Genomic DNA, 72,089 nt, shown 5'->3' with positions numbered 1-72,089 from the left:
TAAGGTGGTTCTTAGTTATAATGGAACAGAGTTCATGTGTCTCTCTTCTCTCTTTCGTCAACGTGGAATTGTACATCAAACATCTTGTGTCGGGACGCCTCAACAAAACGGTCGCGTTGAACGAATACATAGACATATTCTCAATGTAGCACGAGCCTTGTTGTTTCAAACCAGTCTACCAGTTAAATTTTGGGGAGAAGCTGTCTTAACCGCTGCTTATTTAATAAATCGTACTCCATCTTCTATCCATCATAACTGGTCTCCATATGAAATTTTTTATGGTTGTAAACGGGCTTATCAACAACTGCGAGTCTTTGGGTCAGCTTGTTATGTTCATCGGGTTACACGTGACAAGGAAACGTATGGTGAACGAAGTCGCTTGTGTGTTTTTGTTGGTTACCAGTTTGGTCAAAAAGGATGGATAGTTTACAATATTAAACGTGATCAGTTTCTCGTCTCTCGCGATGTTATATTTTGTAAAGATGTGTTCCCATTTGCAAGCTCTCATGATCCTCCATCACTGGTTCCTCCTCCACCTGTTGTACACGATGATGATTGGTGTGAACGTATGTCCGTCAGGGGGAGTTCTGATGTTGTGGTTGCTCCACCCGTTCCTCCATTTTCACAAGATACACATGTTCTTTCTTCACTTGAGAATACAAATTAGCAAGGTTCTCCATCCATTCCGGATAGTTCAAACATCTCGGATAGTGTTCCTCCACCTACTCCGGTTCTTGAGATTGTTTCTCCTCCTACGGATTGTCCGACAAGACCACCGTCGCGGGCTACTCCATCGGCTATGCTTATCATACATCCGGGTTTTGATGAATTCACTCCTCCTTGTCAAGGGAAACGCCCAGTCAAGCAGTTCGTTCGTCGCAAAGATTATATACTGTATAATGTCACCACAAACATCGCCACCCCTTACGCTCCTTCGTCCTCCGATTCTCAGCCCTCATCTCCGGTCCAAGGTAATTTGTTGTATACTTTGACTCACTTTTTTCTAATTCAAAGTTTTCTGCTGGTCATCCAGTGTTTTTGGCTGCGATAACAAATGCTTCTGAGCCTACGAATTTCAATGATGCGGTTCATATCAAGGTTTGGAATGATGCAAATTGCATAAAGAAGTTGATGCACTCGAAGTTCAACACACTTGGGATATTGTTGATTTGCCACCACGAAAGACCGCTATTGGGAGTCAATGGGTTTATAAAACAAAGTATAATGCTGACTGGTCTCTTGAACGTTACAAAGCTCGTCTTGTTATTTGTGCTAATAAACTGGTTGAGGGGAGAATTTTAGTGAAACTTTTGCTCTGGTTGTTATGATGACTACGGTGTGCACACTTTTGCATCTTGTTGCGGCTAAACAATGGGAGGTTATCAAATGGATGTCAACAATGCATTTCTTCATGGCTATCTTGAAGAGGAGATTTATATGAAGCTTCCTCCGGGTTTTCGTTTTTCTTATCCTAACAAGGTTTGTCGTCTTCGGAAGTCTTTATATGGTCTTAAGCAAGCTCCTTGTTGTTGGTTCAAGAAGCTTTCAGATGCTTTGTTGCGTTTTGGTTTTGTTCAAGCCTATGATGATTATTCTTTATTTTCCTACACTAAAGCAAATATTGAGATACGAGTATGATGGTCTTCTTATCTATGGTAATGACACTCATATGCTACAGAAATTTAAAGTCTATTTAGGGAAGTGTTTCTCTATGAAGGATTTAGGAAAGTTGAAATATTTTCTCGGTATTGAGGTTTCTCATGGGTCGGACGGTATCTTTTTGTCACAATGTATGTATGCGTTGGATATTATTCCTGATAGTGGTCATCTAGGTTGTCGCGCAGATCGATCTAACTCCGCTTGAAGAGAATCATCATCTAGCATCTAATAATGGTCCTCTCTTGACGGATCCTACACCTTATCGGCGTTTAATTGGCCAATTGTTGTATCTTTTACATACTCACCCCAAATTTAGTTACTCGGTCCATGTCTTATCTCAGTTCATGCAAACACCTCGTGAAGCACATTGGCACGCACCTCTACGGGTTGTTACTTACTTAAAAAATTCGCCTGGTCAAGGTATTTTGCTTTAATACAATTCTGATTTGTCTCTTACGATGTATTGTAAAGCGGACTGGTCTTCTTGTCCCCTGACTCGTTGTTCTTTAAATGCGTTTGTTGTTCTTCTTGGTGACTCACCCATTGCTTGGAAGACTAAGAAGAAATATACAATTTCTCATTCTTTCGCTGAAGCCGAGTATCGTGCTATGTCTGTTGCTCTCCATGAGATCAAATGGTTATGAAAGGTGTTAATTGTATTAGGTGTTGAACAGGTAGTGCCTACTCGGATGTTTTGTGACAGTAAAGCTGCAATACACATTGCTGCGAATCCGGTTTTTCATGAGCGAACTAAGCTTATCAAGAATGGTTGTCATGATGTTCGTAATGTTGTTCGTGATAAGCTAATCACTACGGAGCATGTTTAGTCTGGTGAAAAACTAGTGGATATCATGATGAATGCGTTGGGACGTCCACGATTTGTCTACATTATGTTCAAGTTGGGTGTTTACGATGCTCACACTTCAACGTGGGAGGGGGTATATGGAGATTAGGCTTATCATTATATTATTATCGTATTAGATTTTATATTCACTATGTGATAATGTTTTGTTATTAGTTAGAGTCTATCTATATCTTGTGTTCTCTTATATAAATACTAATACGATCCTCCTAGAATCGACACTCTTGAAGTTGAGGGAATGATAGGCTTTGCACCTAAGAGATCGTGAGATCACTTAGACGAAAGAATGTGGAGCGAATGGTCAAAAAAGGTTGCGGAAGAACCTTTGATTTACCGAACTTGGACTTGCCTATTGATATTACACACCAAAGAAAAGAACAAGAGAGAGTGATCTAACTTTAGAAAGAGTTTTTGATAAAAAGATTAGATGAGTTGCAAATGAGAGGTAGAGGGGATTATATAGGAGAGGAGGATGAAGGAGAAGAAGGAAGAGAAGAAGAACATGCAAGAGCATGCACAAGTGTCTTGGAAATATACTCATGCAAGTTCATGCACCAAGTCTTGGAAATAACAAACACATTAAATGCAAAAACAAAGAGAAAAGATAGAAAATGGGCCAAGGCAAAGTGATGGGCCTTGGACCCATGAATTGGGCTTGGTAAAAGGCCTTGAAAGTGTTACGTAGGCCTCATTAAAAACCTTTTCAAGAAAACCCAATTGGACAAAACTAGACAAGGGAAAAGAGTGCATAAGCAACACTTATCCCTATACCGAACCCCTTGAGCCGTGATGATCATTGAGGAGATTTGAACTAAAGCAATGGCGGTTTGATTACCTTCTTTACAAGCATTTCCTCCGCTACAAGCTCATCCTCGGTTACGAGCTTCTCCTTGGCTACAAGCTCATCCTCGGGTACGAGCTTCTCCTTGGCTACGAGCTGCTCCTCTTCTATGGATTTTGCCTTGGCTACGAGCTCCAGGTTTTGTTCGGCGATAGTCATATCAAATACCCAAGTTCGGCAATCAATAAAAGCAAGTCAGGTCAATACCTTCTTCTACAAAACCCTTTACTCCGAGAACGCGCATTTTGGTAAGAATGGTGGAGAAAGGGCATTTTGGTAATAATAATTTTAGTTTTACTTAAACACAAAACGAAGCTAAGACTCTTGAGATTTAAAGATAGAAATCTGGATGACAAAAAGAGACGAATAAAAACTAAGTTATCTCATGAGAGTATGTTAGGAAATAAGTTATATTTGGTGAACAACTAAGCCAAAAACTACGCACCACCTATGGACAGCATCTTCTATGTCGAGGTACTTACATGTCGCAGCCACCGCAAAGCAAGTCCGTCGGTCATCAATATGTCATCTTCAAGTTCTTACTATGGTCGGGAACAAGAGGCATAAACTTAAATGTAAACAAATATCAAGCAAGAGAGACAAAAATTAACATTAAAAATAAATTAATAATTATTTTGAGAATACAAAGCTTTTTATTTAATAGTTTTGAAAATTTTAATACTTCAGTATAAGAAAATAATCAGATTAAATATAATTAAACCACAACATGAATAAATATATGAAAAAAAAATTAATAAATTCTTGATATGAGATGTAATTTCTATACAAAAAGATGTAAATTTCTCATTTTGCTTATTTAATTAAGGGAATAATGTTGAGGGAAAGTATTTAAATCTCCAACTATATTTTAATCATGTTGGTTACCGTTAATACATGATGTTCCACATGCTCTAGCTATTAGTCTGGATTCTTGTATAGGTTCGTAGTCTTAAGGAAAAAAACATACATGTATGAATTTGGCATTGGAATATAATGATTCCGGATAATGATGTCGATTGAGACCATTAGGGATATTAAAAGAGTGAAATATTCGATAAAATCCTACCCATAGATTCAAAAGTAGCCACAATGAAGCGTTTACAGAAAAACAAGAAAATTACAAAACAGAGAAGAAAAAATGAAGCGAGGAACGAAGAAGAGGGCCGGCTGCCTTTCGCTTCACCATATTTGGTGGGGCATTAGAAGCACTTGCTTATTTGTTGTTGTGGCTCACATATCCCAAAATATTCAACCCCAAGTTTTACATATGCACCATTAAATAATTTAAATTATTTAATAAAAATTTTGAGTTAGTTTCTTTTTTTTTTATATAATTATTTTATTTTAAAGATAACGACATTTTTTTTTGTTTTCGCAAATTCAATATATCGAAAAAAATATATTTATAAAATACGAAAGCATGCCATACAAATCTTCCTAAGTAAATACAAAAAAATTAAACAATTGGATAAAAGAGATAAAGGAAAACCATCTTTATTAAGGAGTTTTTAACATAAGTTTTTATTTTTTTTTAAAAAAAATTATTCATAAAAATTATGAGAGTTGCTTAATAGTATTAAAACTTTTTTCAAAGTGTCTTAAACAAGAGATATGTACGAATGGATTGACTGTGATCCTTGATTAAGAAATTTTGATTTTTTTTTCACTTATTAACCAATCCATCAAATTAAATAACATTATTGTATAATTTTAAAAATAAGAACTTCATGTTAAGAAGGAAGTATGGTTGGAGATTCTCTAACTAAAATATATATCAGTAGATTTATAGGCAACATACAAAATTTATAAAGTCCTTTGATTGGTTATCAATCTCGACATATGTCTATTTTTTTTCTTTTGTCAAACCGACATATGTCTAGTTCATCAATATTTTTCATTTAAAGAAAATAACTAAAAAAAAGAACTCATTTAGGAAATACTAGATTTTTTTTGTAAATATTGAATAAATAATTAATTTATAGTATATGAATCACTCAATTGTTTATTTTTTCTTTTTAGAAATGAATTTGGACCATTGGTGGGAAAATCATTTCCTGATGGTTGGTAATTGAATTGCGAGACGTAAATCTAGTCAACTACTTTTAGTAATTATTCAATAAAAATTGTAAACTACAATCACTGTCAACTTTTAGCTGGATGTAAACAAGATACAATATTTTTAAATTTACTAATATGACTTAGAAATTGTTTTGATTTGGTTAAAATAGTGTTTATACTAAATGAGTAACCTACATTTTCGACATATTTGTTAAAATATAGTAAACTAATAAGCTTTAAACTCTTTTGAAATCTAGGCAATTATATCATTTCAAAGTGGATAAGCTTGCATGAGTTTACACACAACACACACACATTTTCTTGTATGTTAACAATGTTTCCTTGACTTGGATTTATGTAAAAGACTCTTGACTTACTAATATCTGATTCTTTAATTTGCACGTAAGATTTAAGGTACGTGTTTTGAGTTTCAGAAAACTCTTGGACATAAGTACGTAACAAATTGGTTTGTCATTTGTGGAAACATGCAGAGCTACAAAAATGAAGAGCAAAGCAGAGACATTTTCACAGCACAGACGGTAATAGGATGCAAGACTATCAAGGTTGTCAAATTATATATTATACGAAAATAATGTAGAAATTTAGAATAAAAAAAGAAATGGAAATGGATTAGAGATAACAACTTTATTTATAATGTCTTTGTAATTAAATTTCATCACGTAGAGAAATGTTAAAGAATCTTATTTTCGGAAACTATAGAAAATATAGTAGAAACTACAAAATAAACTGTATATAAATTAAATCTTATTTATAGAAACTTGGTTTATTAAAATGATTGTGAAATATGTCAAGTCTATCGATTAAATGTCGTAAAAAAAAAAATAGTTGTTATGTAATAAGTGTTACACTTTTTTTTTTTTAGCAATAATAAGTGTTACCCTTATCATATAAAATTTAGTTATTTATAAAAATTATAAAATAAGTGTATGTAAATCTTATCATATAAATTTGGTTTCTCAAAATGATAGTGAAATATATCAAGTCTATCGATTAAATGTCATAAAAAATTTTAGTTGTTACGAGAGATTCCTTTTAGTTTCGGCATTTAGAGTAAGCTATGAATTAAGATGATTATGGTGATGACACTTGTAAGTCAAAGCTGCTTCTATATTTTCAATGGTCAGAAAGACATCTCGTTTAACGCTTCTTTAATATGAATGTTAGTTCCGTCCGAAACCTTTTTATTTGGCTTGGTGGCATTTTCTTGTCTGAAGACAGCAAAATGTCAAATTTTGAGAAATTGACATACTTTTTATGGTATTTACTTGCATCTGATTTTCAAAGTGAATATTGTTGTCCTAGTGTTATTTTTTTTTCGTGTGGCACAAATATTAGCAATTAGTCCGTCTTTTAAAGAATTTCTAAGTAATTTTCTTACATCTTTGCAAAATTTCTCATGATTTTTCATACTATTTTTTGTACACGTTAACTGACTGATTTCCCGGTAGTCAGACACTTCAATCAACCTTAGAAATTTCTGTGAAAACATTTTCCGTTGATATGATCCAAATCAAGCCGGGTAGACCTAGTTTGACATCCCTTATCATGTAAGCAACTCTAGACAAATTTAAACCTAATGTTTGCTTTATGTTTTTTTCGAAGTTTGTATAAGTGTTTAAGAAAGACTAACATGCCATTGATTGCATTTGGTAACGACTATCATCAGTTGATATTATAGCTTTTTAAAGTTAATCTTTATCATCTTTCTTTCTTTAACGTTTCATTAGGTTAACCATGTATGTGCGGTAACACAATTAAAATAAAACTCGATACACATGATCAAGACTTGAAACAATTAATGTATTCCTACTCTCTTGGGAGTCACGGGGTAATGCATGATTCTCATACTCTGTCATCTTTTACGTGGTACTACTCTTCACAAATGAAAAAAGTCTTAAATCTTTTGCACGTGACAAAAAAGATCATGAGATTAAAGTCATTTGTTTTGAACAAGTAGGAAAATTTAAATGTATTGGGAAACATATAATGTAAATGTGTTCCTACTCTTATGAGTTATAGTGTAATACTTACGGACATGTTTCTCATACTATGTCATTTTTTATTTGTTACTCTTGGCAATTAAAACTAGTCTTATATCTTTAATTTGCACGAGGAGAAAAAGTTATAAAGTTGGAAAAATAAAATGTATTGGGAGTCATGTGCTAACTCTACATTTGCTTTTCAAGAACCATGAAGACGTGTGTAAGTATATAACCACTATATCAACGTACACCACTCGTTTGTTTTCTGACCACAGAAAATATGACAATTGTCTCCAACAAGATAAATTGAACAAACTGGAGGATTCCGACAATCCAACCAAAACATATGAAATGTGCAGAAAACACTCTCCCGAGAGTTCGAGCTTGCTTGTAAACAAAAATCACTGAGTTTAGGCTTAAGTCAAAGCAATTTAGCTGCTAATGCAGTAATATGTGATTTGGCTATCCATAACATTAGTAGGAAAGTATTCCAAATTTAAAGTAAACAATATAATAAAAATTTGGAGAAAAATTTATTCGTAAACATGTCGATGTACTCTTACTAATGCTGACAGAATCAACTGATAGGGTTTAAAAAAAAAACAAATAAAGAGCTAGAGTTGTTTCCATGTATCTTAACCAATCATAAATTTTGTAAAATTATTAAAGTAACTTTATTTTCCACTATTTTTTCATTGCTATTTTTTGTACTATATTTTCTCAATACCATTCTTTTAATTTGGAAAATAATAAAATATTATATATAGTGCAGTATTCCAATAGTTTAATAATTAGTAGAAAAGTAAAAAAGGGAGAATCGAAAACTAATAGTAATGAACCTCGTAGAGAATCTTTACTTGGTCTCACAAAACATTTTATATGAGAATATAATCAATATATGCAAGTGTGTGTTTTTATGATTCATTTTCGTGTATTTTTTCAATTCGATCAAATACAATAAGTTATCATCATAGAAAATAAAATTTACAACAAATGAAAAAATACAAAAAAAAAATAAAAAAAATAGTGCCAAAATAATTTTCAAAATATAAGTAAAGAAATGGTGGAAAGTTGGGAAATAAAGTGTGATGAACCTATCTCTAAAAGACTTCACGTTTTTGTGATATGTCTCAAATCACATATAGTGGAAGGTCGGTGCTAGCTCTCTTTCATTCATTTTTGTGGCTATAAAAGGGGAGTCTCCTCTCCATCATTATTTGCTTCTGTGGTTAACAACAAAGACCAAACACTTAGCAAAAATTAAGAATAATCTTTCTCAAGGCAATACTTGGAGATATACAAGAAAAGAAAATGGTTTGGATAATACTCTTCTTCTTCTTACTTGTAAACTATTGGTTGTAAGATTTGTTTACTGAAGATTGATAAGGTGGTTTTCAGGAGAGCAAAGGGAGTTGGATGGTGGCTGATGCAGTAGATTACAGCGGCCAGCCCGCGGACAAATCGAAAACCGGTGGCTGGATCACTGCAACTCTCATTCTTGGTTTGTGTTCTTCTTCTTCTTCTTCGTCTCTACATTACCTATATGCATTTCTAGATATGGTCCAAAGATACATATACATATACAAAAATACTATTACCAATATATGTCCCTAGCAAAAAAAAAAACAAACTTCTTCATCATCTTCTTGTTTATTTGATTGCATAGTTTTTACTCTTTTTAAACTATTATCGTTTATCACTTCGGAACATGCTTTATTACTATATATTTCCATGATTTTATAATCTTAAAATGAAGAAAATACATATGTTCGTGCACATGTTCGCAAAGTATTTCATTAGTGAATACATACGTACAATATGTGTATATACTTAGCTAATCTTATCAAGAGGGTGGTGCGTAGTTTCTTGCGTATACATTTCAATCTCGATAAGTTGTATAATTTAGGAATACATGGTGAGGAACAAAAGAGACTCGATTTCAAAATCAGTCACACTCACACATGAAATGATTGAAATATCAAATAAGTCTGTTTATATATATAAAATATGAAATGTCGTTGTACTGAATCACGCTGATTGATAGAAAGATAAAGAGCAAAAGGGACACGCCACATGGCTCCCCATCTTGTTTCATCCAATCATAATAATAATTTTTCTTTTTTATTCTTTTTTTTTGTTCCAAATATTTTTTTTTTATATTAAATTTCATCATACGTGAAGAAAAAAATAATTGATTAGAGAGAGAAAATAGATTTATATCTGTATTCACGTGTCTACTTAGGGAGCATAAATCAAAACGCCGACCTCTAAAACACTTGTTTTGTTCCTCAATATTCTCTTATAGACAAATACAAGTTGTCTTAATTATAATTAGTTCGGATAATCCAAACTTTGGTTTTTGTTGCTTTCTGAGTTTAAAAACAGACAATATATTACTACTGTTCTTTAATTATTTAGTAGGACAAAAAAGATCACAACATTACAGCCATACCTTATCATGAACTTTATGTTTATCCATATTTCGATATGTTTCCAAAATAAATAAAATCATAGTTGGAGTATGATTTAAAGCTTATTATCTGAGTGTCACCAGCTTGTATTGAGCTACCTTTAGACAATCAAACTCTTTTATCTGGTTTAACTAAAAAAAACATTATAATCCTATAATATTTTGCCACGAGTCATTACCACTTAATAAGAGAAAAAAGGATTAACACAACATTACTTGAATTTGTATGACATGCTCCCAGCTTAACTAAGAACATATATACAAAGTGTTGGAAGCATATGAATAAAAATGTAAATTGATATTGCAGGAATTGAGGTTGTGGAGAGGCTATCAACAATGGGAATAGCAGTGAATTTGGTAACATATTTGATGGAGACAATGCATCTCCCAAGTTCAACCTCAGCCAACATTGTCACTGACTTCATGGGCACTTCCTTCCTCCTTTGCTTGCTCGGTGGCTTTCTCGCTGACTCCTTCCTCGGCCGTTTTAAAACTATAGCTATATTTTCAACCATTCAAGCTCTAGTAAGACATCATATCAAACCATATATAATCACTTATAAACATCAACAAATTGTTAAAAAAGATTGAGACGGTTTATCTTGTATTCTTGTATATAGGGAACTGGTGCGCTATCGATAGCAACGAAGTTGCCAGAGCTGCGTCCACCAACATGCCACCACGGGGAAGCTTGTGTACCCGCAACTTCCTTCCAGATGACAATTCTTTACATTTCACTTTACCTTATAGCTCTTGGAACTGGTGGCCTTAAGTCTAGTATCTCCGGATTTGGATCTGACCAGTTTGATGATAAAGATCCTAAAGAAAAAGCTCAAATGGCTTTCTTCTTCAACAGGTTAGGTTTAGAGTTTGTATTTCATTATATGATGATAACTTTAATACAATGTTCCCTTATTAATAGTTAAATTGGTATTGGCACATGCAGGTTTTTCTTTTTCATTAGCATGGGGACGTTGATGGCTGTGACTGTTTTAGTTTACATGCAAGATGAAGTGGGAAGGTCTTGGGCTTATGGAATCTGCACTGTGTCTATGGCTATAGCTATAGGGATCTTCTTGTTTGGAACTAAAAGCTACCGTTACAAGAAGAGCCAAGGAAGTCCTGTTGTGCAAATCTTTCAGGTTATAGCGGCTGCGTTCAGAAAGAGAAAAATGGAATTGCCTCAAAGTATTGTTTATCTTTATGAAGATAGTCCTGAGGGAGTGAGGATTGAACATACTGATCAATTTCAGTAAGTCTCTCTAGTCAATTTTCACAAAAAGAAAGTAAAACCAAAGTGAAATTTGTTATCTTATAAAATCTTGTATGTGTAGCTTGTTGGACAAGGCAGCCATAGTTCAAGAAGGAGATTTCGAACAAACCCTAGATGGAGTCGCAATTCCAAACCCTTGGAAGCTAAGTTCAGTAACCAAAGTTGAGGAAGTGAAAATGATGGTTAGACTTTTGCCTATTTGGGCAACAACAATCATTTTCTGGACAACATATGCTCAAATGATTACATTCTCGGTTGAGCAAGCTTCAACCATGAGACGTAACATTGGAAATTTCAAGATCCCAGCTGGTTCCCTTACTGTGTTTTTCGTCGCGGCTATTCTCATAACTCTAGCTGTCTACGACCGTGCCATAATGCCTTTCTGGAAGAAATGGAAAGGAAAGCCAGGTAACATATAAAATGCATACAACATTCATAAATTTAGAATTTTACATGTATAAATGTCTCTTAACTATATATTAACATTTCAGGTTTCTCTAGCCTACAAAGAATAGCTATTGGATTAGTCTTATCAACCGCTGGCATGGCAGCAGCAGCTATAGTTGAACAAAAGCGTTTATCGGTTGCGAAATCTAGTACACAGAAAACATTGCCCATAAGTGTATTCTTACTTGTTCCACAATTCTTCTTAGTAGGAGCTGGGGAAGCCTTTATCTACACTGGCCAACTTGATTTCTTCATCACCCAATCTCCTAAGGGAATGAAAACAATGAGCACTGGACTTTTCTTGACCACTTTATCACTAGGCTTCTTTGTCAGCAGTTTCTTGGTCTCAGTCGTCAAGAAGGTCACTTCAACTTCTACCGATGGAGGATGGCTGGCTGATAACATCAACCACGGCCGACTTGACTACTTTTATTGGCTTTTGGTTATTCTTAGTGGAATAAACTTCGTTGCCTATTTCATCTGTGCCTTGTGGTTTAAGCCAACGAAGGGTAAAGACTCGGCAGAGAAGGAAAATGGCAAGGGCTTTACTGCTGAAGACTGCTAAATTTTGTCTCCGGTTCTATTTTCTGGTGTACCATATTCTTGCAACAAAGTCGTTCAAGTTATGTTTTTGTATATTAAGCAATTGGGTTGTGTCTAGATTCCTACCAATCTCAAATATTGTGTCTTCACTGGTTATGTTATTCACTTTTTTTTTCCTCTTTTTGTATCGATCAGAATGAAAAGAATAATTTAGCTAAGCTCACGTATCCTTTAATTTTTGTGGTTATGTATTGTTTACTATCCCATTAATATTTAATGGTTATCAATATTTTGAAAGATCAAGAAAATGAGATCTACCTTAGACCAACTCCACTAGAGCAACTCATAAAAATTGCTTAAAATTAAATTAATTATAAATTCAATTAAACTAATCAAATCAACTGATTAACAATTTTAAACAAAACCACCCTTCCACTAGAGAACCTCTATCATAGATACTTAATCATTTAAACAGTATTAACTAACAACTGTGAATTGTATATCCAATTTAAATAAATTAGTAAATAATTCAAAATTACAAAACAAGTAATTAAATTACTTATATTACATTAAAAAAGAAAGAAAAATATTTAACATAATTCAGAAATTTAAACAGATTTTACAAAAGAAATTTGAACATTCTTTTAGTTACTTTCTTTCTTGATTAATGAGTTGAGTGTCCAAAAGAAAAAGAAAAAAATAACAGACCTGAAATATGATTAACCCAATGAGGACCGGCTTTGTGTTAAATCCAAAACTCCCGAAGAGATAAGTGGAGTTTCTGACAAGAGTGTATCCACCAAATTGCAAGAAGGCAAGGATCTGGAATAAAAACATTGAGCGAGGGTCATCATAAGATATGAGTACTTAAATGAACTGAGTATATATGAATAAAAAAGGTTTTGAAGACTCACTTGAACTGCAATAAACGAGTACGTAGTGTGATTCAGTTTCCAATGTCCAAGCTCGTGTGCAATAACAGCCACAACTTCATCCTCATTCTTGCACTACACAAAAGATTGATTATTTTTATGTTTCAGAACCAAAATAAGAATGTGAGTACTGTAGGATGCAAAAATCGAATCGAGAAAAATTCGAATTTTATAAATAAGAACGATATCATAAACACATTACAACAACATAATTTAAAAGCATAAATTTAAATCTCGGAGGCACGATATGATATCTTTGTCCTTAATCTAATAAATCGGCCGTAAGTGTTTCGGTCTATCACGATTTATGAATCACAGGATACAACCGATTATAAACTATTACTCGAGCACACAAGTAATAGACTCAAACGAACTAGATCTACTTTATACTCTCGAAACTATAAAATTAAGAACTTACTTGAACTAAGCGAGAGAGAAGAGGTTTAGAACTGAAAAGTTTAGATGCTTTTTCGTTTTTGAGTGTGAAAAATAATGAGAGCCTCATCCTCTTTATATAGTAGTACGAGTAGAAGAAGATAGGGCTCCAGGAAAATATCCTTGGCATATTCTGTAGAATATTCTAGGCATATTCTACAAAATATTCTCGGTATATTCCTTGGAGTGCACACCAAGCCTAGTAACAAATTGGGCCTAAACAAAGCCCAAAAACCCCTAAGAATGCCAGAATCCACGAGCCTACAAGCCCACAAGCCCATTAGCCTGCGCCCGGCCTGGTTTAGTTTGGTTCGGGATTTTTCACAAAACATCAACCCAATTGCTCACTTCACACCCTTATTTCTCATTCAATTAAACTCAGTTTTTGACATATGAGTATACCATTTTGTACTACTCGTTACCAGCTTTCCATTGCACTATCAAGCTCACAATTATGTTCAGCCATTTGGCCGGAATTCGGCCTGAAAGTTACCGGAAAGTCATTGCAAAAAATCCTGCAATTTTTCAGAAACTTATTTCTGAAAATTCAGTTCCAACAATCCCCCACATTAATAGAAATAAGTCTAAACATATGACGACGTAACGAACCCTATCGACTGACACGACTAGCTAGACTAGACAGACAAACCTTCGAGAGTATATGCGAAAACTAACTGTATCTGAGTTGATGGCGTTTTTCAGCTTTGAACATACTCATTGTTAATACCTGTCGAGTTTACTCGGCCAGATGGTGAACATGATGTCTTGAACCATCCGGAGTTTGATGTAAACTTAGACAGCATGTCTAACACAACTTCGTTTTCTCGTAGAACGAAGTTCTCTATTGTGTTCATTGTGGCCTTGAACTTGCATGGATAATCATGAGTGAACTTGGAGAGTATAGCCTCACATATTCTCCTAGGAACGACCTCATTTCACACTCACAAGATGATTAGCTAACTGCTTGTATTTAAAGAAGTATCCTGTAAGTACTTCACGTATGGTACAAAGCTAGATTTAAAAATATTAAAAGCATATGCTTATACTCTTTACATATAGGAAGCACTGTACATCATTTTAGGAATTGGGATAAGACAATTGTCTCTAAGTGCTTTTGGTGGATTAAGCTTGATTTAGTTGGTCCTTTGAACCTACGTCATGGGATCTCCAATCTAAGTAGGTGGGGTTACCATCAAACCTCCTCTCAAGTCGTAGGTTTTAAACTCATTCCTCTTGATGATTTTGAAACTTTATCTCGTGTCAAACCTTTTGTAAATGGATCCGCTAGGTTGTCTTCTGACCTGATGTAGTCAATCGTGACTACCCCAGTTGAGATAAGTTGTCTAATGGTTTTATGTCTACGTTGTATGTGATGAGATTTACCATTATATAGGGTACTCTGTGCCCTGCCTATAGTTGATTGGCTATCATAGTGTACACGTATTGCAGGCACAGGTTTCCCCCACATTGGGATATCTTCCAAGAAATTACGAAGCCATTCAGCCTTTGATGCAGCTATTTCCAAAGCTATGAATTCTGATTCCATAGTTGATGAAGCCGCCAGAGTTTGTTTGGAAAATTTCCAGGACACTGCATCACATCCAAGTCTAAAGACGTATCCACTTGTGGATTTTGAGTTTTTGGAGTCTGCGATCCAGTTGGCGTCAGGGTATCCTTCCAAAACTGCAGGTTCTTTACCATAGTGTAAGCCATGATCTTTGGTATAACGTAGATAGTCCAAGAATCTAGTTATATATTTCCAATGTTTATGTCCTAGATTGCTCGTGTAGCGACTAAGTACTTTTACAGAGTGCACTAAATCTGGTCTAGTACAGTTTGTCAAGTACATAAGACTGCCAATTACTCTTGCATACTCCACCTGTTGTACATGTTCACCAGAATTTTTGGTCAAGTGAAGTTGAAGATCCACTGGAGTTTAGTCTTCCCATGTGAGTAATGCTTGAATCGATCAAGTATCTTTTCAACATAATGGATTTGAGACAAGATAATGCCTTCATCAGTTCTTATGATTTTTATCCCCAAAATGACGTCTGCAATACCCAAATCTTTCATGTCAAAAATTCTTTTGACCATGTTTTTCGTTTGATTTACGATGTCTTTGTTGCTTCCAATGATGAGCATATCATCTACATATAAACAGAACAAAATGTACCCTGATGGAGTAATTTTGAAGTATATGCTTTTGTCGCATTCATTAATGCGAAAGCCATTAGACATCATCACACTGTCAAACTTCTCATGCCACTGCTGAGGAGCCTGTTTGAGCCCATATAGTGACGTGACAAGCTTACACACTTTGTGTTCTTCTCCCGGGATAACAAACCCTTCTGGTTGTTTCATGTAGATTTCTTCTTCTAAATCTTTATTGAGAAATGTAGTTTTTACATCCATTTGATGAATTTCAAGATCTCGCAAGGCTGCAATGCTTATAAGCATCCTGATTGAAGTTATTCTCGTTACCGGAGAATAGGTATCAAAGAAATCTAAGCCTTCTTTTTGCCGAAATCCTTGCACTACAAGTCTAGCCTTGTACCTATCAATATCACCATTGCTATTCCATTTTATTGTGAAAATCCATTTACTCCCTAAAGGTTTAGAACCTTGGGGTAGATCTGCCATCTCGTAAGTGTGATGTTGCTTGATAGAGTCCATTTCAGTATTGATTGCTTCCTCCAATAAGGTGCATCAGCGGTGGACATGGCTTCTGAATAAGTCCTTGGTACATTTTCAGCTAAAAATGCCATAAAGAAATCTGCACTAAAAGATTTTCCTTTACAAGCTCTTTTGCTTCGTCTAGGTTCTTCTTCAGGTTCTGGTTTTGTTTCACCAGCAATAGTACTCAAAGTACTATCCTGAGCATTTGAGGTTGCTGCATCTCTCTATTCACGAGATCGTTTTTGAGTTTTCCGACAGGGTAACAATGTGTTCAAAAGATGATGAATTTCTTGATTCCAGAACCGTGTTTACGTGAAAATCTGAAATATCTGATTTATAAACCAGAAATCGATAAGCACTACTCTTGTGCGCATATCTGAAAAGATACAGTCTACGGTCTTAGGTCCAATTGTGACCTTTTTAGGATGTGGTACACCCCTACACTTTGAGGTATTTGTACGAAGGTACTAATCCTTTCCAAAGTTCATGTGGTGACTTGCCAATCACCTTATGTGGTATCCTGTTGAGGATATAATTAGTGGTAAGCAAAGCTTCCCCCCACATGTTCTGCGCTAACCCTGATTCCTGCAACAGCGCATTCATCATTTCTTTCAGAGTTCGATTCTTTCTTTCCGCAACTCTGTCAGATTCTAGTGAGTAGGGAGCTGTCGTTTGATGTATAATGCATTTTTCTCTACAAAATGCATTGAACGGCTAATTATATTCTCCACCTCTATCACTTCGAACTACTTTTATAGTTCTCTGCAGCTGGTTTTTTACTTAGAGTGTAAACTCTTTGAATTTTTCCAGTGCTTCATCTTTACTATGTAACAGATATACATAGCAATATCTTGTGCAATCATCTATGAAGGTAACAAAGTATTTCTTACCGCCTCTAGTTTGCACATATTTTAAATCACATAAGTCTGTGTGAATTAAACCTAGAGGTTTGGTTGTTCTTTCAACTCGAGGTGAGGGAGTTTTAGTGAGTTTGGCCTGTACGCATACTTCACATTTTTCTTGGTTAGTTATGAAGTTTGGAATTAAATTCTAATTCTGCATTTTTCGCATTGTTTTATAATTGACATGTCATAATCGATCAAGCTATTCGTCTTGTAGACATTACAGATCGACATACCTTCCAACTCTATCTCTTGACAGATGCGTTGGAAAGCCTCCACTTGTTCTATAATAGGTTTGGAGTCCACCATTTTGAAGTTCAGAAACATCCCCGTTAAGAGTTTCTGCATTCCAGACTCATCAGTCTTGTACTTGTTCTCTAAAGCCAATTACAGTGCTTTTGAAGTCTTGTACATGCTATAGAGGTCGAACAGGTCATTGTGCAAGCGGTTCAGAATCTGACCTTTGCACAAAAAGTCCCCTTCGTGCCAGTTATCGATACTTCCAGCCACATACACATATGTGTTGTTTATCGGACGTACTAGTGGATCCTCTGTAAGGTACCTATCGATGTCCATGCTGGCCAAATAGTAGCGCATCTTGTCTTGCCACGTTTTGAACCAAGTGTTGCCATCAAATTTTTCTGGCATCATCCCTTGAGATGAAGAGGAGGGTATCCCTTGCTGGGTTGGCTCATTACCGAACAGATTTTGGCGCACGATTTCCCTATCGGAATCGCTAAGCGTCGTGCTTTCTAGTTCTTTTGCAAGACGGAAAGCCATGTCAGCAGAGTCTCAGGAGCCTTGGTACCGTCAATGTTGGTGTCGGATCCAGACATTCTGTTAACAATAAACAGATTTGACTAGTATATTAATCAAAAATAATTCAGGTAACTAGATTACACTGAATTAGTTTTGCAAACTCGCTAAGGAAACGTTTGCAGAACCTTGCGTTTCACAAACTCACTCAAAACAAGCGCGTTCGTGGAAACCCAAGAGGTTACGTTCTAGAGAACTATCCACAACAATCGCTAAAGAGCGTTTGTGAAGTAGTTAGAGGGATTAGAAAAGAAGTTGTAAATAAACTAAACGTTCTTCTATAAACTTTCCGCGTAAGCACCGCAAGATGACCGCATAAACAGTGTATAAGAAGATTTTGAAATAGTTTTTTTTTTTTAAACTTCGAAGAATACTCAATCCGTTTAAAGCGATAAGCAGAAAAGCGGATTTATTGAATTAAGATTGTAGGAGCGCAAAAATCGAATCGAGAAAAATACGAATTTTATTAATGAGAACGATATCATAAACACATTACAACAACATAATTTAAAAGCATAAATTTAAATCTCGGAGGCAAGATATGATGTCGGCCATAAGTGCTTTGGTCATAAGTGCTTCGGTCTATCATGATTTATGAATCCCAGGATACAACCGATTATGAACTATTACTCGAGCACACGAGTAATAGAATCAAACGAACTAGATCTACTATATAGTCTGGAAACTATAAAAGTAAGAACTTACTTGAACTAAGCAAGAGAGAAGAAAGGTTTAGAACTGAAAGGTGTAGATGCTTTTCCGTTTTCGAGTGTACAAAAAAAAATGAGAGCCTCTTCTCTTTTATATAGTAGTAGGATTAAAAGAAGATAGGGCTCCAGGAAAATATCCTTGGCATATTCTGTAGAATATTCTAGGTATATTCTGCAAAATATTTTCGGCATATTCCTTGGAGTACACACCAAACCTAGTAACAAATTGGGCCTAAACAAAGCCCAAACCCCCCCAAGAATGCCAAAGCCACGAGCCTACAAGCCCACAAGCCCATTAGCCCGCGCCCGGCCTTGTTTGGTTTGGTTCGGTTTGGTTCGGGATATTTTTAAAAAATCAACCCAAGTGGCTCACTTCACACCCTTATTTCTCATTCAATTCAACTCAGTAATTGACATATGAGTAAACCATTTTGTACTACTCTTTACCAGCTTTCCATTGCACTATCAACTTCACAATTCCGTTAAGCCATTTGGCCGGAAAGTTGCCGGAAAGTCATTATCAAAAAACCTGCAATTTTTCATAAACTTATTTCTGAAAATTCAGTTCCAACAAGTACAGCTTGCTTGAAGCATTCAAAGTCACAGTACCTGCTGAATCAATGTATCATAAAGGACAATCATAAAGGAATATTCTTTTGTTCTTGTGAAGAAGAGACCTGATGAGCAAGCTTCATTGGTGACAAAAAGACAACTCAAGGACTAACTCAGGTGACATAAATGAAACTAGAGTTTAGTTAAGCTTTTGGGACCACATGACCAAAAACAGAAACTGCAACAAGACAAAAAAGCAGAGTTGCAGAAGGGTTGTATGTCAAAGATAAGGCAGAGAACAGGGGAAGATCTGAGCAGAGAGAAAAAGGCAAGGGTAACAGAGCAAGATCCAAATCTAAGAGTAAACGAGGGTGTTGGATCTGCGGAGATGAAGGTCACTTTAAGAGTTCCTGCCCATGCAAAAACAAAGCTCAGACAACACCCAAAAATCAAGGAAACAACAAGGCTGAACCTTTTACGGCTAAAGCGAACCTAGTGGAAGCTATAAGGTTGTATGTGACAGAAGCTCTGCATTCAACATAAGTAAATCTGGAGAATGAGTGGATCATGGATACAAGCTGCAACTGTCACATGACCTACAAAAGAGACTGCTTTGAGCATTTGAATGAAGAAGCTGGAGGTGCAGTCATAATGGGGAATAAAACAGTCTATAAGTTCAAAGGAGTAGGAAGTATACACATTAAGAATGAAGACGGTTTGAATGTAGTGCTCACAAATGTGAAATACATTCCTGAGATGGACAGAAACTTGTTATCTTTAGGCACTTTTGAGAAATCCGGTTACAGATTTGAATCAGTGAATGGAATTCTAAGTATCTAGGTTAGAGGACAGACTCTTCTACAAGGAAGAAGATATGAGACGCTATATCTGCTTCAAGGAAAAGCTGTGATAGAAGAATCACATGCTACTGAAAAGAAAGAAGATGATGCTGTGCTCTGGCACAGAAGATTTGGTCACAGGAGTCAGAAAAATATGAATGTGCTGCTTAACAAAGAGCTTCTAGACAAGAAGAAAGTGAGAACCTTTGAGTTTTGTGAAGACTGCATATATGGAAGAGCTAAAAGAGTGGGTTTTAACATAGCTCAGCACAACACAAAGGAAAGGCTTGAGTATGTGCATTCAAACTTATGGGGAGCACCATCTGTTCCATTCTCACTTGGTAAGTGCCAATACTTCATATCATTCATCGATGATTACTTGAGAAAAGTGTGGGTATACTTTATGAAATTCAAAGATGAAGCGTTTGATAAGTTTGTTGAGTGGGTTAATTTGGTGGAAATCAAACTGAGCTAAAGGTGAAGACGCTCATAACTGACAATGGACTTGAATACTGCAACAAACAGTTTCATGAATACTATGAAGCAAAAGAGATTAATAGGCACAGAACGTGTGCTTACACTCCGCAACAAAACGGAGTTGCAGAATGTATGAACAGAACCATCATGGAAAAGGTCAGAAGTATGTTGAGTGATTTAGGGTTACCAAAGAGATTTTGGGCTGAAGCCACTCACACTGCAGTTATTCTAATCAACAAAACGCCATCATCAGCCCTGAAATTTGATATCCCAAACAAGAAATGGTTTGGAAAGGCTCCGGATTACAACTACCTAAGAAGATTTGGTTGTGTTACTTTCGTTCACAGTGATGATGGGAAGCTAAATCCGAGAGCTAAGAAGGATATACTTGTTGGTTATTCAGTAGGAATGAAAGGTTACAAGGTTTGGTTGATAGATGAAAAGAAATTTGCAGTCAACAGAAATGTTATTTTTCAGGAAAATGCAGTCTATAAAGATTTGCTAAAGGGAAGTGAAAGCATTGTTGTGGAAGAAGATGATCTATCTAGATCATATGTTGAATTGGATCTTGATGCAGAAAGAGATACTATTTTAGGTGGAGATCATGAAGCTGATCATCACTCACCAAGATCAAGTTCACCAAACCTGCAATATCCAATACATATTAATGATGATGCAGGAATTGATGTAAATCAATCTCCTAGAAGCTATCCTCTGGTTAGAGATAGAGAAAGAAGACAATTCAGACCACCTATCAGATTTGATGATGAAGATTATTATCTCGAAGCTTTATGCACTATAGATGAAGGAGATACACTAGAACCTGAAGATTACAGAGATGCTAAAAGAGATGTCAATTGGCTAAAATGGAAGCTAGCTATGGATGAGGAAATCGATTCTCAGATGAAGAATAACACCTAGACTACAGTGGAAAGACCTGGAAATCAAAGAGTCATAGGGTGTAAGTGGATCTACAAGTTAAACTTGGAATACCTGGCGTGGAAGAACCTCGTTACAAAGCGAGGCTTGTTGCCAAAGGGTATGCTCAGAGAGAAGGAATCGATTATCATGAGATCTTTGCTCATGTAGTAAAACACGTATCTATAAGGATTTTGCTTTCTATTGTTGCTCAAGAAGACTTAGAGCTGGAGCAGTTAGACGTCAAGACAGCTTTCCTTCATGGAGAGCTATAAGAAAAGATCTACATGACTCCTCCTGAGCGATATGAATGCTTGTTCAAAGACAATCAAGTATGTCTTTTGAACAAAGTTATGTACAGGTTGAAACATGCACCAAGGCAGTGGAATGAAAAATTTGACAAGTACATGTCTGAAATCGGTTTTTTCAAAAGTCAATATGACTATTGTGCTTACAAAAAGAAGCTTGGTGAAGATTCTATTATGTATCTACTCATCTATGTAAATGACATGCTGGTTGCCTCCAAAGACAAAGAAGCAATTGCTAAGTTAAAGGAGGAGCTCAGCTTAAAGTTTGAAATGAAGGATCTTGGACTTGCAAAAAGGATCCTAGGCATTGAGATCATCAGAGACAGAAAGTTGGGGGTCTTGAGACTGTCTCAGGAAAGTTATTTGAACAAAGTCCTTGAGACTTACAATGCAGAACACAAAGCCTGCATTAACTCCACTGGGAGAAGAGTTAAAACTGTGTGCTACTCCATTGGTGACAATAAAGACAACTCAAGGACTAAATCAGGTGATATAAATGAAAATAGAGTTAAGTTAAGCTTTTGGGACCACAAGACCAAAAACAGAAACTGCAACAAGACAAAAAATCAGAGTTGCAGGTTTTGGCAAAAGGAACGTTGGTGTGTCTTGTAATATGGTTCAAGTTGTGTGGCTGTAGATCTATCATTAGGGCATTAGTGAAGGCCATTAGGCTGTCACTTGTATGTTCTTGTTGTAAATACCAAACTGAAAACTAGTGGATTCCAGAGATAGTCTCGGTGAGACAGAGCGACCATGGTTAATGGCTCGTGAACTCGTTAAATCTCTTGTGTTCTTTATCTTTCTCAAAGTTCTTACTTTTCTGTGTTGTTGCTCTCTGTTTTGTGTTTCACTGCTCTGTTTCGCGAACATACAGACTTCTATCTTGGTTTTATGGTTTGCAACAGAGGACACTCAAACCTTTGACTTTGTAAACCTTTACAGTCCTTGAAGAAACCATACATGTACGCCTGTACAATGTAACAAGAAACATGAGCTTGTAATGATATTTTATAAGAGAAGGCATGAAGAGACAAGAATTTATCAATTAAAGAAATATGTATCTTGCTTCAACTCTTGTATCCGTAGCTGTTCTCCAATTTAACCTCATCAAAAACATTAGACAACATATCAATGGACAATGAATCACCAATTCGTCAATGGACAATGCATCATCTGTCTTGATGAAAAGGACATACGGAGTAGCAAAAAAATCCATATAATTACAAATTTGGTGGTAATATAAAAAACAATCATACGATTTAAAGTTTCGGTTTGAGAGTTACAACCAATTTCAAAAGACATATGCGGACTGATACGAGTTGCGAGCATCCAACTTTGAAAGCAATTTTCCATCAAACCACAAGGAACCAAAAGATGATTATGACATCCTTGAAAAGATCTTGCTCTCAAGTTTTCAGAATACCTTTCAGAGCCAAAAACCGATATTGGTAGCAAGAAAAAAAATGAAGAAGAAAGCAGCAAACTAAATCAATCACTTTGCTTTGAATAAAAACAGGAAACTCTAAATCTTTAGTGGACTAGAGTATACTACACCAACCGTATGAAGGTCTATTTGAAGCTTGGATCTCTACGGGACTAAAGTATATGTTACAAATCGAGCTCAGAGATTATATGAATCTTCAATTGAACGCTTGAATCTCTCACAAAAACACTCGATTAAACAGATACGGTGAACGATGAAAGATTAAAGATAAACACGAGATGCAAGAATTAGTAACCCGGTTCAGCTTGATCGGTGTGATCAAGCCTACATCCGGAGCCAAATCAACCCGGCAAAATTCACTATAATAGGAGAAGAACTTAGCTCAAATAGAGCTTACAACAATGGTGGAACTCACTCTCTGTTTCTCTCTCTCACAGTACAAGAACAAAAGAATGAGAATAAAAGAATGAAGAAGATGATGATAAGAAACGATGTGTTTCCGTTATAACAGATAAAGCCTCCACTGCAGTTAGAGCCTTCACCTTTAGGTTCTTCTTTTCGGTTTAATCAGCAATCTGAAACCGGAGATAACCGCCTGCTTTAATTCCTCACAATCTAGTTAAACCAACTAAACCGCTGAAATTGAATCATTAACCACAACACTCCACCTTGATTCGATTTACTCCTATCTATCTTGAACTTGAACTTACATGGATTTAACCTTTGGCAATAATGCTATCTGCATTTAACTCAAGCAACTTTAGAAAGTCTAAAGCTGCTACAAACTTCTGAACTGGAATGGCTTTAGTAAGCAAATCAGCAAGGTTCTCAGATGTATGAATCTGGAGGACTTAAACATCTCCTTCCTCAACTACATCCCTTATAAAGTTGAACTTTATAGCCACATGCTTTGTCCTGCCATGAAATGTGTTATTCTTAGAAAAGCTTATGGCAAATTGCGAATCACACCAAGCTGAAACTTTCTCCTGCTCAAAACCCATCTCTTTTAATAAACCTTGAATCAACAAAGCTTCTTTTACAGCTTCAGTTGGAGCAACAAACTCCGCTTCAGTTGATGAAAGTGTGACAATACTTTGTCGACATGATCTCCAGCTTACAGTATTTCCTCCCACAGTAAATACATAACCAGATGTCGATCTTCTTCTATCAAGATCCCCATCATAGTCAGAATCACTAAAACCTTGAACTTTAAAGTCTTCTCCTTCAGTATAGACTAGCTTCAGATCTTTAGTACCTTTAAGATACTTCAGTAACCACTTAACAACCACCCAATGAACTTTCCCTAGCATACTCATAAACCGACTCAATAAGCCAATAGAAAATGCAACATCAAGTCTGGTTCCCACCATTGCATACATGATACTGCCAATAACACTTGAGTAAGGTACCACATCAGTGTCAATACACTCACTCTGGCTTTGAACCGATGCTAAATTGAAATGAGCTCTGAGAGGTGTATCTACTAGTATTGCATCTAACATATTGAACCTTTTCAGAACCTTTTCTATGTAAGATAACTAAGCTAACTCCAGTATACCTTCTTTTCGATTCCTTATGATGTCAATTCCAAGAATTCTGCTAGCAGGCCCCATGTCTTTCATTTCAAAACCATGACTTAAGATTGCTTTAATCTTGTCAATCTCTACTATGCTTCTTGCTGTAAGTAGCATATCATCAACATAGATCAGCAGATAAACAAAATCTTCTTTACTGACCTCCTTAGTGTAAACACATGGATCGTGTACACTTCTGCTGAAACATAATGAAGCCATTAATTTTTTATTCCATTGTCGAGGTGCCTGCTTAAGACCATATAATGATCTTTATCTTTATTCACTTCATAACCTTCAGGCTGCTCCATAGACAATGGTTTATCAAGATCACCATGCAGAAATGCAGTCTTGACATCCATTTGCTCTAATTCAAGATCAAACTGAACAACAATAGACATTAGTATCCTGATAGAAATGTGTTTCATTACAGGAGCAAACACTTCATCATAGTCTATTCCTTTCCTTTGTGTAAATCTTCTTTCCACCAGACGAGCTTTAAATCTCTTTGGTTCTACACCAGGTATCCATGGTTTCTTTATGTAAATCCATCTGCCACTTATGATCTTTTGATCCTTTGGTCTATCAACAACATCCCAGGTATGATTGTTCTCTAAAGACTTCATTTCATCATCCATACCAGCATGCCATTTTGACCAATTCTTATCATTGCTAGCCTCATGAAAACATTGAGGGTCTTCATTATCTAGCTCCTCAGCTGCCATAAGAGCAAAAAAAAAACTGAAAATAATCAGAAAACTTTGCAGGTGCTTTGACTACTCTTCCATCTCTTTCTCTGGCTAGCTGGTAGTCACTTAAATCGGTTCTTGTTGCAGATGGTGTGACATTTGAAGAGTCCCACAAATCCGCATGTATATAGCCTAGTATGTCTTCTGTGTTGTGCTATCCAACATTGAAACTTAATTTCTTAGCTTTCCCCATAACACAATACTCACAGAAGCTTAACTCCTTAACATCTTTCTTTTCCAATAGACCTTTTCCAGCAAGTACTTTTATACTTTTTAAACTCAAATGTCCAAGCATGCTATGCCACAATACTGTACTGTCTTTAACCTTTTCTGTATTGTAGGTTTCTTCTGACATTGTCTCACCATCTAGCACATACAAGCCATTTTCAAGATTTCCACATAATGTTGTGACATTGTTCTTGAAATATCTCACCTTTCCTTTTCCACCTTTATGACTGAATCCCAACTTATCCAAAGTACAGGTGGAGATTAGATTTCTTCTTAAGTTTGGAACATACTTAACATTGGTAAGTATCTTGATAGATCCTCCATGTGTATTAATTTGATTGATCTCTATCCCTATGATTCTACAGAATGATCATCCCTGAGTAGAATAGTAGTCTTCTTGTTTTCTTCAAGATTACAGAAGCAATCTCTCCTTGAAGTTATGTGAGAAGTGCATCCAGAGTCAAGCACCCACAAGTCTTTTACCAACTTATCACCTATGCTTAGAGCCTCAGAAAATTCCAATTTCTTTGTGATAACATCAGCTTCTCCTTGACCTACACTCTCCATCTTTCTCTTTCTAGCATAACAGTCTTTCTTATGGTGACCATCTTTCTTGCAGAACCAGCAAGTCACTTTTGTTTTGGAATTGGATCTACTTCTACTTCTTCCTTTTCCTTTGTTCTGACTTCTTTCAGCTGGTCTTCCTCTCTCTGTAGTATACAAAACTGTTGTAGCATATTTCTCAAATTCTTTCAACTCAGCCAACTCTCTTTCTAATGATTTTGAAGATGAGACTACATCTTGAACTGACAGTATCTTGTTTCCATACTTAAGAGTATGTTTAAGCTGACTGTAACTAGTTGGTAAAGAATTTAGAAATAGAATTGCTTGAACTTCTTCTGCAACCTGAATATCTAAGCTCCCTAACTCAGCAACAATCTTCAAGAAGTCATCCACATTTTGATTTATTGTCTGAGCCTAATTCATCTTAAACGAGTAGAAATTCAACTGAACACAGATCCTATTTGGTAAAGAAGTTCGATATACAGTTTATTCAATAGTGTCCACATCTCTGCAGCAGTTTCACAGTGATTCTCTTTCCTCAGAACTTTATCACCAATGTGATTTATGATGATGTTCAGTGCCTGCTCATTCTTGTCAATCTTGACAGGATCGGGAATTTCTTTGATTTGAGGCACATCGACGTCTTGCTAAGAGGAACTATCTTCGTTAAAGATGAATCGAGAATGCTGCTCTTGAGTCCGAGAACCCCGAGCTGTGCCATAATTCTGATCTTCCAAAGCAAGAAATCGGGTTCACCATTAAACGCCTTGTTCTCGACCTTCGTCATCATCACCATTGATAAGAACTGACTCTGATACCATTTTGTTACAAATCGAGCTAAGAGATTATATGAATCTTCAATTGAACGCTTGAATCTCTCACGGAAACACTCGATTTAACAAATACGATGAACGATGAAAGATTAAATATGAAAACGGGACGCAAGATTCACAAGAATAGGAGAAGAACTTAGCTCAAACAGAGCTTACAACAATGGCGGAACTCACTCTATGTTTCTCTCTATCTCATAGTACAAGAACAAAAGAATGAGAATACAAGAATGAAGAAGATGATGATAAGAAACGATGTGTTTCCATTATAACAGATAAAGCCTCCATTGTAATTAGAGCCTGCACCTTTAGCTTCTTCATTTCGGTTTAATTAGCAATCCCACACTGGAGATAACCGTCTGCTTCAATTTCTCACAATCTAGTTAAACCATCTAAACCGCTTAAATTGAATCATTAACCACAACAATATATGTAATACCTTCCTTTTGGAACCCGACTAAGTAGTGAATCCGTGAAGAGGAGTAATCTCCAAAGTTGCTTTGCTAGTAGCGCGAGATTATAATCACCTACCGTGATACGATCAAGTATCCTATTAGCAGTTTTATGCCTTCCCCGGACTGTGAAATCTTTCTTGTATTGTATACGAACACTATGAGATACTCTGCAACGAATGCTATCTTTTGTGGTTGGCTGAAAAAAATTCTGAGATGCATTGAAGTGGCTTATTGATCAACTGTCGTTTGATGTCAAATAAGTTTGTAATGCATAAAATTTTGCTATATTGAGTTTATGATTGATATCATGTAATTTATGCTTTATAGTTTACTGCTTTTTAAGTTTCACATGTTGTTGTTTGTGAACATTCAAACTAGCTACAAATGTTGCTCTATCTAATTCCTAGTAATAACTATGTACGTTTTGGTCTTAATTATCCTTGTGATGGAACTAATGATTCTAATGGAACTATGTTTATTACTTTTTCAAATAGTAGGCTTGAATAATATTATTTTTTGAGAAGTAGGGCACAATGGTTAGATAGAGTTAGACATTTTGTATATATGCTATAGATTTGCAAAAATGAAGATAATGTAGTGGGTTATTTTTAACATATACGTTAACAAATCACGGATTTCTGGATATTTAACATTGTATTCTAGAGCTACTTAATTGGTGGACTAACTTGGTGCCAAAACCAAAATAGCATTTTAAACTTTAAAATATTTTTTATTGTGCATTTTTATATTATGAAAAATAGTTTCAATTTAAAATATTTATTTAAATTTAATATGATAATTATATAGTTATAAACATAATTAAAACTATTCAAAACATCTTCAACACAAAATAAAGGGTATTTTGGACATTTACCATGTATTGTATCCACAAATACCAAATTACAAAACGAACATAAGTGCATCCAAATACAATTTCTGCACACATGGTACAAAAACTGAAATAAACATCATTTGGATACTGCGTTCAGATACCGCGTTTGGATACTATATAAGGTGTCAGAAATCTAGGTCGTGACACAATATCCATAAAATAGAACATCCTTTGTACTTTATGGATATATATCCAACTATTACATCTTGAGCACCAACACAATATTTGACACCTAATGACCTCTTTTTAGACAAACCTAGGCCTACGGATTTGGTAGATCATATAATAACAAAAACAAAAAAATGCCCACTTGGGTATACTTAATGATGTAGGATTTTATCCGGTTCAAATAATTATCGATCCAAATTGCATTGATTAACACACCACGAATGCACTAGTTCACTTAATCTAAGCTAATCGAAGAGGTTTTGGAATTAAAAAGCTATTAAAGGTGCTAAACAAGATTAAAAAGATAGAACAAAGCTAATAAATGACGATGCAAAGAGACTTACAATATTCGAATTGAAACTAGGCGGGAAACAATAAAATTCAAATAATAACGAAAGGTGAATCTTCAAGCTAAGGTTATCGATCTAGGAGGATGAAGCTAAAGGTTATGGAGCTAGCAAAACACTTAAACAAGCATTATCCTTTGGCATAGAACTCTTAATTAGACTAACCCACTTTCATGATGCTAATCCCTTCATTAATCAATCAAGAATCAACATTTGTCAAATGGCAAATTAATGAGCATTCAAACAAGTCTAATTATCTCTAAACACCCTAGTCAACAATATTCAAAGGCTAGGAATGCAAAGATCTTAAAGGTTTTTGGTTGCGGAATTTCATCAAACACCTTTCGGGCATGAAATCCCTATGATCTAGAAACAACTTGATCAATGTTTTTCTAACATGATAATCAACCAATAAGCAAGGATAAACAATAAATCTAACCCTAAACTCCATAACCCAACACTAAATCAACCTAGATCCAGGGGCGGACCAAAATGTATTAAAGTGGGGGCAGCTGCCACCGGAAAAAAAAACATTTAAAAACTATTAAATATTATTAAAAAATAAATATGTCTCACCGAAATTAAAGAACAAAACTTACTTTTCCTTCTTTTTCAGTCCCCACCGAAATTAAAGAACAAAAGTCCAATATCAACCCATATAAAAATATTAATATATAAACTAAAACAACTAACTTAATAAATTAAAAACCTAGACCTAGTTTTTTGTTACTTTTTTCTCCTATTCTTTTCTCCTTTGTTTTTTTTTTGCTGTACACGGCGATTAACAAGTGCAAGTCAACAACTATCAATTGGTGAGTCTTTTTCCTGCTTTTTTTACAATTGTTTATATTATATAAGTATTATTTTTTAGCCAGTTTACTTTATTTAATCAATCAAGCCTACGGTTATGTTTCCTGGAAAACATTATATAGGTTTTTATGTTATACATAATACATGACTACATTAGTTTTTGAAGTTATATGTTTATTTTATGGTTAAGCTTTTATAGAAATTTGTTACAAAATTCAATAAATATAAAATTCATAAATTTTAAAGTATAAGTCTATACATTATTTTTTTATAGAAATTATTTTAGTGTGATGTGACATTGTTACCGTAGATTTTCTAAATTTTTAACTAATAACATGTTTTTTTTTATAGATAAATCGCCAATATGAAAAAATTTTACAAACCAATTCCAAAACCAACGTCACACCCCAATGTCGATGATCAACCACTGGATCCAGCTAACACCAATGTTGATAATCAACCACTGGATCCAGCTAACATCAATGTCGATGATCAACCATTGGATCCAGATAACACCAATGTCGATGATCTGCCATGGGATCCAGCTAAGAGGAAAGAGATAGTGAGTTATCATCCGAATCGAAGAGACGAGGTAAGACGCAAATATCTTGTTAGAGGTCCATGTCAACCTTCTGGTCATTCTTTTAAAAGAACAAAGATGAGTAATGCAACAAGACGATTTAACCCAGCTTGGTTTGAAAAATACGGTACTTGGTTCGCTTAGAATATAGTGTATCAAAAGATAGAGCTTTTTGTTTGTGTTGCTACTTATTTAAAGGTGACGGACGGAAGCAAGGTGAGAGTGATGCATTTGTGAAAGAAGGGTTTTGTCTCTGGAATAAGCCTGAAAGGTTAGAAACTCACATAGGCGGAACCAACAGTTTTCACAATTGTGCTGTAGAGAAATGTGATAACTTGATGAAGCAAGCCCAGTCTATCAAACATTCTTTGTTTAAGCAGAACGATGTGGTGAAGAATGAGTATCACATTCGTGTAACTGCTTCAATCGATGCGTCCAGATATTTGTTGCGACAAGGACATTGGTGAATGTGGTTGGAGCTTCTTGTAAAAGACAAGACCTGATTCGAGAAACTTATCGAAAAAGGTGCAGGAAGGAATTAGTAGTGGTGAGATTAACACGGGTACTGGATTAAATCAAGAAATTTCGCTAAAAAGACCTGGAAATACTCGTTGGGGTTCTCATTAGAGAACATTGCAACAGTTAGTTGAGTTGTTTTCTTCTATCATTGAAGTTCTTGAGTATATCCAAAATGAAGGCGTCGAAGACTCTAAAAACGTCAAGCATATGGTCTTCTCAAGTACTTTCACACTTTTGATTGTGTGTTCTATATGCAACTTATGCTACTTATTTTGGGATTAACTGAGAATTTGTCAATGGCTTTGCAAAGGAAAGACCAAGATATTTTGAATGCCATGTCATTGGTGGAACCTACTAAGAGAGAATTGCAGAAGCTTAGAGATGATGGATGGGATTCACTTATGAGTAAAGTTTCATCTTTTTGAGAGAAACATAATGCTGAACTGCTTGTCATGGAAGACGTCTTTGTAGATCCACGGAAACCAAGAAGAAAAACCAATATAACCAACCTACATCATTATAAGGTTAACTGCTTCTACACTATCATAGATTTACACCTGCAGGAGTTCAATGATCGTTTTACGGAGGTAACCACTCGTCTACTTATTTGTCTGGCTTCTTTAAGTCCTCTTGATTCATTCCAAGAATTTAACAGAGAAAAATTGGTGAGGTTGGCTAAGTTTTATCCAGATGACTTCAGCTATGGGGAGGTTTTGTCTCTTGAGCAGCATCTTGATATCTACATTGACAATGTGAGCAGAGATGAACGATTTAAGTGTCTGAAAAGTCTTGGAGAACTTTCCCGTTTGATGGTGAAAACCCAAAAACATCTTGCACAATGCTTGGTTTATAGGCTTTTGAAATTAGTTTTAACTTTACCAGTTGCTACAGCAAGTGTTGAGAGATATTTTTCTGCAATGAAATTGGTGAAGACAACTGCACGGAATAGAATTGGAGACCAATTTCCAAGTGATTGTCTTGTTTGCTATATTGAAAAATAATTATTTGAAGCGGTCACAAATGAAAATATGATAAAAAGGTTTCCATTGTTAAATGAGCGTCGGGTGGTTTTGTAAGATGTTCTAAAAGTTTTATGACAATTTTATGCTTTTTAATAATTTAGTATTTGATGGTTTTTACTATATTTTTGCCCCCATTGAATAAATTTTCTAGATCCGCCCCTGCCTATATCTACCATAGCTCAAAGACTCTAAAAGACTACTCACTAATCATATGATGATTACACAATAGAAATTGGTTATTCTTTGTGAAATATCTAAGAAAGAGAGTAGATTAAAAAAAAAAAAAGAACTTATATTAAAACTTGAAGATTCAAATACAAAATCCAAAAGAGAACCTTATTCTTTCTTAAAAACGCTAGAACAAAGCATAGATCCCCAATAACTAGGTTTAGGGGGTTTTTATAGAGAAAAAGTGAGATAACCGGGTCAACCCAACTTAAACCGGGTCAACCCGTTTTTGACCAAAATAAAACACTGTTCACGGCCTATCGGGCGTGTGATCGGGCGTCGTCTGGTGAGAAATTGGCTCCCAGAAATGTTTAGGCCCGATCGGGCGTCTGCGGCTTCAAAATCGTCTCCCAGATTTCCTTAGGTCCGATCAGTCGCCCGATCGGACCGGTCGGGCACTCCCCTGAAGCTTCACTCCTATTTCTCTTCTTGATCCATTCTTACTTCATTGCTTCATTTGCTCCATGTTTTGGTTTCTCCATCATCTACCTTGCTAGGAATACTCCATTTAAGCTCCATTTAGCCTCCAAAAGCTCCAAGTGCCTCTAATACTTTCCAAGTACCTAGAAAGACTCAACATATGCAAAATGCTACCTAAACATACTAATATGATGGAGTATGCATAAAACTATCCTAAAAATTGAGCTTAAAAGCCATGAAAAACATAAGACATCAACTCCCCCAAACTTATCTCTTGCTAGTCCTCTTGCAAGGATTAAAACATAAGACACAACCCTCATGTTCAAAACCTTATTATTCATTAGCCACCTAGGGAACCCTTTCTTTAAACACTAAGCTCTTATTTAATCCCACTTTCTTTTTTGGAGACTATCTTACCCAATTCTTTCTTTCATTTACTTAGGTCTAGAGCTTCCTTTATCATGACTTTAATTCCCTAGGGACTCCTTTTAAACTCAATGATCAAGCCTTTCATTTTCAACCTTTTCTTTTTCTTCTTTCTCCCAAACCCAACCCAAATGTACAATCTAACCACCTAACTCTTTCGTTCCCTACCTAATAGCTAGCTCATGAATTTCCAAATACTAGCTAAAACAAGAGCTAATACCTTGTCGTTCTCGATTTCCTCAAGATTTCACAATCTATAACATTATCAAAAAGAGGCCTCACTGGTAAATTAATTCATGGGATGAAAAGAAAGGTTAAGGTTAAGGGTAAGGGGACTTTCGAATCATTCAAGAGAGTGGTGAAAGGGGATATGATTCGATTAAGAAGAATTTACCATGAGAATGCATTCAAAAACCATAAGCGAGAGGATTAGATTCAAATTAAGTCCAAATACATAGAGATGCTTCAAAGATCATGCAAGTTCCACACAAGAAGAGATTGCTTTCAAAGAATGCAAAGGTCTAAGCATGAATTTTCATTTCTTTCCAAGATGATCAAGCAACAATGAACCATAACCGAGGGCTTTAAGATTCAATCCTAAGGTTGAATTTCTACAAGGCATTTTAATCATCATCCCCAATGCATATGCAGATGCATTCTACATGCTACTAGACTCAATTATAGAGATAAACATGTAAGTACAAAACTACATGCATTTTTTCTCAAAACATAGCTTTTTACAATACAATACTCAAGAGAAGAAAAACAAAAAACACAACATTAGATGGTTAGTCTCTCCCCCAAACTTAATTCGCACCGTCTCAGTGTGAAAGAAGCCTCAGGAAAAGACTAACGAAAAAGAAAGTAAAACAAGACTCAAAACGGTATATACAATGGAAGAGAGTTGGTACCTTGGAGTTTATGGACGTCTTGAGGAGTGACCCCATTCGTAGATCCTTGGAACTTGGAGTAATTGGCGTGGAGGATCATATTCTCAATGCGCTTTAGAAGATGCTTCTTCGGTGGAGTGGCGAGCTTCGAATCCTTGGTCCGCTACATCTTCTTCTTCCTCGTTCTCGTCATCCACATCTTGATCCGCGTTTGCTTGAGCTAAGAATTCATCGGAGGAGGACACATATCCCTTGGGCTCAAGCTTCTTCACCTTCCTCAAAAGTTTCCCAATGGCATAAGATTGCCATTTGTAGATTTTCCGTTGAAGCTTGATGATTTTGGCAAACATCTTCTCCTTGGCGGTCCTTGGAGTAGGCTCATACATTGGGAGCTCATACTTGTTGAGGCGATAAGGATCATCAGTGAAACATGGTGGTGACGGTGAGGCATCCTTGTTCTCCCTATGAATCCCTTCCGGGGACTCATACTCGTCCTCGCTAGGGGAGAACCCAATCGAATGATGGGTGTTTAACGAAGTGATGGCTCGGTTAGGGAGGTAACAAGTTCTTCGGGCTCCACTCTCATCGATAAAACAATATTTGAACCGGGTTTCCTCATCAGAATACCTCAAGATTCTTGCCACTATGAAGTAATCTTGTTCCAAATATGCACGAGCGGGGATAGGAGTGCATCGCGAGAGATCTACACCCGCCTTTGCTAATAAGGGAGTAAGTGTTCCACCAATGAATAGTCTTGTTCGCTTCCATGTTGAGAGTCTTCGCTTGGTTTTGAGGATGTTGGTGATAAAGATGGTCCTATCTTTCAACCCTTGGAAAAGGAGTGCCATTTCAACTACCGAGGCTGATCCCGATTCCTCCTTTGCAAAGAATACATCCCCGAGGATCTTCAAAGCAATGCGAAGCGCGGGATGGCGGACTTTAGTGAGCTTCGCCTTCTTGCTTATATACTCCCGCCTACCATTGCGTCCCAAAGCTCTTCTTGATTCTTAAAGGCGGAGAAGTTGCCCTTTGAATTGTTGGCTAACCCATGTACCTCACAAATCTTGGCGGGTGTGATTTTGTAGGTCCTTTCCTTCACTTGAAGTGGAGTGTGCCTTTCCTAGCATCGTCCAAGCAATCTTTATGGACTTTCAAAGAGGCCGTCGCCAAGAACCCGGAGAAACTTCTTATTTTTGGTCAAATTAGCGCTCAGAGCGGTGCTTGATGACCTTCTATGGCGTTTGCTGCCCGACATTATGCCTTGATTAAGAGGAGATAAGAGTTCTAGAATCAGAAACTACACTTAAAATCGAGTGGAACGAGGCTTTGAATCACCATTATCGACCAAGAATTGAGAGAGTTTAAAAAGAAAAAAAAAATTTGAAAGAGAGAAAGAGAGAGACATGATCGGCGTGAGAGAGAGAAGAAAGGATTTTTTATTTATTTATTTACCTGGGCAGTGCCTGATCGATCATTCTTCCTTCCTAGCCTCCCTAATCATTCTCCAATCCCTGGAACAATCTCAGACATATAAAAACTAGACAAAATAAAGAGAAATATGTACAAGGATACCATGGGATTGCCTCCCAAGTGCGCCTGTTTCACGTCTCTAAGCTTGACGTTTCCACACCCTTTAAGTGGTTTGGGGCTCCGAGAGAGAAACCATGGTTCCTTCCTCAATGCAGTCACTTGACAAGTATGGCTTCAACCTCTGACCATTCACAACAAAGTCTTTTCCATCCTTGTTCCATAACACGAAAGCACCATACGGTCAAACCTCCTTAATCTTGAGTGGACCCGACCAACGCGACTTAAGCTTTCCCGAGAGTAACCTCAACCGGGAGTTGAACAACAACACTTGATCACCCTCGATGAAGTTTCATGGCATGATTTTCTTGTCATGGAAGGCCTTGGTTCTCTCCTTGTAGATTTTGCCGTTCTCATAAACTTCAAGACAGATCTCATCAAGGTCATGTAGCTGGATCAAACGCTTCTCCGCCGCGGTCTTGATGTGAAAGTTTGGCAACTTAACCGCCCACATAGCTTTATATTCAAGTTCAACCGGGAGATGACAATACTTTCCATAGAGGAGATTGAACGGAGTAGTACCAATTGGCGTCTTGTATGCGGTTCGGTAAGCCCAAAGAGCATCATCCAACTTCGTAGCCCAATCTTTTCTTGTAGCTTCTACCGTTTTCTCGAGAATTGCCTTGATCTCTTGGTTTGAAATCTCAACTTGACCACTTGTTTGCGGATGGTAAGGCGTGGCTACCTTATGCTTGACTCCGTGCTTCTTAAGGAGATTTTAAAATACCTTGTTGATGAAGTGCTTCCCACCATCAATAATGACCACTCTTGGAACTCTAAATCTTGGGAAGATTATTGTTTCGAACAACTTCAATACAACCTTGGAGTCATTTGTTGGACTAGCTACCGTCTCTACCCACTTTGTCACATAATCAACCGCTACAAGAATCTAACTATTGCCACAAGAGGAGGGAAATGGTCTCATGAAGTCTATTCCCACACATCAAAGATCTCAACCTAAAAAATCGGATTTTGCGTCATCTCATTCCTCCTACTTATGTTTCCCTCTTGTAACACTTTTGAAACCGTCTTGAATGTTGCGAAATGACCTCCAATGGTTGAACCATGGCAATGATGTAAAATCCCTTCTACTTCCTCTTGAGACACACATCTTCTATAGATCTTATCCTTACAAAGTGTGTAAAGATAAGGATCATCCCAATAAAACCGGTTAACATCTTTGTAGAACTTCTTCTTTTCATAAGCATCCAAGTTAGGCGGTTCTACTCTACACGCTAGATAGTTCACCACATCCGCATACCAAGGCCCATTCTCATTCAAATTATTTGCCTCTTCTAACTTCATCAAAGTCTTGTGGCTTTCATCAAGAAGTTTCACTGCCAAAAGTTGCTCCTCAGGGAGAGAGTCATTGATAGGAATATCACTTTCAATCCTCAACCGAGAGAGATGGTCCGCTACACCATTTTCAGTTCCTTTCTTATCCTTGATCTCAAGATCAAACTCTTGTAAAAGGAAAATCCATCTCAAAAGCCTTGGCTTAGCATCCTTTTTCGCCAACAAGTGCCTTAATGCTGCATGATCCGTGTGCACTATCACCTTAGACCCAACCAAGTAAGATCTAAACTTTTCGAAAGCAAAGACTATTGCAAGTAGTTTCTTCTCCGTCGTGGCATATTTTACTTGTGCATCAACGAGGGTTCTACTTGCATAGTAAATCACGTGGAGCTTTTTATCCTTCTTTTAACCCAAAACCACTCCCACCGCATAGTCACTTGCATCACATATGATCTCAAATGGTAGGTTCCAATCCGGTGCTTGAACAATGGGAGCACTAATAAACTCACTCTTTATTTTCTCAAAGGCCTCAAGACACTCCTCATTGAACGCAAAATCGGTTTCCTTGCACAACAACCGTGTATGTGGCCTTGCAATCTTCGAGAAATCCTTGCAATCTTTGAGAAATCCAAAAAGCTTCGAATACCCTTAACCGAATTTGGAGGAGTAAGTAGAGTTTATTCCAAGAAAAGCATACCTTAGCCTGGTAGGGAGCGGTTTAAGTTCCACTTTTGGAGCTTTGAGTTCACTCCAATCCCCATCAATGCTTGTCTAATCCTTGCTAGATCCTTCTCTGTTAGTCGCATTTTCAACCTCCATTACACTTTGCTTCACCATTTGAAGGCTTATGTGAGTCTAGAATCTTCTCATAGCCTTCACTATCACTTTCAAGCAACCCAAATTCCCCTTGCTTAACCACCAAAGTGCTTTGAAGAGCATCTTCCATTGCCAACTCTTCTAACAACTCATCCGCTAGAGCATCCATCTCCTCGATATAGAACACTTGTCCCTCAGTGGTAAGTTTCCTCATGACCTTGTTGATGTCAAATGTCAAAACTTCTTTACCCAATCTCAAATCAATCATTCCTCTTTTCACATCGATCATCGCCCCGACGGTTCTTAGAAATGGGCGTCCCATAATGACTGGATCTTTAGGCTCTTCCTCCATCTCTAAAACCATAAAATCCGTAGGAATCTCAAAATTACCAACCATAACTGGTAAGTCTTCTAGCAATCCAACCAGTTTTCTAATTGAGCGATCCGCTAAGACAAGTTGAATCCGACATTTCTTGTAACTTGTGAAGCCCAAACGCTTAGAACCCGAGAGAGGCATTAAGCTTATACTTGCTCCCAAATCACACAAGCATCTATCAAAGAGAAGTGGTCCAAGGGCACAAGGGAGAGTGAATGTACCCGAATCTTCTTTCTTCTTGGCTACCACTTTGTGAGTTTTCATAGCACTACACTCATGAGACAAGATCATTGTTCCTTGTAGAGCTTTCTTTCTTTCTACTACCACATCCTTTAGAAACTTGTTGTAAGAAGGATATAACAAGAGAGCATCGATTATGGGCATATTGATAGTAACTTCCTTCATTTGCTAATTAAAAAAGGCCTTGTACTTAGCCTCTTGTTGCTTCTTAAAGCGTCCTGGAAATGGGAGTTTCGGTTCATACGGTGGAGGAACAAAAGTAGTCTCCTTATTTCGGTAGGCTTGGGCGTTTTTGAAAGCTCATCAACCTCGTCTTCTTTTGGTTCTTTAACCATTTTACCCTTTCCTTTTTCGTTCACAACCTTCTCAATAACAACTTCTTCATCTTCGTTAGTCTCTACCCCTCCACTTGGATTCGCAATGTCCCTATTGAGATCTCCACTTGGTAAATTCGTACCACTATGAAGTGTGATGGCATTGATGTACTCTTTAGGGTTAGGCTCGGGTTTACCGGGTAAGGTACCGGTTTTTCTTGGTTAAGAGGAAGAAGCTTGGTGTTGCACTTGTGTATTCAACCTCACAAATTTTGCATTGAGCTCTCCATATATATTGTCTACCTTGTTATGCATAGACTTCATTTGAGTAACAAGCTCAATGGCACTCCTTCCTTGCCCTTCAATGATTTGTTTGAGGAAGTGTTGTCTCCTTGTGGTTGAGGGCTAGAGGGAGTGGCTTGAGGTTGGTAGGTTTGGTTGAATTGAGGCTTAGGTTGGAATTGGCTTTGAGGGTTGGTTTGGTATTGGTTTTGGGGGTTGTTTTTGTAGGAGGATTGTTGGAAACCGGGTGGCTTGGTTGGTAGATATTTTTGGTCTTGGGGGTTTTCAACGTTGCTGCTTTGGTAGGAGAGATTTGGGTGGTTTCGGTAGTTGTTATTGAACTTGTTGTAGCCTTGGCCACCAATGTAGTTCACCTCCTCACTTCCTTCTAAACAACCATCAACTTTCTCTTGATAGCTCTCATATACATCGGTCTCGGAAACAAACTGGACCGACTTTTGATTTGCAAAGGTCATTTTGTCCATCCTATCATTGAGAGATTTGATCTCTTTGCGATGTTGCTCATTTCAATTCTTTGTATCTCTTGAGGTACGGTCATAGTCATCATTGTAGCTACCATTGATTTGTTCAAGATTCTCCACCAAATTCATGCCTTCATCCACATCCTTACTCAAAAAATTACCATAACATATTTTTGGTCTTCGGGGTTTTCAACGTTGTTGCTTCGGTAGGAGAGATTTGGGTGGTTTCGGTAGTTGTTGTTGAACTTGTTGTAGCTTTGGCCACCAATGTAGTTCACCTCCTCGCATGCGGTATACAATAATATTAGGATTTGAGGTTGCAGTCCTCTATACAAGGTACTAAGAAGAGACTCCTTGTTAAAACCATGGTGAGGACATTGAAGTTAATATCCTTTGAACCGGTCATATGCTTCACTAAAATTCTCGTTGTTCCTTTGAGTGAAACTCGAGATCTTGTTCCTTGGCTTAGCGGTCCTCGTGTTGGAAAAGAATTTCTTCAGGAAGGCCTTTTTACACTCATCCCACGTCGTTATGACATCATCATCATCATCATCATCATCATCAATATTGATTATAGCTCCTTTACCAGATTTAGATGACTGTGCTCTGTCTTCTTCGACATCATCATCATCAATATCAATTGCTGGTCTTTTAAGAGACTTAGATGACCTTCCTCCATCAAACATATGTTGTTCGTTTGCAGCATTTTCAGCGTCTATGATCCTTTGAGACTCTAAGTCTACTGATCTCCGATCACCATGTGAATCCTTGAAAAAAAAACAACGCTGAATCAAAATATTGTAAAGCGAATCTAGTATTCAATGGTTGCAAAAGTTTTAAAAGAACGATTAATGTAAGCTTGTTAGTGTTACCATAAGGACTGTGTCTCTGTTAGACTTTGAGGGTTGGAGACCTAGAGTTGTCTCTGTTAGACTTTGAGGGCTGAAGACCTAGAATTGTCTCGTGTCTTGTATAGCAAATTAATGAATTATGTTAAACTTATTAGGGTTTACAGCTTTTGTACAAGTTTAAAGCTTCTAAATGTTATAGAGACTTTATTTGTTTTTTTTTCCTAATTCTGTTTTGAAGGCTATACGAGTTTTATTCTAAAGATTTTGTTGTAGAAACCATCTGACTGGTATCATCCTCAATCAGAAAACAACTTCACTGGAATCACATGTGTAGCTACAGCTCCTCAAACTGCAGGATTTGGGTTAGTCTCTAAAAGATATTAAATTGCAGTTTGGTTTTGAAGTTTTAGGTTCTGTAGTTTGGTTTCAGGTTCTGCAGTTTGGTTCTGCAGCTTGGTTCTGCAGTTCAGGTTCTGCAGTTTTAGGTTTTGAAGTTTTAGGTTCTGCAGTTTGGTTTTGAAGTTTTAGGTTTTGTAGTTTGGTTTCAGGTTCTGCAGTTTTAGGTTTTGAAGTTTTAGGTTTTGCAGTTTGGTTTTGAAGTTTTAGGTTCTGCAGATTGGTTTTGAAGTTTTAGGTTTTGCAGTTTGGTTTCGAGTTTTGCAGTTTGGTATTTATGGTCTCTTGTATATATCCAGTCCTTGCCGTTTTTTATTTCCATTGTTGAAAGATTATATTTGTTGTTGTTATAGAGCTTTAAAGTTAAAGCAGGTGCTTTTTTCACATTGTTAGAGAAATAACAAGTTAATTGATGGTATGTGTCTGTCTTCCATTGCCACTTCTCTTAGTTTCACCCAGAGCATTTGATCTCAGGTTTACTTTAATTTCATGGTATTGTTTACCTCCTAAAGGAACTAGTACAGTTCTCTACAGAAATCATGAGATCAGAAAGGTAAGTCGCTGTTATTTTTCCCCTCTTATCAATTTCAGCTCCTGACTTCTGATTCGGGCATGCTTTTGTGTTGTAAATCATACCTCTCTGTCTCCTATGGACATACCTTTAGGATTGAAGAAAACAATCAGCACACTAAGGCATCAATTTCAGAGGGTGTAAATGGGTATAAAACTAAGATTTTGGGAGCAAATGAGGATAGATTAAGGAGAGCTCGACCACCACAATCGATTTCCCACTCGAGTCCACACTCGAGTCAAGTTCCAACCCAAAGTGTCAAGACTTGCTCACAAAGCCTCCCCAACAGCCATATTCAAAGAATCCTACATATGGTGGTTTATCACAACTCCAAACTATCAACATTCAGAGGGTTTCAATGAGGGAGTTAACAACTACTGTGAAGGAGATGAATGGGCAAATCAATAAGTTCGAGGAGCAATTCAATAGTTCTTCTCCAAATAAATCAAGGGAAGGTATAAGTCTACGGGAGAGGAGCAGTTCTTTTAGCATTGACCCAGGAATAAGAGGAGAAATGAAATTTTCTAAGATTAAAGGGGATCTCACTACCTCTCTATGAACCGCTTAAGGCCTGAAGCATGAACATTCAAGCTTAGTGACTTTAAACAAGCTCACCTAGGAGCAAGTCCCAGCGGTATCATTATGTATAACTTTTAAGGTTGCATTTGTGTGTTTAGGTTGTTCATTTTAGTTTCAGGAATTAGTAGGTTTAAGGTTGAATCCGATCGAGCAAAATTATAAATCCGCTCGAGTAGCTACCCATCTGATCAAGTGCATTAAGCCACCAGTCCAAGCAGTCCAAGTTGTAGTCTGATCACCTATCCGATCAGCAGGCCGATCAAGCATCCGATCCAGTAACAAATCACCTAACCGAGCACACTGTAGAGGAGCCTGGTTACCCAATGCACTGCACCATAGACGCAAAGAACATTCACTTATGACCAGATGAGCAAGGCTATGAGCTCTTAATTCTTCAACCCATGAGGTACACACCTTCTCTATATCATTGTTTATACCGTTGCATTTCATTTAGACTTTCGGTCGTTTAGATCCTAGATCATTCTCATTGCTTTTGTTACATAGGGACTGTGTAATTGACGTTTGAGGAGGGTCTAGGATAGCATCTAATCATGTTTTCTGTGATTCTTATTTTCAAATTTTTAGCATGTAGTCTTCCACTCATCTACGTGCATCAAAAACCCTAAAAATTTGAAAAACTTTCAGAAAAATCTTTAAAAAGCAGAGTGATCATATAGTTGCATTTACATATTAGTCTTGCTTTCGGATGTTGCATTTAGGATCATTGCATTTGCATAGGGGATTAGGATGATTATAACCAAAGAACTTGCTGTTTCGTTAGACTTAGAATCAAAGCCCTCGTCCATAGTTGTTTAATGCAATTGTATGAGGTTGAATTGAGACCGCATCATTCTTTGATCGCATGATTTGAATTCTAGTCAAACTGAAGGTTGCTTTGATTTGATGTCATTCCTTGTCTATTAGAACCTTAACTTGAATTGATAATTATATGGTTGTGTTTTCTTTCAAACTCATGGATACCTTGTATACATACTTGGATCTTCTTTCCCTCTTTTTACCACCCTTTTTTTGATCCAAGTATATCTGGTCATAACCTTGACGAGTTAACCACACCCTGAAAACATTAACCTTTCCTTCAAGCCTCGTATTGATTCTGAGTGGAAGGCCTATTTTATGGATTGACTTTTTAGAGAACGTTTTAGGTTTGAGCCGACAGGAATAGGATCTTGAGTAGTTCTGATTTGCATTTTTCGGATTAAATAGGACTAGGATGGATTCTACTTGGGTTTATGGATTTTTTGGGATAGTGAAAAAGAAAAGAAAGAGATGAAAAGGGAATGAGTTGAGTCATTAGGAGAGTAAAAGATACAGAAAAGTTCAAGGTTCTAGTGAAAGATGTGTGGGGAATGCAAAGTATAAAAAAGAATGTTCTAGATTTTAAAAGAAAGAAGGAAAAATATGAGAATAGCAAAAAGCTTTGATGTATTAAGTAATAAGAAGAAAGAGAACCATAGAAATTATTAAGAGAACCCCCTATCAACTAGTTTATCATAGGAAACTCTCCTAAGGCTTAGAACAAAAAGGGAAAATGGGATAAAAAGAGTTAAAGGGGTAGAATAGGACCATATGAGTTTAGATATTTAGGATATCACTTGGGGCCTTTGGGTAGTCAAGATGTTATTCCTGTATGCATTTGTTGGTCCTTACCTTTAGTATTCTCCCAAAAGCTCAATCTTGTTCATAGAGAGATCCCTATACTTAAATGTTTAAACTCTCTCTAAAGGAGACCCTCTTTGTCTCTTAAACCTTTTCATACCTAGCCAAATGAGTTTGTATTCACTTCACATCCAAATTTATGGTTACTACTTAAAGAATGTTAAAATGAATGGTTGATTTGAATGCTTGCCTAGGTTCTATGACTGATGACATTTTGTGTTGAGAAAAGGACGGCTAAAGTCTTCAGAGTATGGTTTATATGATTCGCATTCTACAACTATAGACAAGGACATTGATTTTAATTACTTTAGCAGCATGTATTGGTTATGAATCCTCACCTTTAAACCTATCTTCCTACTTTGAATTTGCTTGAGGCCAAGCAAAGAATAAGTTTGGGGGAGTTGATGTGTCTTGATTTTACCCATTTTAGCACTAGTTTATGCATTGTTTTTATCACTCTAGGTCTGATTACTTGATCAATTATGCATATTTTCTTTGTTTTGCTTCACTTGTAGAATCTAGGCCTTGCATTGAATGCATTGTAGTTTTTTGCATAAACATGTGTTTACCCAAGGGAAAAGAAGCCAATCAGGACAAATTGACCAAGTGTAGATGTAACATCCAATCGAGCAGGAGGATCCGAGCAACGGAGTCGATCAAGTATTCGAGCGGACCAGAGTAGCTGCTTGAGCAACCATCCGATCAAGTCATCCAACCAGACCGATGGAGTGCACGACCGAGCAGACCAATCGAGCACTACTAAACCGACTTTTTATTTTGTCAGCTAGTGTTTTAGGGCTACCTAAACTTGCTATAAAAAGGCTCTATTCCTAATGGCTTTGGCTTTCGAGTTGTATTAAGGGGTTTCTTCATTTTGCTTTAGAATTTCCAGAATCTTGTAAACTCCATATATTTTGATCTATTGAGTATTTTCTGTTGCTTCTTTGTATTATCTTGCTCCTTAGATCATTATCTATCTAGTTATGCATAAATTAGAGATTTCAAGGTTTGGGTTCTCAAGTATGTTTGTTAGATCTGAGTAGATTCTTAAGGTGTTGGGGATGAGTTAGATGTGTAGGTGAAAAAATTTAGGTAGATAGGTTGCCCATAGGTAGAAATGTTTAGATTTCCTTCTTGATTAGTGTATATAACACTAATCCCATTCTGATCAAGTGGTGATTAGTTCTAGGGTTTCCACGCCCGAGAGGTGTTTGATGGAATGCAGGATAATCTAATACCATAAAATTTCATGTCTAACCCAAGAGATTGGTTGTCTAGAGTGTTATTTGATATTAATGAGCTGAATCTTAATGCTTATTCATTTTATGTTTCATCAACCAGAAGTTGAGATTAGGAAGTGATTTGAATTTGATAGCCTTTGTCAAGAGATTGAACTGGTTAGCTTATGAGCTTGTTTTCTCGGAAGCAGAACTGGTTGTGTTTTATTGATTTTGCAACCTAGTGAACTTAAAGGTCTCCACTGAAGTCACCATCTCATCCCCAGAACCTCCCTTTAATTGATTGATTGACCTTGCTTCATTATTGTTCTTGCATTTGTAGTTCACTACATGTTCTTATCTCTGTAGTTTCATTTCTGTTTTAGTTCAATGTTGTCTCTTGCTTAATTTCTGCTTGATTTAAATTATGTAGTTGATAGTTAAAAACCTTTCTTCTTGGCTTAACATGTTAAATATTGATTGCATCTGAACTGTTTGCACGCGTCCTTATGGATCGACAAAGCCCTTTAAACTAATATTATACTACAGTCTTAGACTCTGTCGTGTTAGTGTAGATGGTTAGAGGCGGGGTTGTGGTGCAGGTCGTAGGCACGGTCGCTGGAAAAGTCAGGTTGCTGCTTCAGGGAGCGTGGACCAGAGTACCAGGGCGGAGGCGGTGTTGGTTTTGTTGGGAACCTGGTTGGGGGTATTCCAACAGGTTTGGCTGGGAACCCAGTTGCGGTGTTCGAGAAAGTGTAGCCCTAGGACGAGATGATCATCTGGCGGACTTGTTGACGCAGTTGCAGGAGCGGTTACCAGGTGTGGTGCCAATGCAGGCTCCTATGTGACCATTGGGGGTTGCGGGTGTGCAACCAGGGGTTGTAGGTGTGCAACCAGGGGTCGTGGGAGTGCAATCGGGGGTTGCAGGTATACAGTATGGGGTAGGTGCGGTGGTTGCGTAGTTGTACTACCTGAGGATGTTGGAGAAGCCACACGGTTCGGGGAAGCACAGATTCCAAGGAGAAATAAAGAGAAACATGAAGGCAATGAATGAAAAACTTGATAGGATCTTGTTTAATCAGTCATAGAGTGTTCACTTCGTCACGGAAGAGGAGATGTTTCAACTACAAGAAGGTTATTGTGCTACAACAAACGAAGTAAGATATGTGCAAAACCAAGGTTGTTATCAAAAGGGTTTCAACAACTATAAGCCAAATCCAAACTTATCCTATAGAAGCACTAATGTGGCCAACCCATGTGACCAAGTGTACCCACCTCAACAGCAGCAATTCCATCAGAAGACCTATGCTCCTAGACCTATGAACCAAGGATTCATTCCTAAGCAGCAAAATCAAAGAGGTTATCAACAGCCTATGGAACCTCCTCCTGGATTGCAACAACAATCTACCCTAGTACCTCCAGAATAGGACCTGCAAAGCAAGCTTCATCATATTCTCCATGGACAAGCCAATGGTAATCTTGAGACTGCTAAGAAGCTGGCCGAGCTTTGAAGCCATATTGCTACTTCTTAAACCAGAAGTTTGAAGCTTTGAGCACCAAGGTTTCCCACTTAGAAGGAAAATGGGAAATCTTATATGAATATCATTGAGGACAGTGAAGTCCAAGAGGGGGAGGATTCAGTTCAAACAGATATCTCAAAAGACTCAGAAGACAAACTCAATCGAGCCAATTTCGGATCCGATCGAGCTAATGACGGATCCGATCGAGCAGGCTATAGACTCGATCGAGTAAGCTATGAGATAGATCAGATGCATGAAATAACTTCTGACAAACCATTCCGACCACGACCATAGTCCTGATCCTTCATCGTCTGCACGACCATTGCTCTATCCCGAAGAGTTCAAGACTGAGATTAAGGAAGAATACCGGAACATCGTTGACACACTGAGATTGATGACCAGTTGAAAGCTCTAGTGGATGCCTTTGCGAACATTCGTTCCTACAAAGAAATCTTGAAGGAGCTGCTGCTTGAGCGAATGCAACAAAAGGGGAGAAGGGACATACCTAATCAAGATTCTGATTTTCCTAGGAAGCTAAGAGACCCTAGAGCTTTCACGCTGCCTTGCTTGATTGGGTCAACAATCTTTGATGAGTGTTTCTGCGATTTGGGAGCTTCGATCAGTGATATATCATGGTTTTTACGGCTTTTAACCGTGATATAAGTGCTTTTTATTGAGTCTTTCTATATCTTTTAGGGTCTTTTTTTGAGTCTTTTCTGGTGTAGGAGCTATTTCACATGGTTTGGATCAAAATGGCTTGATTTGGAGCTTAGTGGAGCAAAAGAGTTGACTAATCTGACTTGGAGACGATCTGTGAAGGAGTGTCAATCGACACCACCTATCAGTGTCTATCGACACCTTGTACCTGACGAGAGATTTCGAGTTTTCCCAAGTTTTGAATATTTACAAAAGATGCCCAAAGTTTTCCTAAGTTGCAACATTGGTCCCTGACGTGTTTTAGACATATTTAAGTACTTTTTAGGTTTTAGAAACACGTACGCTTTATTCTTTTGCAAAACCTTGAGAGCTTTTGGAGAGAGAGATCAAAACTCCCTGTAGAGAGAAGATTTCAATACTCCCTTGTTTATCTATTCAGTTTCTTTATCTATATTATTCAGTTCATGATGGAAAAAAAAATGAAAGTTATTTAATCTCATGCCTCTCTCGATAGCACAAAGAATGGGATACACCAGGTTTACACCTTGCTCTATCCGAACGAAAACAATGGCTTCTGTTTCATGTTTGATAATGAGGTAACTCGAGTGTAATTTTCTTAGATTTCATTAATTTCAATTCAATTTGGGCATCAAATTTTATAGATTGGGTTTAGTTATTGTTTTTATCAACTAAGTGATGTCGTAGATAGTAAGATTTACATGATTAGAAAGTTAGATTACATTTTGTCCACCATGTGATGAACGAAATGTGTGGAAGAGTTCTAACATCAGTTTTTCGGACATTAGATGAAGTGGATTTGAGGAGGAGGAGGTCCCAATAACGTTAAGCTTCCTCAACATATTTTCGATGACGGTGGTGGTGTTCGTTTCTTAGAGGTAAAGCCGTGTGAATTGTTTACACAGTTGAGGATGAAACGGAGAAGAACCTTAAATCGAATAAAATCCCCAATTCTCAACGTCGTCGTTTTGTTTCATCACTTAGTCGTATGTTCTAGTGGCAAAATGCAGTCGTTTAACTGTTTACGTGTAGTGCCAGTCAGTACCCGTTGACGTCAAAGTAACACTGTTTGACGATTTGTGGTTTTTAACCGGATAGGTAAAAATGATGTATGAAATTCAAATTTTAGCTTAGTTAATGGGGAAATAGGCACAGCTGAAAGTTTGGTGTATGTTTGCAATAGAGCAACTAAGTTCATGGGGGAATAGGCCGTTTTTTCTTAGATGAAGAGACTATAAGCGATGATATTTAAGCTGTTTTAGAAGAAGAGCTTGGAGAGTTTGAAAAAGGTCAAATTCTGCATCTTCAGGTGAGACTCTGAGTCGGAATAATAAATATATATTGTTGTTAAAATCAATTCCTAAATCGTTTTCAATTTTTAAAATCGATAATCATAATTTTCATTCATGATCCCACACACTTACAGTAAAATTATATTAAATTTTAAATATTAAAAAACATTGTTTTCTAAAACTATTATAATCTTACTTTTCATTCATAACCCCACACATTTACAGGAAAATTATATTTAATTTTCAATTTTAGAAAACATTATTTTCTAAAACTATTATAATCTTAATTTTCATTCCTAATCCACACATTTACAGTAAACTTATATTACATTTTCAATTTTTAAAATTATTGTTTTACAAAACAATTATTATTTCATTAATTCAACATTTTAATTTAGGCATTTCACACAAAATACTGGTTTAAAAAATTATAAAAACTGGGCCAGAAAATAACTTAATGGGTCATATATTGATCCATTAACAAAAATAACATCATCTCCCACACCGCCGTTCAACTCTCTTCTATACTCACTCAACATTGAAACCATCGACGATTTCTCCTACTCACCAACGATTTTGCCGCGCCTTGCTACACCGGCGTAGCTAGCCTTCTGTTCACCGGCGGATCGAGCCTTCTCTTTACCAGCGGAGCTAGCCTTCTTAAGATCGATTCCTCCTATTCTTTTCTCACCCTCTCCTTTCTTTTGTCATCGCCCTAATCTCTTCTTCTTCGTCCTATTCCACATATGTTTTTTATGGTAAGAAACCGGGAGAAAACTATCTCCCAGTGTTTATTATAAAAAAAAATTACGCTACAACTTGTCTCGAATACGCAGACCCAAGTTCATCATCTCTAAAGATCGGAGCTAACTCCACTGGTGCAAAATCAAAAATATGAAAACCTAATGATAAAGAGAAAGCATGGTTAGCTAAACCATCCGCTAGGCGGTTAGCCTCCCGATACACATGCGAAATTCGGTTTCCTCATGGAATGCAACAAGCTCCTCCTCCAGCGGTTTCCTCACTTGCGACCACCGGTGGGTCCTCACTTGTGATAGATTTCTGTTTGTATTAAAAAAATTTTAACATTTTTAGGTTGTTGGTTTAAACTGCTGTGTGGATTTATAAATTGTTTGTATTTCATATCTTTTTGGATTTATAGATTATATGTGTTTTCAATTTTTCCTGAAAAATTATCAGTTTTTAATTTAAAATCGATTTAAACTGAATTTCCGAACTTACAGATTTTTTGTATTTCCTACCATACACGTCGTAGGAATAGAAGTGTGATCTCTTTTTGTAGCAATTGTCAACAAAAATTTTGTTGGAAAATAGAGTGAAAAAGTTGGTAGGTAACTAGAATGAATATATACTTTGTAGGAAAATAGAAGGGAACTAGTTGGTAGGAAACTCGAGGGAACGCGTTTCCTACGTCATTTTGGTAGGAAATGTAACAAAAATGCCCTCCCGCGTTCCTACGAAAACACCTACAATATTTCATACGGGCGATTACCTACTCAATATATTTGTAACATCCGTTAACGATTTTTGGGGGGTAACCAGTGTTTGGGGGGGGGGGGGGTTAACCGGTTCAATTCTGTAATCGATCAGTTTAATTTAAGTTTGGGAGAAACCCTAGGTTATATTATGAGAATTTTGACCAGCCTCTTCTCATTCTCTTTAGTTGTGTTTTGGCTTTGAGTTGGCTGACTTGATCCAATGCCCACCTCCTCTATTGTGGTCTTTTTACTCTTCTTTTGAGCTCTATGAACCACATGTCCAATTTTCTTGCAGCTCCTTGTGTTATGGCTAGAATCACCACATCTTCCACAATGAATGATCCTCCTTTCTCTACTCACTTTAAGCTCTTTTGACTTGGTCTTCTTCTTCTGTGGTGACTCATTCCTCTCTTTGATTCTTTTCTGGACTTTATTTCTACCTGTGGTCACTGGTTTTGGTGGTTGCAAGATTTCAGTCTCACCGGATTTCCTCCAGAAGTTGGATCCTCTAACTGCACCTATATATGCATTGTATTCATTCCTCCACCTAGAAGTTAGATACCAAGATGATATATAGTCCTCCTGTTTATTTTTTTTTGGCTGAAATCACCTTTAAAGCATGGCGACAAGGAATGCCTGACATCTGCCATTTCCTACATGTACAAGAATGCATGGCCAAATGTACCTTATATGATGTACTCTTCTCTTGGACCTCATACTCAACTGGACCAGCAGGAATGGGAGTACAGTTTAAGATCTTTTTCTGCTCTAGTTGTAACTTCTTCATCGCCTTTATGCTATATTTTCCTTTGTGTTTATGTGCCTTGTTCCTTCTAATCTCTATACGCACCATTGCTCTTCTCCGAATAGTTTTAAGCATTTCCACCAATGGCATCTTCCTTTTAGAGTTGATAGCATTGTTAAATAACTCATTGATATTATTACTTACATCATCACACGACGATGTTGAGCTGAAATAGGCAAGGCTACAATTATGAGGATTCTTTTGCATCAGTGACTCATAGACACCCATGTCATACATCTTCAGCTTCTTAAAACGTTTGCTATATTGTGCACTGTTGTAACTCTTAGCAACAGCCCAGAACAAACCCTTCATGTCAGCCCTATTTGGCTGATTCTTCTTTAGGTTAGCATATATGTGTCTTGCGCACATACGATGCTCAATCTGTGGTAGTAGCTGAGAAAAAGCATTCAATAAATTGTGCAACCATCAAAGAATCAGTTATGACCTCATCTAATAAACAGATTTCAATTAACCCTACAAGTCTATGTGAAATACTTACCTTCTGTCTATCTGAACTGATAGTTAAACCAGAACCATCTCTCAGATTCAAATCACCCTGCAGCTTTCCAATGAACCATAACCAGTTGTCTTCAGTCTCTTTGTTCACAATAGCCCATGCAAAGGGATAAATCTCTTCCAACTGCAACCAACAACTGACCTTGTGTGTAGTACTTGAGAAAGCAGCCATCGACACCAAATATTGGCCGAGAGTACTTACACCATGCTTCCTTAATCCTACCAAAATAGACATAGAATCTGTAGAAGACATCTAGTCCACCGTCTACCTCAAATGTCTCTACCTCCACAGTTGATCCTTCATTTGAACTAGACAACATAAAAAGAAATTTTAACCAAACGCATATTACAAAAAAATTTCATCGCCATATCACACAAAATAACCAAAGAACAATGATCTTACTCTAATAGCTCAAGGCGGTAATCTTTAAGTCTTGAGAATTGTTCATCATGCTCTTTTTGGATCATCTTCAATGCTCTTCCCTTTGCCTTCCTACATTGATCACTTGAAGCAATGAAGATCCAACGTTTTTGGATCTCCTCTTGAATTCTTTTAGGCATCAGTTTTGGATCCTTTCGGATATCATTCACAAACAACCTAGCAATAACCTCTTAAGTTATTATCTTGCTATACCCACTAACATTGCAGTTACTCACCAACTAACATTTTTCAGTTAGTGGCGTTCCATCAACAACTAACACCAACCTCAAATGGCTAAATCCCTGGATTGAACCACCCAATGCCAGAAACATATACAAGAACCTCTCAGTACCATCATCTCTAACTTCTGTTTTAATATCTGTCACTGTCCCTGGATTTGCAAGCTTAAGTGCATGTAGATATTCAGCGACACCGTCGTACGATTCTTCACCACTATCTCCTACACTGCTTTCCGGGTTCTGTAATTCACCAGATACTTAGTAAATGTTACAGAAACAGGAATAAAATCTCATATATACACAAACAATACATTTATCACATACCACCATTACTTGGCTAAAATTTGAAACCATCACATCTTTCCATCCTCCTATCTCATGAGTAAGAGCACTCATCCTGCCATCAATCTGACGTCCCGCCGGATCTGAGTTCGCAGCCTCCTCCTTCTCAAATATATCGTTCATCTCCGAGCTCTAATTTTATGAGATTTCCTTTCATTGTTTCCTTTTGTTTCTGCATAAGAGGCCCTCCAATATTTGCTTATCAGAAAACTATTATAGAGTCACTGCCTTACCCATCGTATAGTTGTGTGGATTTTTAGGCCCTTTTATGTCCCGTTTTCCAATGCATTGGTTTTATGTTCACACACCATATGGATATCAACAGCTGCACATATTTCCCACATAGTTACCAAATTTTACATTTAAACGAAAATTACCTTCGACCTAATTTACGAATCCATCTGGATAGATCGCAAACTAACAAAACTGCTAAACAAACAAATTTATATTTTCGGATAATACGTCCCAGCGAGTTTTTTTTTTGTTTCCAACACGTGACCGTAAACAGAATCCTATGTACACGACCATATGGATACAAGTCCATCAACATAAACTTCATTCATATGGATACATGCATTTTATACATCATCTATATGGATACATTTGATAATAATCTCTAATTATTTCTCGTCCTTTGTCAAATTTCTCTGAATTCTGTAACATTAAATGTAGCTACACTACAAATATTCCTGTTTTAATACTGTATGTAACATCGGAAAAATAGGAAGTGGTTAAAATCTTGTTGTAGATCACATATACAGTCTACAATATATCCCAAAAATTTTTTTACCCGAATCAATCGTTAATAATCCGTTACAACTAATACGGGGTTGGTGTTACCAAAAAATTACTCACCAACTCCTTCTTTGGTTTTAGATAATTAACCACAAACCAGAAATAAAACCTAACAGCCATCATATCCACAAAAAATTATACCCAACTAGATACGAAGGCCATCAACACCACATCCCACTTATATAGGATTGGTACAGCTAGTCCTGTTGTGCCCGGTCCCTTTGCACCTTGAACACCGTTGCAGTTTAGCTGTCCCTGAAGAGTGTTTCTACATGAAACGAAACAAACAATTAGGGGATCATTAACCCTAACTTCTTCTTCAATAACCCACAAACAAATTATACTTACTGGATACTCGCCAACTGATGGTATTCTTGCCACTTTTGGCCTTCCGGAAGGCCTTCGAGTATTTGGTGGATTCAGCACTTTGTAAACAATCTCATCGGCCATCTCAATGTTTTCTGCATTTACCTCTGGATTTATTATGCCTTCGTATGAAGCTTTCCATGCTGAGGTCTTGTAAAAGTCACCCACGAGTGTGTCAAGCGGAATCCCATGTGTGTTTGCAGCGAACATTGCATGACCACAAGGAATCTTGTCCTTGTCATATTGTTTGCATGTGCATCTCTTGTGATCGAGCAGTACATTATGTTTACCGTTCAACATACCAACTATTTCAAAAATCCAACTGGTTATCATCCCAACTTTGCTGCCCTTAACATTTGTCATCCTTTTCTTCATTTGCTTATCTACCTCGGGTGTCACAAACCCCATGTGTTTCCCCTCTTTCGTCCTCCGTGCACTAAACCAGCGGGTAAGCATAGCACGAATGAACTTCAGCAACTCAACTATAGGCGAGCCCCTACCCTCCCACAACGCTCTGTTCAAGCTCTCTGCTATGTTGCTTGTCATTATAGTGTACCGCTCACCTTGAAAATACGCACGTGACCAATGAGCAGTTCCGATTTTGTCTAGGTACTTGGCGCATTCAAGATTCTTTTCCCTTATCTGATTTTACTGAGTCTGAAATGAGCCTATGGTATACGCATATCCAGCGTTTGAAACCATCTTCGCCAAACCTTTGTTCTGGAATTTAGCATTCACATTTCTAGCCAAGTGAACGATGCAAGCTGCATGCTTCGCTAGTGGGAACACACTCTTTTTTGCCTTGTAAATAGACTGGTTACGATCTGATATTATTGTCAACGTGTTGCTGTCTGCAATGATCCGCTCCAATTTTTCAAAAAACCACGTCCATGCTTCATCATTCTCGCTATCCACAACTGAGAAAGCCAGCGGAAACACTTGGAAGTTAGCATCTTGCCCACTAGCTGTCAACAAAACTCCTTTATATTTTCCCGTGAGGTGAGTGCCATCCACAACTAACACCCTCCTCAGATACCTAAATCCCTTAATTGAAGCACCAAATGACAAAAACATATACAAGAACCTCTCCCTACCACCATCATCAACCTCTGTTTTAATATTTGTAACTGTTCCAGGATTAGCAAGTTTAAGTGCGTGGAGATATTCAGCCAGCCTTTCATAAGATTCCTCCTCTGTCCCGAAAACATCATCTTGTGCTCTCTCTCTTGCTCTCCAACATTTACTGTAAGATGCGCATACCTTCAAGTCATCCAACACCATCTGCTGAAACTGCATAAACATAGAAGTGTGTTAACCCGTGAGATGTAACACACAAACGGTGCTACAATACAACATTCTCTTTATCCTAGCACCGTTTATGTGACTTACCTTTCACTTTAGCACCGTTTTATATTTAGACACCGATTTTGGGGTTACTTTTACATTGTAGTAAAAAAAAGACAGAACTATCCTCCACTTCTTCCTCCTTTCTTACTTTTGCATTCACGTTTTGATTCAGTTTTTTTTTAATACTATTTTTCCTTTTCTTTTTATATTTCTCTTTCCTCCTCTTTTCTTTTTAAAATCAAATTATATAAATTATTTCCACAAAAAATCTAATTCTTTTAACATAATATATTATAATTATTTTTTCTTTACGTTTTAAAATCCATTTTAATATAGTTTAAATATATAATTATGCTATACAATATCCAATTATAGTTAAACATATAGTTGATGTTAAATGGATGGTCATTTGTGGTTATATATATATAGTTTTTTGTAACATTACCAAACAAAAAATATACATGATTTTTATACCTAACTGTACACATTGAACTTTAAAATTAAACACTAAACAAAAATTATAAAAATATTGTTGTTCGATTACTTTTTTAAGCTTGTTCACACGTTACACATATGAGTGTTGTTCTCACACGAGAAAAATTATCTTTTTGAATTTTGTAGACATAGATTTGTTTGCTAACTATAATCATGTGTTTACAAAGCCCTGTTATAATCTCTTAGTATTTCAAACAAGTACCATATATTGTTGGTTGGCTTCAATTGGTGGTTGGCTTCAATTGGTGGTTGGAGCATAAATCAAATCTCTTGTTTGTGAGTGTAAAACAAATCATACATAGTTAAAGAAAGAAGAAAATAGAACGACTTCCATCGTCGAGAATAGCTCATCCACAAAGCATTGCCCATGTGAATGTCGTACTTCTTTTTCCTCTTCTTTTTGTTTAAAGATCAAATTATTTTAAAAAATTCCAAATAATATGTCATTGTTTTCCACAATATATTATAACTATTTTTATTTATGTTTTAAGATCCAAATTAATATAGTTTTAAATATGTAATTATATTATACATATCCAATTATGGTTAAACATATATTCGCTTTCATATGGATAAATAATCGTGGACATATTTTTATAGATACGATGGGTGAGTTGAAGAAGAAAAAGTGTTAGCAATGTAACATTATGGTGGAAACTTTAATAAAAAAATTGATGATGTGGATATAGGAAAAGCAATCTACAAAACTGAAGTCCATGATAATATGTACACAAAAGCTATGTTTGCTAAGGTTTGTCCACAAAGCAACACTTCAATGCAAGGTTGGATTGACGATTTCAACGACTATGTTGGAGAAGAAAGGTGCTTTGTCTGAACTTACAACCCTAATAAAATGAAGAGAATGAACCATGTTCCAACTCCGGTACGTTATATTTCTTGACCTAAAATTTTCTTTTTTTGGGTTAAGTTTTTTTTCTTTTTTTAAGAAACTATTTTTATTAATAAATTAAATATGAAAAAAGAAATTGAAAGCGTAATGAATTAAAATCTGTTTGAAAATGTCTAGAGTAAAAGAGTTTGGTTAGGAAGAAGGAGTTTAGTAAAATGGTAAAATAGACAATACATAAGAGAAAAGGGTGTCTTGGTTGAAAAGGGTGTTAGAATGCATGATGGACAAGATTAGTTATTCAAAACGGAAAATTTTGGTCCATTGAAACTAATCCGTCCGATCTGGTCATCGAAATTTGTCCATCTCTTTGAACACATCCATTTATATAGATTATGTATGTCAAAAAGATCCATGTATGTCTTGGTATTAATGAGTTGTCATGATTAGTTCAGCAGTACTCCATAACTATTTCCAAAAGCCAAACGACGTTTTGAGCATTTTGACAGAAAGTTAATGATGAGTTTTATACTAGCACCGTTTATGTGACTTTTTTTTTGAATAATTAAAGAGTTTCTCGGTCGAAACCCATACATCCCCTCAGGCTCGAAACCAGAGCATGTTATATGGTGTCGTCTCAAGCGCTACTCGAACCATATATGTGACTTACCTTTCACTTTAACACTCTTTTATGTTTAGACACCGTTTTTGGGGTTACTTTTACATTGTAGTAAAAAAAAAAGACAGAACTATCATCCACATCTTCCTTCTTTCTTATTTTTGCATTCACGTTTTGATTTAGTTTTTTTTTCAATACTATTTTCCTTTTCTTTTTATTTTTCTCTTTCCTACTCTTTTCTTTTTAAAATCAAATTATGTAAATTATTTCCACAAAAAATATTAATTCTTTTAACATAATATATTATAATTATTTTTTTGTATACATTTTAAGATCCATTTTAATATAGTTTAAATATATAATTATGCTATAAAATATCCAATTATGGTTAAACATATAGTTGATGTTAAATGGATGGTCATTTTTTGGTTATATATATAGTTTTTTTGTTACATAAACTATAGACACATCATTCATTTCATGATCTGGTCAATCACTTGTGACTTCAAAAAGAATTTGCATGGTGGACAAGATTATTCAAAATGGAAAATTTTGGTCCATTGAAACTAGTCCGTCGGTTCTGGTCCATCAAAATTTGTCTATCTCTTTGAACACATCCAGTTATATAGATTATGTATGTCAAAAAGATCCATGTATATCCTGGTATTAATGGGTTGTCAGGATTAGTTCAGTTAAATGAGAATGATGTCATTAAAGCTGTCACGAAACAATGTTAACTCTTGAGCATGCTTGGAGAGAGCTACATCATGACTAGAAATGGTGTTCAACTCCCTCTGTTAAAGATGGTGGAAGGTCAACAACAAACTGATGCCTCTATCGGTCGACACCAAGTTGGTATATTATGCCTATGTGTATAACCCAATAGATGGGATGACAGCTTCATAGAGTATTTGTGATAATATTCACACATCTCATTTTGTGAAGCATTTAAAAATAAAGTGTGATCGTGGAATCAAAGTCGAGGATGATCGCATGAATTAGATTCATTGGATGTGTTATTGTCTTATTTAATTGTTGTCGAACAATAGAATTAGAAGCATGCTACGGTTGTTGGTTTTTGTTATTCACTGGTTGTTGAATAATTGATTAATTATTTTTGTAAGTGTTGGTTTTGGATTTTTTGTTTGTTTTCTGCTGGTTATTGCCAGTTTGGTTTGATTCATTGGTTAGATATTAATTATGGGGTTAATATTGATTAATTAAAAAGTTAGAAACGACTGGGGGTGGTAGTCTTGGTATGCAACAAGGACGTTGCGTTCTTTAAAGATGGTCAATGTGATTCCCTACGATACTAAAATTTAATTGAATTCTATGTTGTGAGGTTAAATTGAATTCCATGTTGTGTGATTGAGCATTGCTAGATCATGTGTGCTATGTATGTAATAAATTAATTATGATTAGTTAGTCAATCGATTGACCATGTTTAACTGACTATTGTATGCTAATTAACTAATTATAAATAGTTAGTCAATTGATTGAGCATGGGGTCTAGATCATCCCATATGAGCCTTCAAAGAGATTCCACGGTAACTGTTGTGTGGAAAAAATTGTTTTTCCATGTGTTCTTAGTCTTTATAGTGTTAGTGCAAATGGTTAGAGGTAGAGGTGCTGGTGAGCGGGGTCCTGGTCGGGGTCGCGGATGTGGTCAGGGGAGATGCCAAGTTGCTACCTCGGAGAGCGTGGATCAGAGTACAACGGCTAATGTTTTCGGTGGATCGCAGGCGCATCAGGTGGGGCTGCTCGGTGAGGTTAGTGTGAGTGCCGAGTAGCCAGATTTTGCCGGAAGCGGTGCTAATTTGGTTAGGAAGCTCTATTGTTCCTAAAACCAGCCAACATTCCAAGAATACATACACCATAATCTTATGTAACTCTTACTTTTGGAACTACTTTGAAAAAGAGTCCCCAAACTAAGGGGGTGTTATTCAACCTTGTATTTTAATTGATTTGGATGTATTTCAAAATCTAGCGTTATTTAATGATGTATTTTAAAAACCACAATAAAATCTGTTGTTATTGGATTTAATATTTGTTGGATGTATTTTAAAGTATTTTAAAGTACTTTAAAATAAGCGTTATTCAATTTTCAATGGATTTTGTTTCATTTAAGATTTTAATGTATTTTACATCTAAAACACGTACAAACACAATCCTAACATTTTTCAAAGTATTTCATCTTTTCAGACCAAATCCATCTTAATTGTATTTAAAGGCTATTGAACTTTAAAATCCACCGGTAATTAAAATCCCTTAAAATTCTCCATTCAATAACACCCTCTAACTGATTCATTGCTGGACTTTGTTGGTTATAATGAATCCAGAATTAAACAGAACAAGACACAAAATAATTGAACAAGAACACATAACAGATAACACAAGCGATTCATTATAACACAATTGAACAGAAAAAGACATAAACCACAAATTGATTAATCAGAAACATTGAACACAACTAAAACACAATCTGATTCATCAGAATCATTGAACAAGACCAAAACACAAACTGATTCATTGAAAACAGAACATAAAACTTGATGAAGAACATAAACAAAAGAGCATCTAACTGAAACAAAAGATGAAACAACATAGAACCCTAAATTTTTCTAACATCAATCCCAATCCTGTGAACCCTAATTTTGCTAATATCAATCCCCAATTACAAAAGAAATTAGAGCGATTCTTATCATGGAAAACCTGATTTGCGCATCATTGAATCAATAAACAAATCCCCGATTGCTCGACGTCGCCCTTGGAGAATAAGACAGAGGGAGATGAGAGGCGAGAGAAGCGAAACAAAATTAAGGAATATTTTTTTTTCCTTTTATATTTTTTTCTCACACAATCAAATAAAGAAATGTATCATTCCTTATTTTTTCTTCTGTCCCTTATTCTAGAAACGCTTCTCATAATATTGGATTTAATTTTTTTTTTTTGAAGTATTTTTTTGCCATAAAATCAGTAGCAACCCTATTAGCAACGCTCAGTGGAGTTGATCTTGGCACTTATAATAAATACTAGCTATTAGAGCCCCAGTGATATCGTGGAAAACTCATTTTAGTAAAATATTTATTAAAAAATATCTTTGATAATATAAAATTTCTAAATTACTTAATAAAAATTGACCCGCACATTGCCACACATAAAAATGAGGTTTCGAAAACGTAATATTGCTAAGCGATTGTATTTGTTAATGAGAAACATTGAATTATAATCCCCTAATTAGGGTTGTTTTGATTTTAGAATTTTAAACTAATTCAATTTTAGTCACTGATTTTTTACAACCTTTTATAATATTAATCACTTTTTATTTGGATGTGTCCCTCATTAGATCTTATGCCAAATAAAAAAAAGTTAGATGAGTTAATATGAGACCCTGGTTGCGGAGCGGTTTAAATGAATTGATTTGGCCACCTATGTCACTAAAGTGCACTTATCTATTCGGTCCACGGTCCTGCGAGAATTCCAAAGTTAAGCGTACTTATGAGAGAGTAGTCAAAGGACGGGTGACCTTTTGGGAAGTGAGTGAGGCCAAAACACAGGGAAATATAGAAAGAATTACTTAGATGGACTACATTTTAGGTGTATTGACGGAAACCATCCAAAACTTTTTTTTATCCTTAAATGTTTTTTAATTACTAGCGTGCCCTTTTTACACGTTACCGGGAAAAACTATTACAAAAAATGCCACTGCCACGTCAGACAAAAAGGCGCGTGCCACCAATAACTCAGCCATAGTGTACGTTACGGCTAAGTTATATCACGTTATGGCTGAGTTCTGGGACAACGGCTGATTTTCGGGTCAACGGTTGACTTACAATCATAACTCAGCCAACAGTTACGACTGACATATAAAAATCTGGTTGAGTTATGAGAAAACGGCTAATAACTCAGCCGCCGTTACGGCTGAGTTATAGTCCGATGGTTGAGTTATCAGAAGTTTGGCTGAGTTACGTTATCGACACGGCTGACTTAACTTTCTCCGGTTGGCTGAGTTATCGACAACGGCTGAGTTATCAAATGTCGTTACGGCTGACTTATGTTTCAGAGACATAACTCAGTCGTAATTGGCTGAATTAACGGAAAACTCAACCATGTTACGGCTGACTTATAGACAAAAGATTTATTGCTAATATAGCCTCCAGTTACGGCTGACTTATTTTACGTTACGGCTGACTTATTGACGTTACGGCTGAATTTGGCATCTTAAAAAACATTTTAGTAATTACTTAAATATTTTTCATGTTGTGGCTGATTTAATTTGTGTTGATGGCTGATTTATTTTGGCTGAGTTTAAAATTTGTTTGGTGGCTGACTTACGACTTCAAATGCACAATTCCACGTCAGCATAAACGAGGGAAATACGAAAGGTCCCCCATTAGCTCGTGCTTTTTTCTTACACTTTGTTCTTCATTTTCTGTTCTTCACTTCACTTATGTTCTTCATTTTCACTTCTGTTCTTCATTTTCGTTGATGGATCTGGTTCTAGTAATTGTTGTTTATAGTAATTGGGTAAAAAACAAAAATATGTATTTTAACGCCGACGATAGAGGGTGTAGAGTTGTGCAGATAGATGTTGAAAGAACACACGAAAAGCTTGTGAAGTTGGTTCTCGATGACTACAGATTGAATGAGTTGAGCCATCATGTAACAATGAGCTACATGTTATCGTTACAATAATTCAGTCAAACCTCGAAATGGTCTGTGTAAGTCAACCATGACGCTGGCATAACTCAGCCAAACCACAAATTTATTTACGTTCAGTCAGCTATGTCGTTGGCATAACTCGGCCAAACCTCGAATTATTCTACAATAAGTCAACCATGTCGTTGGCATAATTCGGCCAAACCTCAAATATGGTAGATGTGAATATTTGATGCACTCATGTAATAAAAACACTTTAATAATATGTAGTTAACACTTTTATTAACTTTCCATAAAAAAATCATGAAATTCGCTCAGGTTTGTACCTTTTAAAACTTATCCAACAAAACGATAAACCCCAAACGCTATACTTATGTTCTATTCCTACACAATTGATCAAATATAGAATGTAAAAGAGCTGTTATTGATTTTTGTTAATTGTATTATAATATATTTAATCTCTACATTATTATAACCAGTGCTAATGTTAACATTCAAGTGTCCCTTTAAATTAAAGTTTTAGTCATTAGTCAACCTTGAAAAGTAAATAACTCAGCTGTGACGTATTATTCTATATTCAGACACAAAACTTTGAATTATTTTGTTTAGAAAATTTGAATTCAAATTTTGAATTATTTTGAATATATTTTTTAAACATAATACTCTATGACTTTATTATGCATATGTGTGTGAATATGTGTATGTAATTATTGTTGATCTTTCCCAAAAACCACTTTTTGTAATCTCGAGAATGTATATCACAACTCATCCGTAATGTAGCATAACTCAGCCGCAATGTAGCATAACTCAGCCGTGACGTATTATTCTATAGTTAGACAAAAAACTTTAAATTATTTTGAATATTTTGTTTATAATTTTGAATTATTTTGAATAATTTTTTTAAAACATAATACTCGATGACTTTATTATGCGTGTGCGAGTGAATATGTGTACGTAATTATTGTTGGTCTTTCCCGAAAAACACTTTTTGTAATCTCGATAAAGTATATCATAACTCAGCCGTAATGTAGCATAACTCAGCCGTAATGTACCATAACTCAGCTATAATGTAGCATAACCCAGCCACAATGCGGCATAACTTAGACAAAAAGTTGAAAACGACGTTTCGTATTTCCCTTTTGTTTTTTTGTCGGAAAACGAAAAGTCTCCAGCCGAGTTGAAACGAAAGGCGATTGCAATCACGACGAGAGAGAGAGAGAGAGACTCGTCGGTATGAGTCGAAGCGGACGAAAGAGATGAGAGAGAGAGAAGCGACGAGAATTAGGGTTCTTCGCCGGAATCGCCGAGGTAGAGATATTTTTTTCCTGTACGTGAACAATGACAAAAAAAACCACAACTCAGCCGTAACTTACAATAAGTCATAATATAAATCAGCCGTAATGTACCATAACTCAGCCGCAATGTGTCATAACTCAACCTTAAACGACGTTTCGTATTTCCCTGTTTTTTTGTCGGAAAACGAAAAGTCTCCACCCAAGTTGAGAAGAAATGCGACAGCAATGACGACGAGAAAGAGAGAGACACACCGATTATAGCATAAGCGGCAAGAAGGGACGAGAAAGATAAGCGGCGAGAGTTAGGGTTCTTCGTCGGCTTCGAGAGAGAAAGAACAGTTTTCTTATTCTTTTTAGTCTCCTGCCTTTTCCTTGGCCTATTCCGATCTGACATAGACACCCTTTTTGCAAAAAATGAAACAAAACCCGAGAATGGGATATGAGATTTTGATATAGTGGAAAAATAACAAGACAGTAAATAGATTACGAGTTAGTGCCATAGGTTTATTGTCATCTTCAAAGCAACTCTCACCATGAACAGAACCATATGTGAGGACCAAGAACTCTTTTCTTTTCTTAGAACATTGGATGTACGCAATTTGAGAAGAAATGCGATAGGAATGACGACAAGAGAGAGACTCGTTGAGAATCGAAGCGGCCAAAAGAGATGAGAGAGAGAGAAGCGGCGAGAATTAGGGTTCTTCGCCGGAATCGCCGAGGTAGAAATATTTTTTCATGTGTGTGAAAAATTACAAAAAAAACAACAACTTAGCCGTAACTTACAATAAGTCATAATATAACTCAGCCATAATGTACCATAACTCAGCCGCAATGTGTCATAACTCAGCCGTAATGTACCATAACTCAGCCGTAAACGACGTTTCGTATTTCCCTGTTATTTTTGTCAGAAAACGAAAAGTCTCCATCCAAGTTGAGAAGAAATGCGACAACAATAACGACGAGAAAGAGAGAGACACACTGATAATAGGATAAGCGGCCGGAAGAAACGAGAAAGAAAAGCGGCGAGAGTTAGGGTTCTTCGTTGGCTTCGAGAGAGAAAAAACAGTTTTTTTTTGTTTGTAAATTGTGACGAAAATGTTCAGTGTTTTTCTCTTTTATCATTAAAGACAAAATAATGATGTGGCAATTTCAGGTATGACGTGGCATGTCGAATCTGTCGTGGCAATTTTTAAGTGAAAACAGACCAAGGCTGTTTATTGTAATTACACCCATCTCACTAAACATCTAAGGAATAAAAAAAAATGTGGCTGTTTAAGGAATAAACCTACTTTTATGGTCTATCTAAGTAATTCTCCCGGAAATATAATGTCGTGATTTGTAGGGTCAGTAAACAAGTATTTAAGCCTCCCGGAGGTAGCTAACCGGCCTTCGAATATTAATCGGCTCATGGGCCTAGTGAGAGGACGTGAGGCCCATTAAGAGAGGCGGACCCATGAGTTGGTGGTTAACGTGGGGCCCACTGGAGAGATAGCAGTCGGGGTGTTAATAGTGGTATCAGAGCCAAACCGTGACAAGTGTGCAGTCAAGTGGGCTCAACCCTAATTGACCTAAACTGATTGGGCCTAAATCATGGGCCTCAACTCATGGGTCTAAACTCATGGGCCTAATCTAATTCAAGTCATATCTAACTGTGTAATATTTAAGTTGGATTCAATCTTGTAGTCTAAGAGTTTCTCATCACTCTTGGAAGTACATCTCATTCCCCCTTCAATCAACTGCATCCACCCGATCTCTTCATCATCGTCATTCCGCGGATTTGTTCTCGATCTATCCATCATTCACCATCAATCTCGTCACCTTGGAGCATATATCCACGTCGTGAAGTCTATCATGTGGTATCACAGCCACTTTGTAACCAAGGTTTTGTAAACAAGGTTTTGAAGTTCCATCCCAAAATTTCCGTTTTCCAGATTTTTGTTCAATATTTCCTGAATTTTATAAAATAATTGGCTCGTTCAAAAATTGTGAAACCAATTGCATTTGAACCAGTGAAGAGTCTTATTTTCTAAAATTAATTTTGGAATTTTTAGAGTCGATTTGCTATTTTTCCAGATCCCTTTAAATTTGTCTGTTTTTGGACTGTTCACTTTTTAAGTTTTTGATTTTTCAGGTACAATGGTGACAAGTGAAGAAGAAGAAGAGTCATCTACATCTAGTCTTGAGAAGAGGATTTTTGAATCAATCACCACCGCCGTGGCAACAATAATCGATGAAAAGATTGGTGCACTACACTTGCATCAAGTCAACCCGGAACCCAATCAACGTCAAAGGCAAGAAGAACCAAGGCATGAAGAACCAAAGCAAGATGATGAGGAAAGGAATTAATACAGTCACACCACTTCTCACAGCAGCCAACATAGGCGTCGTCGAGATAGAGCACCGCCTTGATATCCTTTCGGAGACCTAAAGCTCAAAATTACTGCATTCCATGGAACCAACAATCCGGATACTTATTTGGAATGGGAGAAGAATATTGAGTTGGGTGTTCCTTTGTCAAGAATGTCTTGAGTGCAATAGGGTTAAAGTTGTGGCTACTGAATTTTACGACTATGCCCTAAGTTGGTGGGATCAACTTGTCACTAGCCGAAGACGTGCCGGATATTATCCAATCGAAAAATGGAACCAGCTTAAAGCCGTCATGCGAAAAAGATTTGTGCCAAGTTACTATCATCGAGAACTACACCAGCGGTTGAGGAATTTGGTTCAAGGAAGCAAGACCGTCGAGGAGTACTTTAAGGAAATGGAAACTCTTATGTTAAGAGCTGATCTTCAAGAAGACGGAGAAGCGGTCATGTCTTGATTCATGGGAGGTCTTAACCGCGAAATCCAAGATCGTTTAGAAACTCAACACTATGTGGAGCTTGAGGAGATGCTTCACAAAGCGGTCATGTTCTAGCAGCAAATCAAGAGAAGGAACGCTCGGTCAAGTCACACCAAGACCAACTACAGCCCAGGAAAGCCAAGTTATCAAAAGAAAGAGAAGACCGGTTATCAAAAGGATTACAAGCCGTTCGTTAAGCCAAAGGTCGATCAAGATCCAAAACCAAAGGGTAAGGAAGTAATCACGAGGGCTAGAGATATCCGATGCTTTAAGTGTCAAGGACTTGGGCATTACGCGAGCGAGTGTTCCAACAAAAGGACCATGGTCCTTAGAGACATTGGCGAAGTAGAATCCAAAGATGAGCGTCCTTGACTCAATGGAAGAAGATATGGAAGCCCCCACTAAAAGAGAGTTGCTTGTTGCGAGAAGATCATTGAGTGTTCTGACAAAGGCCGAGGAACAAGCGCAAGAGAAAATTTGTTTCATACACGTTTCCTCGTCAAAGATAAGGTATGTAGTTTGATTATAGATGGTGGAAGTTGTACTAACGTTGCGAGCAGGAGTATGGTAGAGAAGCTTGGTTTAGAACTGCTTGAACACCCAAGACCGTATTCACTCCAATGGCTCAATGACACGGGTGAGATGTCCGTCAAAGAACAAGTCAAGGTACCTCTTTCAAATGGGAAGTATCAAGATGAGATCATGTGCGACATTCTACCAATGGACGCTAGTCACATTCTTCTCGGACGACCATGGCAATTGGATCGAAGAGTTCTTCATGATGGCTTCACCAAACGGCAGACCTTCGAACATAATGGCCGAAAGACAACTCTCATCCCAATGACTCCGTATGAAGTGTATTTAGACCAGCTTAGTATGAAACAACAAGCCATCAAACCAACCGACCCAATCGATACAAAGGGCAAGAGCAAGGTAAGTAAAAATAGTTTACTCTTTGTTTACAAAGAAACTCTAACTTATTCAACTAATCCCGTACCGGTGCTACTGAGTAAGATCAAGTTGGTTTTGCAAGAGTATAAGGACGTGTTTCAGGAAAATAACCCCATAGGTTTACCACCCATCAGAGGGATCGAGCATCAAATTGACTTTATTCTGGGAGCCGCTCTACCGGATCGACCAGCTTATCGCACCAAATCGACCGAGACAAAAGAACTCGAGAAGCAAGTGAACGAGCATATGGACAAGGGTCATATTTGAGAAAGCATGAGTCCATGTGCTGTTCCAGTTTTACTAGTACCAAAGAAAGATGGGAGTTGGCGCATATACGTGGATTGCCGAGCCATCCATAATCTCACGGTTAAGTATCGCCACCCTATCACTCGATTAGATGATATTCTTGATGAATTGCATGATTCTAGCATCTTTTCAAAAATTAATCTTAAGAGTGGTTATCATCAAATCCGGATGAAGGAAGGTGATGAATGGAAAACGGCTTTTAAAACGAAACAAGGATTGTATGAATGGTTACTTATGCCGTTTGGGTTAACAAATGCACCTAGCACTTTCATGAGATTGATGAATAGTGTCCTTAGGAAGCATATTGGAGTATTTGTTGTTGTTTTTTTTTATGACATCTTGGTTTATAGTAAGAACTTGGAAGATCATGTCATGCATCTTAAACTTGTTTTGGATTTGCTCCGAAAGGAAAAGCTATATGCGAACTTGAAGAAATGCACCTTTTGCACGGATAATCTTGTTTTCCTAGGCTTTGTTGTAAGTGCAGATGGAATCAAGGTCGATGAAGAAAAGGTCAAGACGATTCGAGAATGGCCGAGCCCTAAGAATGAGAGCGAAGTAAGGAGCTTTCACGGTTTAGCGGGATTTTACCGACGATTTGTCAAAGATTTCAGCACCATTGCCGCCCCGCTTACGGATGTTATAAAGAAAGACGCTGGATTCAAGTGGGAAGATGCACAAGAAAACACCTTCCACGACTTGAAAGAGAAGCTCACTAATTCTCACGTTTCAATCGTTCCTAATTTTATGAAAACTTTTGAGATTGAGTGGGATGCCTCCGTGATAGGTATTGGAGCTGTTTTGATGCAGGATCATAAGCCCATAGCATACTTTAGCGAGAAGCTAGGAGAAGCGACACTCAACTATCCAACTTACGACAAGGAGCTTTACGCGTTGGTCCGAGCACTACAAATAAGGCAACACTATCTATGGCCGAAATTGTTCGTCATTCATACCGACCACGAGTCTCTCAAATACATAAAGGATCAACAAAAGCTCAACAAACGTCATGCACGGTGGCTCGAATTCATAGAAAATTTTTCATACGTGCTAAGTACAAAAAAGGTAAAGATAATGTTGTAGCCGACGCATTATCTCGGAGGTACGTTTTGCTTACTTTTTGGACGTAAGATTGTTGGCTTTTAAGCAAGTAAAAGACTTCTATGCTAACGACTATATGAACGTTGCGCGGCTTGTAAGAAAGCTAAGGCTAAGGTTCAACCCCACGGTTTGTATACCCCTTTACCTATTCCTTTGCATCCTTGTAATAATATATCTATGGATTTTGTGGTAGGATTGCCTAGGACTAGGGCTGGTAAGGATTCTATCTTTGTGGTTGTTGATCGCTTTTCTAAAATGGCGCATTTTATTCCATGTCATAAAACTAATGATGGATCTCATTCTGCTAGCTTGTTCTTTCGAGAAGTTGTTCGTTTCCATGGCATTCCTAAGACCATAGTTTCTAATCGTGATACTAAGTTCCTTAGTTATTTTTGGAAAACTTTGTGGTGGAAGTTAGGGACTAAATTGCTTTTCTCTACTACATGTCATCCGCAAACCGATGGTCAAACTGAAATTGTTAATCGAACCTTGTCTACTTTATTACGTGTGCTCATTAAAAGAACCTTAAGACTTGGGAAGATTGCTTGCCGCATGTTGAATTTGCTTATAATCATTCGATGCATTCCGCGACTAAGTTTTCTCCTTTTGAAATTGTTCATGGGTTCATCCCACATCTCCTTTGGATCTAATGCCTTTACCTTTGAGTAAAAGAACATGTCTCGATGGCAAAAAGAAAGCCGATTTAGTGCAGCTGATTCACAAGAAGACTAAGGAGAATCTTGAAGCCCGGACGAAGTTTTACGCGAAGTACGCAAACAAAGGCCAAAAAGAAGTCATCTTCAACGAAGGCGATCAAGTGTGGGTTCATCTTAGGAAGGAACATTTCCCAGAAGAAAGATCATCTAAGCTAATGCCAAGAATCGGTGGACTATTCAAAGTGCTTAAACAGATCAACAACAACGCCTACAAACTCGATCTCCAAGGTAAGTATAATGTAAATGGTAGCTTCAATGTTTCTGACCTTCAACCTTATTTTGTAGATAATTCGGATTTGAGGTCAAATCCTTTTCAAGTGGGAGAGGATGATGAGATCATGACCGATCCACTTGAACCACACGAAGACGAGGAGCTACTTGAAGCCGAGAACACACGTCAATCAAACTCGGTATTTTCAGAACAGTCGTCCATTCTCAACCTGGCCACTAATCAGTTCAATCCAGGCACCAATCCGTACAAACCCACCGGCCATTCGCATCCCGGCACCCATTTGTACAAACCTCCCTGTTTTGGAACCACCGGCCACAAAGAACAGCTTGTACCGGAGGAACCATTGATCATCCCGGCGGGTCGTCTAACAAGATCAAGATCTAGGAAGTTCAACCAATCCATCAATGCACTTCTAAAAGAGCTAAACAAGACTCAAGAAGACGTTGATCAATCCTCCTCATAGTGATCACGGCTCAAAAGGTTTGGTAAAGGGTTAAGTGTTGATTATGCACTCTTTTTCCCTTGACAAGTTTTGTACCAATGGGTTTTCTGACAAAGTTTTTAATGAGGCCTAAGTAACATTTTTAATCTCCTTTATCAAGCCAAATCGTGGTCCAAGGCCAACTCCCAAATCCTTGGCCCATTTTCCCTTTTCTCTTCAAACTTTGGATTTATTACTTTTGTTATTTCCAAGACTCTTTGCATGACCTTGCATGAGTGTAATTTCCAAAATACTTGTTCATGCTCTTGCATGTTTTTCTTCTCTTCCCTCCTCTCCTTCGTCCTCCCTTCTGATACAAGATTGGAATCACTCCAAACTGGCCAGAAGCACTCTCTCGTGAATCAGTGGGTACTACAGGGGATAGTTCAGGTGATTGACTCGCTCAATCAGTGGCATAATCGACTCACTCGATTAATGGACGAATGAAGGATATTGAATCGCTCCACAAACTTAATCCGCAGGTTCACTAAGTGACTCACTCACAATGAACTAAAAAACAAGATTGACAAAGATCCAAACTTTGACAAGAATAAAACATTTTTTACTTTAAATTGATCAAGGGTCATTACAAATAAACAATCTAAGGAGCTTATATAGGCTCAGCTACATGCCCTAATAATGTAAAACAAGAAACAAATCGCACAAAATTAATTACATTTGCCGTTGGGATTTAATGAACCAAATCGGCAAAATAAGGCAAGTAGAGAGATGCCTTAATAAGTCTTGAAAGCTTGGATGCGAATCCATGACTCCTTGGAGTGTCTAGGTTCATTGTAAGAAGCTTCAAGACGTGCATAAGTGAATAAGGAAGGAGTCTTTTCAGCTTGATCTCCTTTAGCTCCATGTATGGTATGTAGTGACTCATCGGCTTCTTGTGTGGTAAAGTGTACCAAAGATCGTGCGGGACGAGTCTTGTGTGGCCTAGAAGTTCTCCTGGTTTCCATATGCAGCTTTGGAACACGTCCTCATGAAGGTGAAGGAGAGTTTCCTTATCTTGCTCCAAGTATATCAATGGCCTTGATTCAAAGGGTGGTTTAGACTTGGGTCTTCTAGGGGGTTGTTCTCCATGGGCTGCGGCTTGTGGTGAATCAAATGATTGTGTGGGCTCCCTTCATGGCTGATCCAAGTGTTAAAAGACTTGAAATCCTCACATCTCGCAATCTGACATAGTTCAGCCAGTCGGTCAGCGAGTAGTTCAGCATGCTTGTCAGCGAGTAGTTCAGCATGGCCGTCAGCGAGTAGATCAGAATGTACATGAGCTATCATCTTTGAATCATATGGATGGTGAATGATTCCTTGATGACATGGTGTTGCCTCATTAAAAACCATTCTAGGTAAACCCATTGGGACAAACCCTAGATAAGGGAAAAAGAGTGCAACAGTCATATCCCAACAATTAGGTGATTTTACTTGCTGATGATTGATCCTTCTTGAACCATTGGACTTCTTAGGGTTAGTATCATGGTGAATAATTAACCCTTCGCCTTGTACTTGATCAGAACTCCATTTAGGCAAAGATTCTCCAAAATTTTCCATGTAATCCGGTTTGGTGTTTGGACCGATTGGTTTGGTGCGCTCCCGGTTTGATCTAGTTCTGAAATCCGCATCACCTTCTCTATAAAACCTCATGTATCTCTCATTTGCAAACCATCAAACATTTTAATCAAAAACTCTCCCTTTTACTTGTTTGATCTGAAAAGTGTGTAATATCTTTTCAACTTGTTTTCTTCTTTGTGTGTAATATTTAAGTTGGATTCAAGCTTGTAGTCTAAAAGTTTCTCATCACTCTTGGAAGTACATCTCACTCCCCCTTCAATCAACTGCATCCCCCCGATCTCGGTAGTATCGTCATTCCAATTTTTTGTTCAAGATCTATCCATCATTCACCATTAATCTCGTCACTTCCAATTCAAAACCAGCAAAGTGGTCCTTGGTGCATAGATCCACATCGTGGAGTCTATCAGTCAATGTCTCAATGGCCATAAACTAAGAACAAAAATTACATATAAAGACTGATTTTGATGTTTTAAAACAAAACATTAACCAATATATTATTCCATACTTGATACACAGACACAACACAACACAACACAACACAAGGACCATAAACTAAGTAAAAACTCACATACGCAAACTGATTTGGAATTTTTAAAACAAAACACTAAGTTACTAACTATCCTACATTTAATATTCGATACATTAACACTACACAACATACCGTAAAGTAAGTACAACCATATAAGAACAATGGATAACCTCTAGAATTTAAGGGTTAGGATTTAGACTGAAAAATCAATGTTTGTCGAGACAGAGAAGAAAATTATAGGTCAAAGAATTAAAGTATTAAACAAACTAGTGACTAAGAGAAAGAAGAAGAAGACCTTACCTTTCAAAAATTTGTAGTTACGGTCGAGTCCTTCCAACACGAGACTGAGAGAATGAACTAGTACATTGATGAAGTGATGAAGATGAACCAATGAATTGATGAAGATGAAGGAAAAGGTTTTAGATTTTGTTCGGTTTTGTTGTTTCGCAAGAGGCAGATAGAATCATAAATCTAATTAAGGTAAATGACTCATTAGCCTTATATAGTATAGCTATAAAATCTCAGTTTAGGTTAAAACCGATCGGCTCTAATTACCCAAACCAACCAAACCTACTTCCAAATTCTCATAAAAAGTTAGCCGATCGGTTCAATGTCGCCTGATTTCTCGGTCCCGATAACCAAGAAAATCGGTCCTTTCATATCGGTTTGTTCAGTTTTCTACGTATGCCCATGACTACTTTCTTCCTTATTACAAATATTTAACTATAACACCCCGACCGCCATCTTTCCAGTGGGCCCCATGTTACCTGCCAGCCGATGATCCCACCTCTCTCATTAGGCCTTCCTCTCACGAGGCCAATGAGCTGATTAATATCCGATGGTCGGTTAGCTACATCCGTGAGGCCTAAATACTTTGTTACCGACAGTACAATTCACCACATGATCTTTCCCTGGGTTTTGGCATCACTCACAAAGTAGGCCTATGTTGATCTTTTGTTCAGATAAGTATCAGGCGTCTGATACTGTTACAGAGAATCAAGCTTCTGAGCTAGTTGGTAGTGGCCGTAAAGAGTTGGGACATCAGAAGAAGAAAAGAAACAGTGTGCTGTTTT

The 72,089-nt window shown here is 37.0% G+C and overlaps 3 protein-coding genes, 2 long non-coding RNA genes, 1 other non-coding gene and 1 pseudogene across 6 annotated transcripts; 4 read left to right on the top strand and 3 right to left on the bottom strand.

Moving 5' to 3' along the window:
* Positions 1–8,635: 8,635 nt before the first annotated feature.
* LOC17889114 (protein NRT1/ PTR FAMILY 6.2) lies at positions 8,636–12,374 on the top strand. Its single transcript, XM_023784452.1, has 7 exons — positions 8,636–8,737; positions 8,822–8,924; positions 10,201–10,418; positions 10,514–10,749; positions 10,840–11,145; positions 11,228–11,574; positions 11,658–12,374. The coding sequence occupies exons 1-7, from the start codon at positions 8,735–8,737 to the stop codon at positions 12,176–12,178; spliced, it is 1,734 nt and encodes a 577-aa protein (XP_023640220.1). The 5' UTR covers positions 8,636–8,734; the 3' UTR covers positions 12,179–12,374.
* A 460-nt stretch (positions 12,375–12,834) lies between these two features.
* On the bottom strand, positions 12,835–13,532 carry LOC111831208. The gene is made up of 3 exons (XR_002834441.1): positions 13,507–13,532; positions 13,071–13,163; positions 12,835–12,978 (listed from the first exon to the last, which is right to left on the bottom strand). It is a non-coding gene; the product is annotated as an uncharacterized LOC111831208 (long non-coding RNA).
* A 16,611-nt stretch (positions 13,533–30,143) lies between these two features.
* On the top strand, positions 30,144–31,879 carry LOC17887998 (annotated as a pseudogene).
* Positions 31,880–39,617: 7,738 nt separating this feature from the next.
* On the top strand, positions 39,618–39,724 carry LOC111831268. Its single transcript, XR_002834520.1, has one exon. It is a non-coding gene; the product is annotated as a small nucleolar RNA R71 (small nucleolar RNA).
* Positions 39,725–52,830: 13,106 nt separating this feature from the next.
* LOC111831053 lies at positions 52,831–54,227 on the bottom strand. Its single transcript, XM_023784564.1, has 2 exons — positions 53,001–54,227; positions 52,831–52,920 (listed from the first exon to the last, which is right to left on the bottom strand). Exons 1-2 carry the CDS (start codon positions 53,562–53,564, stop codon positions 52,831–52,833), a joined length of 654 nt encoding a protein of 217 aa, XP_023640332.1. The 5' UTR covers positions 53,565–54,227.
* On the bottom strand, positions 53,667–54,299 carry LOC111831052. The gene has a single exon (XM_023784563.1). It carries the CDS (start codon positions 54,297–54,299, stop codon positions 53,667–53,669), a length of 633 nt encoding a protein of 210 aa, XP_023640331.1.
* An 835-nt stretch (positions 54,300–55,134) lies between these two features.
* LOC111831207 lies at positions 55,135–57,449 on the top strand. Its single transcript, XR_002834440.1, has 3 exons — positions 55,135–55,235; positions 55,550–55,743; positions 57,019–57,449. It is a non-coding gene; the product is annotated as an uncharacterized LOC111831207 (long non-coding RNA).
* Positions 57,450–72,089: the final 14,640 nt, after the last annotated feature.

The sequence above is a fragment of the Capsella rubella genome, unplaced genomic scaffold, assembly GCF_000375325.1.
Source record: "Capsella rubella cultivar Monte Gargano unplaced genomic scaffold, Caprub1_0 scaffold_4, whole genome shotgun sequence".
NCBI lineage: Eukaryota > Viridiplantae > Streptophyta > Magnoliopsida > Brassicales > Brassicaceae > Capsella > Capsella rubella.
This window is presented reverse-complemented; position numbering and strand designations above follow the sequence as displayed.

Coding starts and splice junctions, on each gene's coding strand:
- LOC17889114 (XM_023784452.1), top strand. Junction 8,925..10,200: donor CACTGCAACTCTCATTCTTG/GTTTGTGTTCTT, acceptor TTGATATTGCAG/GAATTGAGGTTGTGGAGAGG. Junction 10,419..10,513: donor TTTCAACCATTCAAGCTCTA/GTAAGACATCAT, acceptor TCTTGTATATAG/GGAACTGGTGCGCTATCGAT.
- LOC111831053 (XM_023784564.1), bottom strand. CDS start 53,564: ATGACAAGCAACATAGCAGAGAGCTTGAACAGAGCGTTGTGGGAGGGT. Junction 52,921..53,000: donor CATCAGTTGGCGAGTATCCA/GTAAGTATAATT, acceptor CGTTTCATGTAG/AAACACTCTTCAGGGACAGC.
- LOC111831052 (XM_023784563.1), bottom strand. CDS start 54,299: ATGGTGTTGGATGACTTGAAGGTATGCGCATCTTACAGTAAATGTTGG.